Source organism: Solanum verrucosum, unplaced genomic scaffold (genome assembly GCF_900185275.1).
Source record: "Solanum verrucosum unplaced genomic scaffold, falcon-dt-bn FXZP01000047.1, whole genome shotgun sequence".
Classification (NCBI taxonomy): Eukaryota; Viridiplantae; Streptophyta; class Magnoliopsida; order Solanales; family Solanaceae; genus Solanum; species Solanum verrucosum.
In genome coordinates, this window is record NW_026020155.1 from 1303743 (window position 1) to 1367827 (window position 64085).

The 64085-nt window shown below is 32.6% G+C and overlaps 4 protein-coding genes and 1 pseudogene across 4 annotated transcripts; 3 read left to right on the plus strand and 2 right to left on the minus strand.

Moving 5' to 3' along the window:
- The first annotated feature begins 4404 nt into the window (after positions 1-4404).
- Positions 4405-5459, plus strand: LOC125828294 (uncharacterized). Its single transcript, XM_049507607.1, has 2 exons — positions 4405-4511; positions 4722-5459. Exons 1-2 carry the CDS (start codon positions 4455-4457, stop codon positions 5313-5315), a joined length of 651 nt encoding a protein of 216 aa, XP_049363564.1. The 5' UTR covers positions 4405-4454; the 3' UTR covers positions 5316-5459.
- A 376-nt stretch (positions 5460-5835) lies between these two features.
- On the minus strand, positions 5836-9465 carry LOC125828287 (probable leucine-rich repeat receptor-like protein kinase At1g35710). The gene is made up of 4 exons (XM_049507598.1): positions 8909-9465; positions 7967-8227; positions 6736-7608; positions 5836-6616 (listed from the first exon to the last, which is right to left on the minus strand). The coding sequence occupies exons 1-4, from the start codon at positions 9327-9329 to the stop codon at positions 6135-6137; spliced, it is 2037 nt and encodes a 678-aa protein (XP_049363555.1). The 5' UTR covers positions 9330-9465; the 3' UTR covers positions 5836-6134.
- Positions 9466-30608: 21143 nt separating this feature from the next.
- Positions 30609-31175, plus strand: LOC125828306 (probable calcium-binding protein CML13). Its single transcript, XM_049507619.1, has one exon. It carries the CDS (start codon positions 30692-30694, stop codon positions 31133-31135), a length of 444 nt encoding a protein of 147 aa, XP_049363576.1. The 5' UTR covers positions 30609-30691; the 3' UTR covers positions 31136-31175.
- A 1067-nt stretch (positions 31176-32242) lies between these two features.
- On the minus strand, positions 32243-45596 carry LOC125828273 (protein FAR1-RELATED SEQUENCE 1-like; annotated as a pseudogene).
- Positions 45597-55618: 10022 nt separating this feature from the next.
- LOC125828305 (40S ribosomal protein S13) lies at positions 55619-58123 on the plus strand. The gene is made up of 5 exons (XM_049507618.1): positions 55619-55737; positions 55832-55904; positions 55990-56128; positions 56228-56414; positions 57884-58123. The coding sequence occupies exons 1-5, from the start codon at positions 55715-55717 to the stop codon at positions 57915-57917; spliced, it is 456 nt and encodes a 151-aa protein (XP_049363575.1). The 5' UTR covers positions 55619-55714; the 3' UTR covers positions 57918-58123.
- The last annotated feature ends 5962 nt before the right edge of the window (positions 58124-64085 follow it).

A 64085-nucleotide genomic window follows, 5' to 3' on the forward strand; every position in this document is an offset into this window, starting at 1 on the left:
AGTTGTGACTTTTATGAAAGGTGGTGACCTTTCCGAAAGATTGTGACTTTTCCAAAGGTTTGTGACCTTTCCGGTAAGGCACAATAAGAACCTTTTCACACTACCCTTTGTTTTCTATAAATTGAGGGATTTCCTCTCATTTTAAAAGGGAACCAATTTCTGGACTTCTTCTTCTACTAATAAATCTAGTATTCTAAGTATACTTTACTGCCATTGAGTGGCTCACTGACACCAGCATTTTGGGTATCAATACACTGGTGATTGAGATCATTCTATCCTGGGAGGACATTGTTAAAGAATGACAAAAGTCCCACATCGGTGGTTAATGAGATGGGTGGACTCTTTATAAGGCTTGGGCAATCCTCCTCCCTTTGAACTAGCTTTTGGGGTGTGAGTTAGGCTTAAGACCTAATTTAACATGGTATCAGAGCAGGGCTTGTCTCACCCAATGTTGGGGCCCCCAAAATCAAAATTGCCCACGCACCAGATGCTAAGCACTGGGCGTGAGGTGGGGTGTTAAAGAATGACAAAAGTCCCACATCGGTGGTTAATGAGATGGGTGGACTCTTTATAAGGCTTGGGCAATCCTCCTCCCTTTGAGCTAGCTTTTGGGGTGTGAGTTAGGCCTAAGACCTAATTTAACAGACATATTCCAAATCAAAACTCGGATACTAGAGGGGAATAATTTTCTTAAGGGGACACTGTGCATTCAGTGGGCTTGATCTTCTTTCTGTTTTTCCAGATTCTAGTATGTGTTACAGATTTTAGATTTGTGAATTAATTTGTGTTCTTCTGTTCTTCACTGGTTTATTAAACTTTGGTAACTTCGTGTTTCTGCAAAGTTTGTTGGAATCAGTAAGATTCTTTAAACACGGATTGACAACAATTCTTCTTTAAGGAAAAAATATTTCGTATATTTTATCTAATTTGTTTCTGATTCTAGTTTCCTACTAGTTTTAATTTTCTAGTTGTGAAAATGTTCTTAAACTTTATTTTGTCTTACCAAGTTCTTCAAAGTTTTGTTCTAAGTATCTTAGAAATACAAGATGAACAACACTTAGTTCGAAGGGGGAGATTGTTGGCCTTGCCAACAAATTGAAAAATTATATATAAAGTGGAGAGATACCTTTTTTTAGTATGAAGAACTTAAGCAAAAACAAATAATATCAGAACATGTTATAACTATTTTTGAGCTAGCTTTAGCTTAATGAAAGAATACTAATATGATTTCTCTACATTAAGGACACGGCAAGTTGGTGCAAATGTCCACCATTAAGTTAACACTTTCAATACAACATCCTAATATTTAGGTCACAGCTTGCATAATCATATTACAAAATATTAAACTAATTGACTCAAATCTCTCTTCTGCCATTTCCTTTTTTAAAAAATTTTATATCATATAAACTAGAATAAGAGAGTAAGTTCCAAGAAGTGTCTTTTTGTGGCCTATTGGGAAGAAATAGTTAAATTCTGTTTTTTGCATTACTTACTACAAGTGCAGAATCAGAAGATAATATATAATGGGTCCTGGCCTGTAAAGACCAGGGGACACAGAATTTATGCACGTTGTTTCTCTGTTAAGACAACAAGTTCTCAACTTGATTGGATCTACATCTATGCTTCCCTATCCACAGGCAATACAAACTCTGACTTGTTCTGCTTCTGAACTACCGGCTATTCTTATGCTAAATTGTCATTTCATATTCAAGAGTCAAGGGGTGCGTGTCGGATTCACCAAAAATAGTGTATTTTTGGAGAATCCGACACGATGTGGCATTGAAAGTAAAGAATTTGCGCAATTAGATTCATACAAAGTTAATATTAATTTCCCCTAGCTTATCTATGTGGTTTACTGAAGGGTAGCTTTTGCGCAATAGCAAGAGTAGTTGTATGATCAGAAAGTCATATATTCAAGTGTGAAAGTTGTCTCTTGTGAAAAATAAAACCTATGTGGTTATTTTGCGCGGAACGAGTATTATTGTGATTTGTGTGAAGATTATTTTTATTAAAAAGAGAAATACTAGTGAATTTGTAGATTAAATGAGCTCTTGTATACCTAATAGGTTAGTCTTTTAGGCTGAACACTCATATTCAGATGATAACAATTGGTATCAGACTAGATCAATCAATACTTGAAGCAGCGATTCGAATACTAGTCTAGCCTGGTAGATTGTCAGGAGTGGTGGGGTACTGGCCATAACAAATTGGGACCAAAGTAAAAATTAACTTTGGTCTAATACTTCTTTGTGCTTAATCTTTTTCTTTCACTCACACTAGCAATTCTTTTATGGCTCTCTCTCACACTATATAGTCTGGATGACTCACTTCTTTTTTGTTTGCTAAGAACTCAAATAATCATCTCTATTTATAGATGGTGCTGAAAGGATCTAGTTAGAGATATTTACTACTCTCTAGAGTACTTCCAATAATCTTTTCCTAGAATCACTCTAATGTAGTTTCATTCTAGAGTTGTTCTTTGAAATTTCAAATGCACACGCCTGAAGTTTTAGTCTTTTAACATGTGTTTCAGTTATGTATGTCTAAGCGCAATAATAAATGAAAAATTAAGTCATATATGTGTTTGTTAGATATGTTGTTAATTATTTGATAATTTGATGATTAAGGATTGTTTTTTATGATAAATGTAACTTATGTTCAAATTATGTTTTTGTAGATTTGGATGTTAAAATTCAAAAATAAAATTATTATTTTGTTGGCAATAAAGTTCACACGCTTGAAACTTCAGTCAAATTTAACTTGTGCGTAAAATGGGTTCGTTAAATTTGTTGTTATTTTGACAAATTAATAGTTATAGTTTGTTCTTTATAATATATGAATGTTTTAAATTTGAGCTTCTTTGAAATACATTTGGGGGTTGAATTATTGAAATTTGAAAAATAAAAAACTTTTTCGGCAAAATAAATTTAGGCTCACATGCTGAAGATTTAAGGCAATTTTTACATATATATCAAACACGAATTATCAACCTCAAATCTTAATAGTGTATGTTTGAATTATTTCCAAAAACGAGAAAACTTGTATTAAAAAAAAAAGAATTGCACAATAGGCATTAGTTAAATGGCGACTCCAAAAATTAATATTTGTGCACTTCACCCCACCCCCAATGCTAAGTGCTTACAAACAAAATCACTAAAATCATAAATTGATCACCTCATAACTTACATTTTCCAACTTATAAAAGCTTTTCGTTTTGATCATATATTTTACCATTTAATCCCTTTTATTTATTTATTTATTTTTAAATCTCAAAATAAATTGCTTATTTAACAAATCACTTTGAGAGAAAAAAAAAAACACATTAAATGTTTATTAGCTATTCTAAATCAGCTAACCCAAAGTGGCTCCTAATTTTTTGTTTTTTATTTTAAGCCAAACACTTGAATTTTCCATGATAAACTCTTATTTATGTTTTTTCAGAAAAAACTAAAAAAGGAAACCACATATACAAGACATAGCAAACTAGTAGTATTACAATCCCAGCAACCTAATAGTCTTGATTCTTGAATCTTCTCAAAAGACAGCTGTTAATACAAAGGAGAACCTTGTTTTGGTTTAAGCATATTAATTAGCACACTGTTTGTACCTTAAAACATGCTAATACTGCTTAGTGAAGTAAAAGCTCATTTGATAGGGGTATAAAAATAGCATTAAATATGATGTATTAGTAATGTTGATATTAATAATGCAGGCATTAGTTATGTCGAAATTGTTTCATATGTAGTATTTGATTTTGTATATAAAAATATTTGTTCACAAAAATATCTTTCATACATTCGGTGGAAAGGATGTGGAAAAAGTTTTGATAGGTAATTATGTCCTTAACAATACTAATGCATGCATTAGCAGGATTTTCATGTATTAGCTAGTTATACATATCGTAATACCAAATAAAATATATCTGAAAAAAGTATGTCATACAACATACTAATAATACGCAAAGTAAATATATGCATTTTTTTTTAATACACTCGCAAACGACCCGCTAAGTTTCAACTCTATCCACATTATAGAGCTTAATGGACTCCTCGTCATCAATTATTTTATCAATTTTTTCAGTCTCCAGGAAGGTCGCCTTAGGTCATTGATAACATGGCCTTCACGTTACTTTATGCCCGACAACTTGTGACTCAAAATATACATCCAAATTAAATAATAATATACTAATTCAATCTTGAGACCTAGTAGCACTATTTTACCCAAATTATAATCTACCATATCTGGTTCAAGAATTTCAAGAATAATAATAAATAAATAAAAAGGTATCCCATTTTGTAATAATTTTTCATATTTTATTTTAGGCAACGCCAAGTTGAGAATTTTTACCAAATCAATTCCACATGGACACGCTAATTAGGTTGTGTCTGTCCTGTATATAAATAAGTTGATTACATCTCTAGCTCTCTACTTCTTTCAAGAATTCATAAAGAAAAATGAGTTGTTGGTCTGCTGAAAATGCCACCAAAGCCTTTCTCAAAACAATGAACATGGTAAGTACTACTATGATGAAATCGAGTCAAACCTCTCTATAACAGTATTGTTTGTGTCACGATGTTTTTTTAACTTCTATTGCAAAATGTGCTATAGAGAATTATTGTTATAGAAAGGTTTGATCGTTTATGTTAGAGAGTTTCCTTAGAAATGATTTGTTTTCCAATTGAATTTATTTGCTAAAATTGTGTTCATTTTGATTGATTCAGGGCAAGAGAGCTAATGAGCCAAACGGAGCAGAGTTCATTTCCGCGCTTGCAGCAGGAAACAATGCACAAATCATGGTGGTTGCTTGTGCCAATGTTGCAGACTCAACCACCCTTGCCCTGGTGGCTGCAGCTCAACAAACCAGAGGACGAGTGATCTGCATCCTCCGGGGCATAGAAGAATTACATCTCTCCAAAATGGCTCTAGGCACGAATTCTAGTCACCTTGAGTTTGTTGTCGCGAACTCTCAGACTCTACAGATGCTGCTGCCAAATTACTACAAAGATGCTGACTTCATAGCTGTGGATTGTAACATTCAGAATCATGAAGAGATTCTTGGATCGTTGCGAAAGAGCAGAAGGGATAAAAGTACCATTGTTTTGGGGTACAATGCTTTCTGCAAGGAGTCATGGAAGAGAAGCCCTTTGAGGACACAATTGTTGCCTATAGGAGAAGGGCTGCTGCTGACCAGAATAGCTGCAAAGATGAAAGTGGATACTGATTGCGGACACTGGATTGTTAAAGTAGATAAATGCACAGGGGAAGAACATGTATACAGAGTAAAATCTCCTCGACGGAGAGTGGTTGAAGCCTAAATCGCGATATATTGTACCAGATAAGGTAGTCTTTTAGTAGATTGGAATTGTAAATAGTTACTTGATGTAGAATTGAACTAACAAAGAACAAAATATGTATGAGGAAAAGTTTTGAATAACCTAAAATGACCAGCTTTTTCTGTATTCTTATTAATCAAAGATAAATCCCCTACAGACAAAAGGGAGTTGCTCGGATGGTACTTCCAAGTAAACCAAGTATGATGGACAAACCATGGCCATTAGCCCCCGTGGACCATGGCCTTCGGGTCTTGTAGCCTATACTCGAACTGGTACAAAATGTTAACTCCTCGACCACCTATCATACAAAAGATAAAGAGAATGGCTTTTGCAGTGTCCATGAGGATATTTTTAGATTTTTAATCGTAAAATACGAAAGTAGTAGGAGAACATCTCCCACAATCACTGATCAATGCAAGCACATCTCTCTGTTGGGACAAAATATGCCTCAAGCTTCTTCAAAATGTTTAAGCAGCAAACAATGTAGAATTAATAATATGAAAACGAAGCAATGATCCTAGGTAAATGGAAGAACATTCATCTTTTTACAAACAGATTAATTAGAATCCATGAGATAAACAGAGGAAAATCCTCCAACATGAGAAATCCTAAGGTTAAATGGCATACGAGATACAAACATTCACAAAATGGTCAGTCTTCAGTCGAAGAAGTTCTCAGACTGACTAAATATTTGAAGCTCCAATATTCGTGAGAGGTTAGTACGAATCTATCTCCAGCTAATAAGTTAGGAGGATTGAAAATTTGCCACAGGCAATAGTTGATGGAAGAAGATCATTAGCATTAGGAGGCACTAGCTAAATTACCAATTTCTCGTACGATTGTTTCCGTGGTTGGTCTCTCCTCTGGACATTCATGTGTACATAACAAAGCGATTTTCGCTAGTTTTGTTGCTTCAGACTCAGAGAACCTTCCACGGAGATTCACGTCCATCAAGTCGTGGAATTTGGACGATTCAGCAGCAGCACGCATTGAACTGGCGAATTTTCTCTTGCCAGATAGAATTTGGAAAATGAGCACTCCAAAGGCATAAATATCACTCCTCTCAGTAAATCGGCCTGTAGTGGAGTACTCTGGAGCTAAATATCCCATGGCAGCACTTGCCTTGAGTGTTGAAAAGACGGTATCATTTGTGAGGAGCTTATGCAGGCCTGAATTTGAAAGCAATGGTTTGAATCGTTGGTCAAGGAGCACGTTTTCAGCACAGATATTCTGATGCACTAGAGCTGGCTTATTCACCTTGCACCCGTGCAAATACTCAACGCCTGCTCAAGATAGATAAAAAGGCATTATTGAATTGTTGACAGTAAGCTCAGAAAAAGTAATATAATGTCAAATTACTGTACTTTAGATCTTACAAGATAGAGTTGATTCAAAAACTGACCTTTTGCGGTGCCACTAATGATAGATACCCTCGTGGACCATTCAAGAGCTCGAGCTTCATCCTCCTTCAAATCTAGGTAGTGCAACAAGTTTCCTCTTGGCACAAAATCATAAACGAGAAAACATTCTCCCCGGCTTTTAGAGCAACAGAAACCTCTCAGCCTAACTAAATTATCATGTCTCAGAGACGTCAAAATGTTTAGTCCTCTTAAAAACTCAGCTTCTTCTGACTTGCAGCTAATTTTGGCAATTCTCGTAACAGCAACAAGTGATCCATCTCTTAGAGTCCCTCTATATGTAGTTGAAAAGTTGCTCTTAGCCAATAGATTCGTATCAGCAAAGTACTGTGTAGCTGACTCCACCTCTTCCAAATTGAATCTGTATCTCTGCAGAATCTCTTGGGAAACTCCACCATAACGCCGGCCCTCAGCCAACGGATCCCAACCAATTGAGTACTCAAGACTGACTAGGGGAGAACCATTCTTCCTATTAACTTCCTTGGCCTGGTCGATACTGAGATGGCTATCACACATTTCCAGTCCACCTCCAAGTTTCTGCTTTCGTCTTCTATAGTGCGTGAAGGAAAGAATTCCTATAGCAGATGCAATAATAGTAACCACAATAACCCCTACAACAACAGATGCCTGTGAGGTTTTAGACGACGTTGTGCAGGCATTTCCGCTGCAATTTAGATTGAGATTAGCTGTTTCTGGAATATCTCTAGTAGATAAACCACTTGAGCCAACTCCATAGGGTTCTGGTCTATTAGGATTCGAGCGATCCAAAGATGTACAAACTCGCAAGGATGGGAAACCCACACCGCATAGTCCTGGATTGTTCTCATACTGGAAACCTTCAACTAATCTCTTCAAAGCTTCATAAGACAGAAAACAAAAGACCAGATAAGATATAATTTACCAAGATACTATACGTACGACTCTTATGGGGCTACATATACATAACTCCCTTTGTCTCAACTTATGTGGCACGGTTGGAATTTCAAGATTCAAACGTCTAAACTTTGACCATGAATCGGACATAGAAGCTTTAAGTTTTTTGAAAAAGACTTATATATTTGAAAACTACATAATAAGTACTATGAAACACAATAATTAACAACTAAATTATCTAAAAGGCATATACGGAAATGTCATAAAAAAAAAAAAAAAAAATTGGTTAACTCTCAAAATTCCAACGAAGAGAGTACAATCTAGGGCGAGAAAATTCATTACCAAGAGGCACATTGCCAGAAATCTTGTTGTTTCGGATATCCAAGACTTCAAGTAGGGGAGCATCCGCAAGTTTTGAAGGAATTGAACCGAAAAGACTATTATAACTCAAGTCCACCCTCATCAACACTCCCAAGTCACCCAAGCTAGCGGGGATCGCACCAGTTAACTGATTGGATTGCAGAGCCAGGACATTGAGCTTTGTTAGAGTCCCTAGTTGAGTGGGTATGCTACCAGTAAAATGGTTATAGCATAGTTGCAAAACTGTACAATAAGGAACAAGACAATAAACTAAAGTGAGACAGACTCCATTATCAAAATGAGGTTATAAATAGACACCCAAAAACAAACTTAAAGCCACCTTTAGAACAACGGGGATGAACTACAACAACGACAACATACCCAATGTAATCCCACAAAGTAGGCTCCGGGAAGGGTATAGTATACGCAAACCTTACCCTTACCTTGGAGGTAGAGAATTTGCTTCCAATAAACCCTTGGCTCAAGATAATCATTCTATGCAGTAACTACAACAAAATAATACGATAACCAAAATACAAAATCATAGAACAAGAAACTAGTACTATGAAAGGAATACAAGGGATGGAACTACTAGACTGAAATTGAACTCTAAAACAATTTGGGGGAAAAAAGCAATCTTTATGATTTCTCAAATAGAACAAGTTCCAGTTTGTAACTTCAATTTTTTCAGTGAGACATAAATGATTAACAGCAGAAGCCCCTACCTTTTCCAACTAGAGCTCAACACAGTTGTACAAAATATTCAGAAAGAACAAAGAAAATGTAAAAATATTTTCTTTTTATCATAGTAACAGAAATTCACATTTTCAAATTTCAAGTTTGTAACTTCAAAATCTAAAATAACCCAAAAACCAAGCAAAACATAATGCACAAAACAGAGAAGTTAGTTTCTTAGTCACTGACCTTGCAATTTTGACATGTTTCCAAGTTCTTGAGGGATCTCACCAGAGAGATCATTAACATTCAAATACAAATCAGTGAGCTCAACCAAATTAGAAATTTCTCTTGGTATCTCTCCATACAATGAATTATAATGCAAGTAGAGTCCAGTCAAGTGAGTTAGCCCAGCAATGGCAGGTGACAACTTCCCTTTAAGGCCTTTACCTTGTAGAGAAATGTTAGCAACTTGACCCTTTTCATTACAAGCAATGCCTTCAAAAGAACCATCACATGGATTACCAGAAACAGTCCATGAAGTGAGTAAAGCATTTTCAGGGTCAAGACTGGCTTTTAAGTCCATTAGAGCTTGTAACTCAGCATTTCCACTTACAGAGAGTGAAAAGAGTATGAAGAGAAAACAGAGGAATAATGGAGGAAAACCCATGTTAGTTGTTACCCACCTTTGACTGGAAATGGTGGGAGAGTGAGGTTCTTGCTTTGTTTCAGAGATGAAGTACTATACTGACTCAGTTGGTTTCTTTTTTTCTTTTGAGCAGTAGTACTAATGTTTCTTTAAATGTGTCTCTCGGTTTGTCTCTCAGTAGCTGTTTGGCATTTGTTCCGAGTTTCTTATCATAATTTGATTTATTTTTTTGTAAAAAAAAATCATAAAGTCTTTATATTTCTGTAAACTTAGTAGCATTCATAATATAGTCATAGAAATTTGAGAGTTTTATATAGGGGGTAATTCGTGAAACACAAGTGTGAACCTCTTTTTATTCTGAGTAAATTTGTGAGATTATTGTTCTCAATATTGTGTTCTTTTTTATATGGTAGATTGTTCATTTCTTTTGTGGACGTAGGTCGATTGACCTAACCACATTAAATGTTTTTATCACTTTTGGTATATTTCTCGTTTATCTTCTTAGGTCTTTCAAAGTTTGCATTGATAGATTACGTGTGACATCTGATAATCTCGATCCTAACAATACGGATGAACTATAATGGAATGATTGAGATTTCTTCACTTTTAATCAGAGATTTTAAATTCAAGTTTTGAAAAGAAAATTATTGGAGTGCTGCCCAAAATGAATTCTATAATAATTAACTGGACTCGAATACAGATCTGGTAGGAAATGAAAAAGAAAAGTGTTTGCTTTAGTGTTCGTTATTTTTTATGAACCAAAAAAAAGGAAGAAACTGTTCTTGTGGGGTGTTTGTGGTGTTGTCCTATGTTCTTGGCATGATAGAACAAGAATCGAGGGTTAAGCGTGCAGTTAAGAGAAGTGAAAGTAACTCTTCAAGCCAAAGCAAAATCTCTTTCTATTTTGAAATGGGATTAGACAATAAGAAGAGACAAAATTATAGAGATGTCGCCATTGCTAACATTGGTTACAAAAATATATAGGGAAAAAAATCATAATATTAACTATTTATTTCTCTACATATTTTTCTCAGAAAGAATTAAAATTATATATCAATTAATTATTACAATTATGATATAATACTCATATTTATTTTTATTAAATTTTTAAGGGTAGTGTAAAATTAAAATGGACAAGTAAAACTGAACGAATGTATAATAATTTTGGGTGTGGCTGTACTTTGTTGGGAGGAAAATATTTTTTAATATGATATCAATGTTCATAGTGGTAAGTTACTCAACATCAAACAAGAATCAAGAATATAAATATTTAATAATAAAAAGTGCTCCTTAAGGAAAAGAATAGTAGTATAACATCAAAAAATGGACAAAATAGTAGTACAAATTATTGAAATTAGGGAATGAAGGAGATTTCCCCAAGTCAGCAAAAGATGCAGGGACTTGTTTTGGGAAAAATAAGAAATATTCTATTGAAGTTGTTATTGCCCATTGCCCATTGCCCATATATGGCACAATACATTATTGTAGAGAAAATTATAGTTTTTGCATGTGGCAATTTTTTTTTAATTTAGTGTTATAATATCTGCTGTTCTTTTAAGAATCTTTAATTTCAGCTCAATTAGTGTAGATTTTCATCTTTATAATAATAATAACTCTTTCATTACCATCAACAAGGATTGTGGTGGAGTGATAAGTATTCATTCATCCTTAATCAATAGGTTTCGAATTTGAGTTTCCTTGGGTGTGAAGTTGTTTTTGTTAGGAAGCGCTTTACAATGTGGCACTTCCCGGCGCTTTACCCCCCCCCCCCCCATGTGAAATGGACACTGGATTGGAAACAACAAAAAAAATGACGTTTTACCCTTAATAAGGAACTTTCCGACGCAAATTTAGATTTAGTTGAGTTTCAGTGTGAGTATCGAACACCGGGTGAAAAACCAAAAAAAAACCTTTTTCGCTACCGACAATTTAATTTTCTCTTTTCTTCCAATTTTGAGTTTAACAAGTCAAACAGAATCTTGTTAACACGTTAATATGTTACCATTAAATGTAGTGTATTGTGTTGTTAATTTAAATATAATTTTATTGTATTGAATCCTTAAATTCTTATGTAATGAATTTTTAAAAATCTCACTTTATTTTATGTAAAACGATTTTGACGTGATCGTGTATTACCTTTTTTTTTCCTTCTTATTTTGTCTTTGTTAATTATTTAACTATACTATATCTATATCTTATCTTACTTTTTTTAATTTTTATAATCTCACTTTCTTTTTATAGACTTTTCATTCATATTATAAATGTATGATACTATGTAACAATAAACTATATATAATACAATTTATTCAAACATTATAACTATCCAAACAATACAACACATAAGATAACATTATAAAAACGATAGATAACAACTATCCAAACAAAATGTACGATGCATCATCATTATAAGTAATTTAATGTAGTTAAATTCGAACCCCACAGTGCCCACATCAGGGGCGTAGGCACATGCAACTCAATTGGACACCCTTCGTGGGGAAAAAATATCGTATATGTACGTAAAATGATACACGAAAGTGATTAAATAACATATTTTGGATGCCCTTGATATAATAGGTTTGTAGCCCGGTGATTTTAGACCTTTTTAATGGGTTTCAAACACCTTGAATGAGTTAGTAGTCGCATGTTCGAATTTCACTAGCAACAATTTTTTTCCTTTTTAAAAAGACCTTTTGTTGTGCAATTTCTGGACACCTTTCATGAAATTCCTAGCTTCGCCACTGGCCCACATAAGCCTTTTCCCCACGTTATGCCTTTACTTGAACTTGAGTTTCATCAATTATGAATTATGATCACACAAAAAGGATTAAAGTTTAAAAAAAAAAACTTTTTTTTATATAAAGATATATACACGTATATATAAAGTTATTTATGGATTCACTATATATGGTGATTTCAACTTCAGCATTGGCTAATTCCATGTCAAAAATATGCAATCCACTAAATTAAACACTTTACTAATTAGCTAGTGATATATACTTTGGACCAAAAAATTCACCAAAAGTGGCTTTATTTTTTTATAAGCAAAAAGAAAATATGAAAAGGGGAAAAGATAAAGGAGAACTTGTCCACACTCTCTATCATATAAAATTTGAAAGAAATTAAAATAGGAATATGCTCAATATTGTCTGTTGGAGAGAAGCTAGTAATAAACCTAACATGCTCTAAAACAGTTTAAAAAAAATAAAAATCATATATAGCAGGAATTGATTATTGTAAGTCTTGTCTTAATGTCAAGTAGCTTAAGGGGTCGTTTGATTTAATTTGTATCATCGGAATTCGGAAAGATAAAGATAATAATATCCTATGAATTTGAATATTTCATAACATTGTTTTATTTCACCTTTCATATATAAGATTAAATAGCAGTCATAATTTAAAATAATCTTATAAATATTTTAACAGTTGTTAGTATGAGTTATAAGATATAATATTCTCAGAATAAAATGTATGATTATTTTATCATGTGTTTGGTTGGAGTATTAGTTAATCCTTAAATTATTTATTCAACTATGTATCTTTTAATGATGATATAAGTTATCTCATATATACAATAAATAACTTATCCTGAATTAATTAATCTCAAAATAATTTATTCTCAACTAAATAAACCTTTAAACTAATTATTATTCTTATCCCGTCAACTAACTAAAATAACTAAATGGACCTTTAAACGAGCCATAGATTTAGTTTGGACAACACATATAGTAGTACTATATGTGGATGAAGTTGGTGGTCCTCCAATATAATGAGCAAACTAGCACAGTAAATTGAGTAATAAAGTAATGCTTTTTATGGGAGGCTCTGACACTAATTTGACGGTTTTTAATTGTCTTGGGACTACTATTTATAACTCCCTTTAATATAAATCAAAGTCACCTTGCCGAGGAGATTCCGACCCCTCGCCCAATCAATTAATTATCAAAATTCAACCTTAAATAATCATGACACCTACCTACCCAGAGGTCATTTGGTAAAATGCATTAGAAAAAATAATATTATATATTAATTTTGTGAATTATTAATATCATGTTTGATACACTTTTTTTTCTTTGCTTATGTACTTATAATTAATGCTACTATTCGTGCTAGTTGAAAATCGAATCATAATTGATAACTCGATTATCAACTCTTTGGTATCCAATGAACTATTGAACAACAATTTGAAAATATATAATTAACAAACTTAACAGTGTTGGATATGTTTTACTTGTTTTTTTAGTATTAAATTTGAAAAAAACACACTTGATTTTCGATATTTAAACTCTTTGACGTTCCTACCTATAGGCTGTATGCCAAATATTGTGTCACCATAGAAGGAAATATATTCAGGCACGTACAAATTAAACTCTTCCTAGTTATAGTTTATTAGTCTGACAAGTCACAAGACCTTGAACTTGTTATTGATGCATTGGTGATGTATGAATCAAAAATAATATATCCCTCAGTTTATTTTTACTAGTCATTTGACATATTTATTGAGAAAATAATTATTGATATGTGTATTTTATCATATTGCTCTTATTAATTGACGTAAAATGATTTGAAGAATGACTAAAAACTTCAAGAATTCAGACATATTAGATTATACTTATATTTTGATCTTTAATTTGATATGATGAATTGATGATACATCAAATTAACTCTCCAGCTATTAGACTGATATTTTACTTCACAATTACAATTATCACATATAAGTCACGTTAGCATTTTAAACAATTAACATATTTATACACCACTATATAAGACAGAACATAATTTATTATATAGTACCCGTATCAAAACATTAATTAGTACTCGCTATCAAATCGAAGGCCATTACCAATAATGTCAAAACACACTGCATGATTATTATGGGGATTAATTAAGGGAAAATATATTAATATAGTTGTCTTGCAATATGTGGAGAGATATCATAATTAGTTACATCATATATCATTAATAACACTAATAATAACCATCATTATGACATTAAATTACATTATTCTCAAACCCCATTTGATAGAAATTACTCCCTCCCGTTCAATTTATTTATCACATTTTTTAATTGTCCTTATTTATTTTTTTATCTCAATAAATATTACTTTCCTTTTCATTATTTTAATTAAACTCTCTTCACATTTATTGATTCAAGGCAAAATGAAAATAATACTATAATCAATTCTAACTTGAATTTTTAAGATGACAAATATTATGTACTGTTTATTTTTAACAAGGATGGCAAATAAGTAATCCCCGGGAGTAACATGATCAAAACAAAAACTTTGTTGCAAAGTTAAGAATGGACGAAAAAAAGGTTTTATTTTATCCATTGTAACAACTGATCGATGTATCGATCAAAGAAACAAGATGAATATATAGTGGCAAAGTAAGAAACACAAGAATATTGATCGTTCCAACAAAACAAATTGATTTATATTCTAGTGTACATTTTAAGATAAAGTAGTGCACCGTCTGTATATTCATTTAGCCTAGAAAAGCACATAAGTAAATTTTCTATTTTGTCACAGTAAACAAACACATGATTTTGGATTTGATCGAAAAAGAAGTTTTGAATAAAATGTTAGACTAAAAACAAACAAACAAAAAGCTGATCTTAATTTTATTATGCATTGTTTTGTGTCGTGTTGCTTTTTAGGCATTGCTTAGATAAATGTGCATAATTAATTAATTTTAGGATAATAGTGTCGTACCCGTGCTAGCTTTTGCATGGTCTCACTATATATATGATATGCTAACAAATACAGTATAATTGTTTTATGGGATCCCTTGTTTTATTAAGTTGTTGTTGGGTTATGAAGGATGATTAGGGCGTCATACGGAATTTTATAATTTGCAAATCATATAGTTGATAAATCAGATAACAAAAACTTATACTAAAAATTAAAATATTATTATATCAAAACTAATATAAAAAAAAAAACATTGAAACTATTGAGAGAATAAATCTCCCCATAAACAAGACTTTTAAACGATTACATTGTGGATTCTAATGTTATTGTGTTAGAAGAAACAAACATATATTTATAGAGTCCTAAAATTTTTCCTACTAGAAAAGGAGTCCTAAAAGGAGAGAATAAATCAAATATAAAATAATATTATATTTTCCTTTCAAGAAAAGTAAAAATATTTATGGTAATGTTTTATTTTTTCTTTAAGAAAAAATAAATCTTAAATTATGGTAAGAAAATCAAGACAAAACTGTAACAGTTTGTATGCTAATTTGTTTTGTTTATCCTTATATATCCAAGACTTGGCTGGCTAAATAAAATCTTTGTCCTTGGACATACATTTGGATATTATTATTGTATTGGGGGAGTTCACACGTAAACCTGGCCGCTTAATTAGGATGGGAGACATCTAGTTAGAATAAGAATGATAATAGTATTATAAGAAGGAAAAAAGACAAATATACCTTTGAACTATCGTAAATGGTATGTAGATACCTTTCGTCATACTTTTGGAATATTGGTGTCCCTGTCGTCTAAATACTAGAGCATATATACAATTTATACTAACGTACATACACGTGTCATAATTCTATATATCCACAAACCTGACATTTATTAAATATCGGATCGACGGATAAAATTGTGTCATGTGTTCCTATTTAGTCTTTCCTTAGAGTGAAGGGCATATATGCTCTAGTTTTTGGACGGCAGGGCACCAATATCCCTAAAGTATGACGGAGGGTATCTGCATACCATTTACCATACTTCAGGGGTATATTTATGTTTTTTTTCTTATAAGAAATATGAAAATAAATTTGTTTGGTTTAGAGATACATTCATATGTTCTCTAACGATAAATTTGAGTCTCTCTCGGGAGTAAATGGAAAAATAAATAATAATTTTATTTTCAAAATTTAACTAAGCCACAAAATAAATAGTAGTAGCATTTAAGAATGTTTCTCTTTTATTCTTAATTCAGCAATTGCATCATTTGATCAATGTCTCTGGGATGTTTTTTAGGGAAAGTGTTTGATAAGGGCTTAAGTTTCTAGATGTTTTGATGATCTCCTCACGAGTGCAGGGACCTGGTCCTCTGCAGAGTGTGAATACTTGTCCAGTGTCAAAGTGTTGAACAGTTGTAAAGCCTGTCCATGTCAGAAAGTTGGTGAAGCTACAGAGTACTTCACCAATCAGAAGCGACGAGGTTATTTGTACGTTGGATAATAATTCTTCATGGTATATATCAAACAACAAACAACATTATTCATCTTTCATTCAAAGAAAGATATTCAAGCTTTAAAACAGCAAGGGACCTAATAGAAGTGCTTCTATTTGGTTTGTGTACCAGCTGCACTTGTCTGCTTGTAATAAGTTCTTATATTGTAGCATTTGTTTCACTTGTGAAAGAAACGTTTCAAACTTGTGTGAATCATTGTAAGAAATAGGTTAAGGGTAACTTAGTTTCTTACTCTAAAGTCTATATTAATCGGTTAGGATTGGTATAGTGGGCAGTGTTGTATCTACTCTGGCTCAGCTAAGTGATAAAATGTATTGCTTAGTGTGTAAATTAGCAGGCTAATCTCTTTGTGTAAACTGACTTTTACTTTTGCTTGGAGAAGATTAGTGGAAGCAGTTTGAAAAGTCCTGTTAAGAACAGGTCGTGGTTTTACTCCCTTGAGCAAGGAGGTTTTCACGTAAAGTTATTTGTGCAATCTTTACTTTCAACATTTATTTCACTGTTAGTCATTGTAACTATGCTGAGAACCTGGTCCCATCGAAATCGGTGGACGCATACATTCCAACAAGTGGTATCAGAGCTTGACTTTTTAGTTTGATTAACACCAAGAAAAGAAAAGATCCTGAAGGAATAGTTACTCCACCCAATATGGAGGAAGGACAATCTTCTACCAGGCCACCTCGTTTCAATGGCCAATACTATGGATGGTGGAAGGATCGAATACACAACTACATCAACGCTGAAGACTCTGAGTTGTGGGACATTAACTTGATGGACCATATATTCCTACAAAGGAGGTGAAGAATGGGGAGCTTACCACTACTGCTGTCAAAACCAGGAAAGACTACAATGAGGCAGATAGGAAAAAGATTTAAAAAAACTACAAGGCAAAGAAGATTCTGGTATATGGAATTGGAGCAGACGAATACAACATGAGATTTGGGATTGTCTTCAAACAGCTCATCAAGGAACCCAGCGAGTGAAAGAGTCCAAGGTTGATATGCTCACCACTCAGTACAAAAATTTCAATATGAAAAAAGGGGAAACCATCTTTGAGATTAACTCAAGATTCACCTTTATCACCAACGAGCTGAGAGGCCTAGGTGAGCCTATTCCTATTAGCAAGCAAATTCGCAAGATCCTCAAAGTGTTTCCTAAATCTTGGGAAAGCAAGGTGGATGTCATAACAGAAGCCAAAGATCTAACGACTCTTCCCATAGATGAACTGATTGGGAATCTTCATACCTACGAGATGTACAAGAAACAAGGGACGACTGTGAAGGAAGGAAAGAAGGAGAAGTCCATTTCTTTGAAAACATCTCAAAGTGAGGTGACTGGGGAGAAGGATGAGATGGTGTATGTCACTCGAAGATTTCAAATGATCATAAAAAAGCATGAGGGTTTCCAAAAGAAAGCATCTACCAGTAGAAGTTCTACTGCAAATGATATGTGCCATAAATGTGGCAAGCCTGGTCACTTTATGAGGGAATGCCTCAGTCAAAGGCAGGAAATTCATGACGCGAGTGTTGAATGAATCCTAAAACTCGCAAGAGGTACCTGGTCCCAGACAATATTCGGAGGAAGGCTCATGCTGATCAGTTGGTGAGAAAAGCCTTTGTTGTATGGGGAGATGATTCAAGTGAGTCAGGAGAAGATGCAGAAAGCCATGATGATGTATCAATGATGGCCATTGAAGATGACAAAAGTGTTTTCAACTCCATTTTCTCCTTGATGGCTAAATCTGATGATGAGGAAGATCCAGATGAGGTAACCCTTTTTTATCTTAAGGATGATCTAGATAATTTTTCTGTTGAAAAATTGAGGAAACTTGATGCCCTGCTTATTGATTCTGTTGATGAATGAACCACTGAAAACTTAATGTTAAATGAAAAATTGAGTTTGTATAAAAATGAGAATTCAACTCTCATGTTTCAAGTTTCTGAAATGAGTATAAGGATATGTAATCTAGAAACTAGCAATATAACTCCTAAGGAGGATCCTGGTACTTCAGAGAATGGAAAGAGAAAGCTTAGCATCTTTGAGGAAGAATTGGAAGAAAAGCTTAAAATTTGGAGTCTAAGCTAGTTGCTTCTCTTGAAACTAATTCCCAACTGAGAAAGGATCTGAGTAGGATCAAGGAGGGCTAAGCCACTCTCTAAATGGACTGATTCCTCTAAGATACTCTCTAACCTGTCTAATCAGAGTTTTAATGGAAAGAAAGGGTTGGGATGCAGACGAATAGAATTGATAATACTTTGTTCTTGAAATCTAGAGGTAAGGAATTGCTGATTGTGCAGGTATATGTAGATGATATCATATTTGGAGCTACTTCAGACTCACTATACAAAGAGTTTGTTGTTTTGATGAGTAGTGAGTTCGAAATGAGCATGATAGGTGAGCTCACTTTCTTCCTAGGCTTGCAGATCAAACAAACCTCTCAAGGCACTTAAATATGCCAAGAGAAGTATATCAAAGAGCTGCTCAAGAAATTTAATCTTCTTTAGGCAAAAGTGTTAGATACTTCTATGAGTACAAGTGTGAAACTTGATAGTTATGAAAATGGCGTGGAGGTCAATCAGACCATGTATAGGGGAATTATTAGGTCACTCATATACCTCACTGCAAGCAGGCCAGACATAGTGTTCAGTGTATGGATGTGTGCAAGATTTCAAGCAACACCAAAGGTGTCTCACCTGAAGGCAGCTAAACGTATCATAAGATACTTGAAGGGAACTCAGGACCTGGTCCTCTTTTACCCTACTGGTGATTCTTTTGATCTTATAGGTTATGTTGATGCTGATTATGCAGGTTTTCTGGTTGATCGAAAAAGCACATCAGGCATGGCACACTTCCTGGGATCAACTTTGATTTCATGGGGAACAAAGAAGCAGAATTTTGTGGCTTTGTCTACTGCAGAGGCAAAGTATGTGGTTGATGCATCATGTTGTGCACAACTATTGTGGATCAAGCAGCAGTTGGAAGACTTTAGTGTACCCTCAGACACCATTCCTCTCATTTGTGATAACACCAGTGCCATGAATTTTTCCAAGAATCCTAACCAGCATAAGAGGACAAAACATATAGATGTGAGGCATCATTTTCTGAGGGACAATGTTGAAAACCAGAATGTGGTGATGAAGTTCTGCAAGACTGAAGATCAGTTGGCTGGCATCTTTACAAAGCCCTTGAGTAAAAAATGTTTCATCAAAAATCGGATGAGGCTGGGGATGCACAAGATCACCTGATTTCTTGACAAGTTTACACAAAAATCTTCCATTTTGATTATGTTAAGGAGGGCAAGTATCTATACTTGTTTTAATGTGTGTCATAAAAAAATTCACTCCTGGTATCTCAATGCAGGTATACACTAATGGTGTATCTAGCTGAAGGCAAAGTTAAATCACAAAGGCAGAGCTACAAACTGAAAGAAGGACCTGGTCCTCATGAGGTTAATATCACTTATACTACACTGTCTAAATGTCAACATTATTGCCACGTGTCACTCGCATATTCATCGCGTTAGTTTCAAACGTCCTGTCGCTTTTAAAACCAAAGGTCACCACTGTTGGGACCCGATACCTTTTTAACTTTAAATACTAAACCTCTCAAAATTTAAATTCAAGGGTCATCAATCTAAAACCTCATACTTTCTCTCCAAATTTTGCTTCCCTCTTTTGTTCAAAATGCCTAACTCTGAGTCTTTTTCAAAGACACTTATCTCCTAAGAGGTTGAAAACCCTAGTTTATTCAACTTCTCTGTTTCTCCCCCAGAAGAGTCTCCATCCACTCCAGTCTGTGGTGTTGGTGAAATGGATGAATCCATCAACCCGTCGGCTGACATCTTAGCCTCCCCTGTTCTTCACTCTAAGAATATTGTGGTCTGTTCCCCACTCTTGTCTTATCTGGTGACAACTCCCAAAATTCAAAAGCGCAATCTATGGAAAAACATAATGTTGGACTTCCTTCAGAAGAAATTGACGTTGGTTCCATGGCAGTGTCGTTAGCCATGTTTGAGAGATTGTTTGAAGGGGACTTGCCAGAAGGGAAAGGTCCTGAATCATGTATCCTAATCGCCGGGGCGGAACTGGTGGCCGTTCAAAGCCTAGCCTCATTGAGAGGTGATGTTCAACCTACTTTTCTGGAGCATGAACTGGAGTCACTGGATTAGGTCCCTCACAGAAGTGAACTTATTTTCGACCAAACACCAAAATCCTTCTATGTTAGGAGCGATAAGGAAGAAAAAGAAGAGATCCCACTAAAATGGAACTTAAGAAGAAGGCGATGAGGAAGCAAATCTCAAGAAAATATTGCTGAGTTGGAAACAATTAAAGGCACAACTAAGATTGTCATTGTTGATAAATCTGTGGAACAAGAAAATGAGCAATAGAGAAAGGGGAAGGGAAAATTGGTATTGTCTCATCCAAAAGATGACAAAAGAAAGTATGTTGCAAGAAGCGAAACACAAAAGGTTATGGGGAGTGTGATTGCAGCAAACAAAGCCCAGATTGAGAGAACTAGGAATAGGAGAAGAGAAGGGCTAGAACCTGAACAACCTGCCTCCACTCCCTTGCCTATTGAGAACAGTGAAACTGAATCTAAGGATGCTTCCAAGTATGTGGCAAAAAGGAGACGAGAAGCTGAGGTAGAAAGGGTTAAATAAAAGGAAAATCAAAAAGGGGGGGGAAATCACCTGCAAAGAGGGTGAAGGTTAAACTGTCGAAATCTCTTGCTAAAGGCGAAAAGAGAGAAAACAGTTAGAAGAACAACCCGTACAAGGACCTAGTCCCAGGGCTAAAAATCAAATAGAAGAAAGGGAATTGACTAAAGAGGAGCGGGTAGCGAAAATGGAGCATCAAAAGGTCTTGAATGGAAGAGTCTTTGACCCCAACGTTCTAACAAAATTTGGTATGGCCAATCTGGTTGACGTTGTCACCATTCAAGGTTGGAATCATCTTTTTGAAACACCAGTTCCATACTTGCACGAACCTGAAGTGCGTGAATTCTTCTACAGAATGGAACTATTGGACGGTGGTGGAATCAAAACTATTGTTAGGAATGTGGAGATTTGTCTTGATGAAGAAACTCTGGGAATCATTCTCGGAGTGCTTGTGATAGGAACTCAAACTATTGAGGGTTGTAAACCAACTGGTGATTTCTCGAAACGCACTACCAAACGAGGAGATGCCAAGCTTGTAGGGATCCATAAGAAGTTTCTCAAAGGGGAGTATCAGTTGATGTTCGAGTTTATTAACAAAGTAATGGTACCTAGGACTGAGAAGAGAACTGTGGCATCCGTTGCCGATCTCTTCCTCATGGAAAAGCTTGATGAGCTTGAAGGGATCAACCTCCCTGCAATTATGCTGAAACATATGCACATGATTATGCACATGATTATGACATGGAAGAATGCCAAGCACAACATTCCTTATGGGTATCTGCTAAACCTTGTTTTTAATCATTTTGAAGTTCCATTGGGAAAATGGGTACCCGGTACCACCAAACAGATGTTCACTATGTCTACTCTACTAGAATGTGAGTGCATTGAGGGGCATGCTAGAGGCATATCTCAGGTGGCGGATGTTCTGGAGCAACATGATACTCTTAAGAGGGAGGTGACTGATCTCACCAAGATTCTGAGCGATAAGGAAGTTGGAATCACTAGGCTCAAGTCTGAATTGTAGAAGGTTGTTTCCAGAGGACCTGGTACCAGTGAGGGTCATGAGCAAGTGCTCAAAGAGTTGAGGGATGAAAACACAATGTTGCTGAAGACAAATGCTTCTCTCAATGAGGAAATTAAATCCCTAAATAAGCAGCTTATCAAGGCTCATGAGGATGCAAATGAGCGTCTGTCTCTGTTTATGCGCTCCATCAATCCCTTTCCTCATCCGTCTTAAAAGTGTCTTGTTTCCCTAATTTCCTTCTTTGTTCTTCAATCTTGATTAAAACTCTTGTGGCTTTATGCTGTTTTGACTGACTAAAGTGGTCAATATTTGTGATCTAATGCTATTTATGATTTTGCCCTGTTCATGTGTGGCTTAATATTCTCTTTATGCTTACATACACATGTTCTGTGTGGCCCCATGGCCCTGAATTCTTGATTGTTGCGCTTTTTAACCTGTATATGCTTACTGCTTCACCTTTTCAATGATGTCAAAAGGGGGAAGTTTTTGTTGCAATTCGTTCGGGGATTAAGGGGGAACTGATTAAGGGGGAACACCGGTTATTAAATTGAATGAATGTTTTGTTCACTCACGAAAAGAGTTAATGCAGGTTGTTTGTCATCATCAAAAAGGGAGAAATTGATAAGGGCTTAAGTTCCTAGATGTTTTGATGATCTCCTCACAAGAGCAGGGACCTGGTCCTCTGCAGAGTGTGAATACTCGGCCAGTGTCAAAGTGCTGAACAATCGTAAAGCCTGTCCACGTTAGAAAGTTGGTGAAACTACAGAGTACTTCACCAATCAGAAGCGACGAGGTTGTTTGTACGTTGGATAATAATTTTTCATGGTATATATCAAACAACAAACAACATTATTCATCTTTCATTCAAAGAAGGATATTTTCAAGCTTCAAAACAACAAGGGACCCGATAGAAGTGCTTCTATTTGCTTTATGTACCAGCTGCACTTGTCTGCTTGTAATAAGTTCTTATATTGTAGGATTCGTTTCACTTGTGAAAGAAACGTTTTAAACTTGTGTGAATCATTGTAAGAAATAGGTTAAGGGTAACTTAGTTTCTTACTCTAAAGTCTATATTAATCGGTTAGGATTAGTATAGTGGGCAGTGTTGTATCTGCTCTGGCTCAGCTAAGTGATAGGAGGTATTGCTTAGTGTGGAGATTAGCAGGCAAATCTCTTTGTCTAAATTGACTTTTAGTTTTACTAGGAGAAGATTAGTGGAAGCAGTTTGAAAAGTCCTGTTGAGAACAGGTCGTGGTTTTACTCCCTTGAGCAAGGAGGTTTCCACGTAAAGTTGTTTGTGCAATCTTTACTTTTAGCATTTATTTCACTGTTTGTCATTGTAACTGTGCTGAGAACCTGGTCCCATCGAAATCGGTGGATTCATACATTCCAACAGTGTTTTTTTTTAAGTGCTTAACTTTTCAAAGAAAAAAACACTATTTATAGGATAAATGTTAATGAGAGAAAAAAGTTTTCATTAATTAATAATTGTGAATAGGTTTATGTATATTACAAATAAACATGTATTTTCTAAGAACTTAAAGCATAAAAACCAATGAAGAATAAATTGTTGAAATTCCCGTGTATTTACTACGCTATAGTGAATCTGATTTATACAACTGATGATTGGATTGGTGACTGGAATGAGAGTAAATTGATCTTCGACTATTCTTTCTTACTTGATGGTGATGCTATTTCATGAAAAAGTAAGAAATAATTTTAAAAAACAGTGTTTTGGAAGTTTTTATTTGATTGCTGCTATAACATGTTACTAATAGTCATGAGTGATTTGGTAATTCAATACATGCCTAGGAGAGAAACTGATTTGAAATAATAAATTCAAGTAGAATAATAATTTTAATTTTCTATACATAAGTCAGCCATTCATTTATCACAAGGATGCCATGGTATATATAGTTATGAATATAAAGTCAAACATGAATTCATTTCTTTTGAGGATTTTGAAATTAAATAATTAGTTATTGATTGACGAATGATATCTGAAATATTACGAGTAATAAGATTCTTGTATTTTTATTAATTTCTTTATTTGAGGTGAAGTGTGTATAGATGGCTTTAGCCTGTAGCAATATTTGAGGTGAAGTGTGATTCTTGGTTGTATTATGGAAAGGTACTTGTTCTACCTTTGTATTGTCTATTTCAAATTGTCTTGTTATTTGCTTTGAACGGAGAATTTTTTAGAAACAATCTCTCTATGTATGTTCATTAAATTAACAATGATGAGATCGGCATACATTATATTTTTTTCAAACCCAACTTATAAAAATACAATAGATATATTGTTGGTTGTATTATAGAAAGGTAGTTTTGTAGAAATGGAAAAGGAGTCGCACTCATGTTGATTACTACTTCACTTTTCCCTTTTTGAATTATGATAGCTTTCCCAATGCCCTGTAAAAGGAAAAGAATAAGGCATCGAATTCTAACCTTTAAAACAGCCTTTTAGGAAGTAACACTATTATATATTCTGCTTTTGGTTGAAGGACCTCCACCACACTTATATAGTAAGATTCTTCACAACTATCCGCACCAGACTACTTCATCCTTAATTAGAGGCCTCGAGTTTGAGCTTTGAGTATAAAAAAGATCCTGTTGAAAGCGCCACGTTCCAATGGATCATGCAATGCGCTATCCAAATTTAGTCAGGGCTTCAATGTGGGGACCGGACACCGGGCAGGAAAAAAAAATCTTCACAACTGACCAACTCTCTTTCTTCTGTGTGTCAGTTACAATTTAATTTGAATTCAGCAACACAACAAACAACAAACAGCAAAATCGCTTCTTCCATTCCCTTTTTAGTGTCAGCAATTTGAATTCCATATCACTATATCAGTCGCCCGCAGAGCAAACCGCCCCCCCCCCCCCCCCCCCCACACACACACACACATACACACTTTTTTGACCGATATATTTCATACAGTTTTCTATATATATAATATAATTTTTCGACAAATGGTGTCCAATTGACCACCCTAGGCTGTGGCTACGCCACTATTAAATAGGTATCATAAATTATAATTTTGGAAATAATGACTATGGAAGGTAATAGCAAAAATTGAATGATTTTGGAAGACAACAAAGTTGGGTAACTATAATTTGTCACTTCATTTTTTCAGATCATATAAGAATTGAATTATTATTTTTTATAGTTTACACAAGTACACAACTAGTAGGGTTTTCATGTTATGAGAAAAAATATATTACTTAAAAAATCTAAATTAAAGTTCATGTCTAAACAAAACTTCAAGTTCAAATCAATCTAACATCAAATCATAAATTCATATCATGTCCAAATGTTGTTAAGTTATGTCGATGCATTTATTATATTATTTAAGTAACCTAAGTTTAGTGTAGGATTCCCCTTTTAGATGGTTATCACACATACTGCAAGCAAGACCAAGAAAGTAATATTCCAGTTAGTGTAGTGTGTCACATGCATTACAAGAAACAAAAGGTCTCCAAAAAATTGATATTTCGAAAAATAATAATTAAAAATGGAAGTGATAGTGATGATTTATAATGATCAAATAAAAGAATTCATGAAGACTATGGTCCCAACACTCATGCAATCGTTTCTATATGGTGTCACCTTCTTCTTTAATTTTAACTCGAATTGTGGTACACGACCTTCCTTTTTGCTATAATAATTGAGATGTACTGGAAAGTTTATTTCGCTGTGGAAAATTAAAGTATCAAAAAATATATTGTGAAGAATATCACGAGTACTTTCTGTTGGATTTTTAATCCAAAAAAAAAACACGCGTTAACTTGAAATTCTTACAAATAGATGATCTATAGTACTTGTCATTTTAGTTGTTTATTTCCACCCTTAATTATCCGCAGTAAGAAAATAAGGAGATATATTAATATGGTGCAAAAGAGATAAATATGAAATAAAGAGAAGTAAATAAGGACAATTTAGTTAAATTTCTTTCTAGTAATATTTTTCTTAAGAAATTTGCAGAACAAAATATGACAAAGTATTTTAAAACGAAGAAAATACTTAATTAACTAGCCTTCGACTTTTCATGTCGAGCTAGGCTTGCCTAATAAGAAGAAATGCATTTTTATTTTTTTTGCATTTGGGTGCAATTCAAAAACAATAACGACTTTACATTTTTATTTGAATATCAAATTAAAAAGAGAGCCCAATTTCAGACAAATTCTCGTGTACCAGTCACGAGTGAAATTGTGAGGACAATGACAAACTAAATCAAAACACATACTCCTTATTTGGTTGTAAGTATATATTTGGCTTTATCTGTTTATCGTCTCCATCCAGGGGCGGATCTATTAAGTCCCGTGGGGTGCCACGCCACCCACGAGTTTCGACAGAAACACTATTTATATAGGTATATATATAACCATATGTATAAATAATAAACATGCCACCTAGTGAACAAAAGTGATCTCTGGTGCCAGTGATAGGCGATCAGATTTTTGTGTCTAAGTTCGCGGGATCAAACCCCACTAACAGATTTTTGTTTTGATTTTTTTTTGAACTGCAGGCTGCCTTTTTTTTTTTTTTTTTTTTTTTTTGAACTGCAGGCAACATTTCTTTACTACAAGGCACATTCTCTTTTGTATTTTTTGAATTTTTTTTACTTGTTAACTTATTATTATTAAGTATTAATCAATAATTATTTTTTAACTAATTTAATTTAACTTTTTGACTTTTCTTTTATTTGATTAAACGTAAAGAATTTTTTTTTCTCTTCACCATTGAAACCCTCGTTGTTCCTTTAAACTTTTCAACAACAAAAATCTGTCATTAATCAAAGCTTCAGCCTTCAGCCTTTAGTCTTCAGTCCGTCGCCCAATCCTGCTCACCCATCCGTCCATAAGACGAATAATTCTATCTAAATCTAAAGTTGATTTAATCTGAGTCTTCTGGGCATTAGAGGCTAATCCAAAATTTGAAGATTTCGGTGCATCAATACTATCTTGATTTAGGTAGTTAGCGAAACTTTTACTACAATTAACGGATAATGTAGTATTTGCTTGGTCACTAATGACTCAAATATGAGCTCTAAGCTAAACTTAAAATAAAAAAATAATGAAATAGGCTTCTAGGTAGATTTAAATTGTATTCTCGCGAGTGGTTCCTCTGGCTTGTACCAACTACACAAGGGCACCCCTACGCTTCTTATAGGTGCACTGTTGATTATACGTTTCTCAAGCACATTTTTTCGAAGTTAACGGGTGCACCCCTATCAAATCATGTGGGTCCGTCTCTGCTTGGCACCCAGTGACTCGAAATCCTAGATCCGCCTCTGTCTCCATCAAATCCCAAAAAACACATACTTCCTTCGTTTTCGTTTTAATTTGTTTGTCATATCTTTCCTTTTTAGTTCGTTTTAATAGGTACGTATATCTTTTTCTTAACAACTTTGGGAGTTGGCATTTTATTAAATTTGAACGTTGGTCTCATATAATTATACCTATTTGATTGACCCCTGGACCATTCTTAATGCCATATAAAAATTTCTTGCTTGTTGCAATTCCTCAATCATGAGTATTTTTCTTCTACCTTTTCATTTTGCTGTTAGCTAGGAGTTAGCCTAGAAAAGCATCTTGCTTTTTTAGCATTATTGGGTATAAAAACCCTTTATGATATTACATGAGAGTGAAATTTTTTAAAATAAAATAAAAATAAAAGGCTTTGCTTTATGGTTGTCTTTAATTTTTTGCATTTACAATATTTGCATACCTTATGGACCTTATTTTTTGCACTGCATCTCCACTATAAAAGTCTCTCTCCTCAGTCTTCACCTTCTCATGTCACTTTGCTTCTAATTATTATTATTATTACTACTACTATATACTGTTAAAAATAATGAAGTTAGAAGAAGAATATTGTAAAGATAAATACAGAGAAGATAAGAAAATTCTTATATTTCTTTGATGGATGAATAAAAATTTCTCTATTTATGAGTGAAAAACTAAGTTTGTTTGGAAGTTACTGTCCGTAAACTTTTATTAAAGAAAATTGTAAGCATTAAGCTTCGTTCCTAAGAAATGGCAATGAAAAAAGAAAAAATAGTGATCGACAACTCAAGAACTTTGTTTTGTTTGTGGGTGTGGAAGGCTTGTTAATCACCACTAAAGAGGGGAGAGATTCTCTATATATTTCAGTATCTTTCTAGTCTTATGAAGGTCCTTTATATGGGCGTAATCTAGGGTTTTGGGGGTGAGAAGAGTTTTTAGCTAAAATCATCCCTGAAGTATGACCTAAAACCTAAAATACATCCTTGTGTTATATAAATGAATAAAAAAACATTCTTGCACTATCCAAAAAGTTGCCAACATTCAACCTTCTATCTATTTTTTTAAGAAACTCAAGCCACCAATATAAAATGTGTCAAGTCAAATAAATATATGTACACATGGTTAAGCTATTCAAGTTGAGTGATTTTTTTAATTTTTAGAAATTGAGGGTTTAAATCATATTCAGACAAAATATATTCAAATTCTAAATATTCTTTGTAAAAAATATGGCCAAATACAACTCCAAATACAAAAATTTCAAATAAAGTAATTTTTTTTTCACTACAAAACGCCTATGTACTAATTTTCAGTATTTCTGTATATTGTATAAAATGTGAATTGCATTGTATATATCATATATACGTACTATATATATTTTCTATTAAGGAAAATCTCTACATATTTGCACGTAATATTTTTAAAATGAATTTTTTACATAATCTTTCTAACCATCGGAACCTACTATATAAATATTTCAAAACTTATGTATTGTTGCAAGTCAATTTACTTGATGATGCAAAAAATATATAAACACACAAAATTTAAATTATGAGAATAAAATATTCATTTTCTATCCATATCCTTATTCTTTTTAGGTAACTTTGATCTTCTAGTCGTGGCTAAGACATGACCAAATTAAAAAATATATATTGGTTCAATCAGTTTCTTAACAAATATAGACTGAAGGATGATTCTTGTTTTTTTTTTTTATATAGTATAAGGATGTTTTTTGCTCACTTAGATAATATAAGGATGTACATTATATTTGAGTCATATATAGTTGAGGGATGATTTTAGCCAAAAACTCGTGTTTTAGTCTCCAAGTAATTTTAGAGAACCTTAGGTTTAAAGAGCACGAGTTGAACTGTCCTGTCAACTAAACAGACTAACCCAAATATAATTTGGATTTTATTTGAGTCATATAATTTTAAGTTAAATATTAATTCAACCTTATCAACCAATAATCTAACTTAATCAACACGCCATGAATTTAAAATTTAATCCAAAATTTAATATGAATTTATTGATAAAACTTCACTATCTCCAAAAATAAATAAACATTTCACAATAATATATAAAATATATTTATAACATAGAATCCTTTTTTTTACTCTGTTCTTTTTTTTTGTTTTTGAAAAAATTACATAAATACACATCTTATTTTACCATAATCTCTAAAGTTTCCTACTATTTAAAAAAATTACAAAGATCTCCTCTCGGATACATCATTATCCCCTCTTGGATGCATCCCTCCAATTAAGTAATGTATCATTCGCAATCCGTGAGTTATGTATCCGCGAGTTTCTTGAGATGCATCCAAGATCCTATAAATTTAAGAGATTTTTATAATTTAGAAAAAAAATAAAAACAAAATGTAATTAGCTCTTAACACTATGAAATTTATGTAATTTTACTTATTTTTTGCCCCTTCTTCTCTTCGGATGGGTTCTTGTAAAACAATGCAATTTAGCACAAAAGAAATGGGCTTTGCAATATGGAATCAATTTTCCTAGACCCATTCAGGCTGCTGACTTAGCCCTTCAAGTTAAGTACTTGTTAAAGCTTGCGTTTAGATATATGCTTGAGATTTCAAATAAACGTTTAAATATGTGATTTGAGATTACGATTTTAAATTCTCTAAGAAACTTAATTTGGGATTCTATGTCATGATTTCTATTTTTTAAAATGTAAAATTTGATCCATAAGTTTATATTTTATAATAAAAAAAAGATTCATAATTTAAATTTTGCAAAAAAAATAAAATGTTTGACGTGAAGAGGTTGTTCACATCATGTGAAAGGGACATAACTAGTTACTACTATTGTTAACTAGTGGATCTTTATAAATTTATAGTTATTTGAAAGTTTATAATCACAATTCACAAATATTTATTTATATGAAAAACATAAAAATATACTCTATATTTATCAATACGATGTCTTACGATATTTCGATAATTTGTTATGTCATTTAAATTCAACATTTCAACTTATGCTATATTCCCAATGGGCCTTCTATCGGGGCCTAGTTTTGAGATGGGCTGACATTAACACACGGGCCAAACCAAAAAAACCCGAATGCATCTTGAAAATGGTGAAACTCCCCTCCAGCTTCATTTTAACCAAAAAATTGAATCCCAAAATCTACAGAGAGAGAAATTTCACGGCTGAACGAGAAAGCAGCTAGAGAGAGAAATCATCGGAGCAAATGGGGAAAGATCTGAGCAACGATCAAATATCCTCCATGAAGGAGGCCTTCACTCTCTTCGATACCGACGGTGACGGTAAGATCGCCCCATCGGAGCTAGGTATCCTTATGCGTTCACTCGGCGGCAACCCGACCCAAGCACAACTCAAATCCATAATCGCCGAGGAGAAACTCAATGCGCCTTTCGATTTCAACCGTTTCCTTGAGCTTATGTCCAAACACCTCAAGCCTGAGCCCTTTGATCGCCAGCTCCGTGATGCCTTTAAGGTCCTCGATAAGGATTGTACCGGTTATGTTGTTGTTGCGGATCTCAAGCATATCCTCACCAGTATAGGTGAAAAGCTCGAGGCTTCGGAGTTCGATGAGTGGATCCGAGAAGTTGATGTTGGATCAGATGGAAAGATTAAGTACGAGGAATTCATTGCTAGGATGGTTGCCAAGTGATTTCTCCTGTGAGTTCTCATACCGTTTACAATTTCAATTCTTTAAGAAGATTTTGTTCTTTGCAAATTCAAGGTCTTTTTTGCTACGAAATGTTTTAATCATGTGTAATGATTTGTGCTGACTCATTTTTTGTCTGCGCTCATATATTTGCTTTTGAGGCTATGCAATTTGCAAATAATATGATATACGAGTTTTTGTCAGAGAAGGATATCGTTTGCAAATTTCAGATATTTTTGGCAGGAAATGTTTTACTCACATGTATTCCATGTAAAATCAATGTTAAAACGCGTTCATTAAGCTGCATGTTTTATTTATAAAGTTGCCTGGGAGAACTAAAAAGGCGTTACTTTGAAATGCCTTTGCTTATGAGAGCAGATTCAATTGTTGAATAATGGCCTTTTTTTGTTTGTGCCAGAATCTACTTTTTTGCTTATGACTGAAATTCACGGGCGTAGACTAGTACTGTTGACATTTATTTAAGTAGAGAGAAATGCTGAAATCTATTGGCTAAACTAGTAGTGGAGAAAGTTATGGTGATACATGTGTTCAATACCCTACTGGACAACAACATAGATGGAATTCCCAGGATGTCGTTAGAAGTTTTTGCGTTTGTTTTTGTTCAGTTTTGCCATTCTTGAAAGTTGAAAGTGAAAGGGAAGAGCTTTGGCTGATGTGGGGGAATGGTGTTACTCATTGTTCTGCTTAAGAGACTTCTCGTCATTGCCTTAGCAATATCAGTTCTTGGCTTTTGTATTCATCTGCCACATTCATGAGTTATTTAGGGCTTTCATATTCATCAGATTTTATACACTTTGTTGTTTGTTCAAGTTGCAAGTTACTTTTAAGATATAGTCCTAGTTCAATTGGGATTAAAATATTGCTGCCAAAATGAACTATTTTGCAAGAGGTATTTAAGTAAGGTCATGAGCTTACTCCAACGGGATATGTTCTGTAGGCTTGTACAGCTGTACCATTGTATCGTGAGTTCTAAGGAGTGTTTTGGGGAAGGTCATTTTAAACTGTTTTGTGTTTTTGATGTTCTAGAGGTAACTTTTGTAAGAAAATAAACACTAAGAGGTTTCCTGGGAGAGGGACAGCATCAGTGGCCTATTTCCAGTGAATAGGGGTTCTGAAACTGTAGCAACAGCCATCGTCCAGTGCTGTTTTGTGAGAGATGGTGGAGGGAGATGATGGTGAGTTGAAATAAAGCATGGTGATTCTGGTCATATATGGGTTCAGAGTAGCAAATGCTGACGAACTGGTTTCTTGTCTGTAGGAGCAACCTGTATTTTAAGAAAGGCAATTGTGCACTAATATGCTAGCTACATTTCCTTTTTGGATATTTATGAAAAAACATTTCTGTATTTGGCGTAACAAAGTCCTCTTTGTTCGCAAATTTTGTTCATTATCTTGATAACAAGCATCAACTACTAAGGAACAGGTTGAAAATATTTTCCATTTTTTAATTATGTATTGATTACAGAAAACTTTGAGCTCTTCATTGACAAATATCCCCACCTCCTAGTGTGGTTTGGCCAGAGATATGTTGAGAAACCTGCATGTTGGGTCAAACGGTTTTCATGTTTTGCTTGTAAATGGAAAAAGGAAACTTTTTGTGTTATAACTCAGTGACAGCTCGTGCATCTGTAATTGGAAGCATTAGTTTAAACCTCTGCATCTACAAAACTTGCTTTCATATCTGACAAATCAAAAGCAATTCCTTTGCAGCAAATTCACCAATTAAATTCTTCTTAATGACTTCCTTATAAATTTTTACTGATTCATCTGTTGTACATCCAAATTAGAACTAAACTATGTACAGTTTACATTTATGAAAGACCTCTTTAAAATTTGTCCTATTCATACATACCGTCTATCAAAAAGAGTTCTATAAAGTAAGTTGAAGTCAGTTCAGGTTGCAGTCGAAGAAAACTTTGGAAATTGATAGGATATCCCCACTTCCTAATCGATAGATGCTTCATGTCTAGATACTGTGTCTCGTGAGGTGAAAGTTATATAGAAAGTTTTCCATTCTCAGTAGGGAATAGGGATTGATTGTGGAGGCAGATGTCCCGTCTGGTTCATTCTAATTTTCTTCTTTGGCAACCAGATTTTGTTGATTTTATTAGTGTAGAATTTATTCATTTTATTTTGGCATAATACATTGCTGATGTAAAAGTTGCTGTCATGTCATAATCCTATATTCCTTCTCTGTCAGTAATTAACAAAGTAGAGTTTCTGAGGGTTCATTACGTTAAAGCGGAGATTTGCTTGAAATACCAGGTCAAACTTGTGAAAATAGAGTACTTTGTCAATCCAAAATACAAAAGATAATGCTGTTATTTATCTCTCCACTCTTGCCTTACTCTGTTCCCAAACACCTTAATTAATTTAGTCCTGTTAAAAGGTAACTTGTAAAGAGGAGGGAGACAGTCCATGAGGCTTCATTCAATGGGTTGCATGGTGGTCCTTCAACTTATGCAACCTTTTTATGTGAGCCAGATCAATGTTCTCCTTAAAACCACTGCAAACTGTCTTTGTTGTATGTGGATGTAAGGGAACAACATGACTCAACTTGCCTATCTAGTTAGCTTTTGTTTTTTGCTCCCCACTATGCACCTTACTTGAAAGCCTGCCTATAATGAACTCATGCTCCTCCACTGGTGGTGGGGAAGTAAGTGCTTATAAATTCAAGCCAAGTATAAATATTTTTCCTTCTGTCTCAAATAGAATGACGAAGGTTTTAGGGACATCGACAAAACTTTCTTGCCCTCTGGTACCAGTGTCTTCAATTGTGTAAGGCTTGTTCCTCGAAAATGACTAGTGCTGGTAACTTTATTGGTTTGGGGTTGATTTTAATGTATCGCCCTTGGTCCATAAAAACTATAAGGACTCGTTTGGTAGGCGGTATTAAATAGAATAGTCCATGGATTAAAATTTAGTTCATCTAATATATTGTTTGGTTACTTTATTTTATTTAATCCATGGATTATACACCATATGTGGTCTTATTTTATCCCTAGGAAATGGAGGGATAACTAATCCAAGGTTTGTTAAACCTACCCCTAAGGGGTCGTTTGGTAGTTGGTACAAACATTGATAACGCAGGGATTACTAGGGATTAGTAACACAGGGATTAGTAATGCAGGGATTATTTTTTGTCAAGTGTTTGGTTCATTGTTTCCCACTTAATCTTGTGTTTGATTTAAAACTCTACAAAAAAAATCTTTCCTATTATACCCTTGTGTTATTATGAGATTGTTTATTTCATGTAATTGAGTCAAGGTAGATAACCGCCGGATAATATTATTTTTTTGGTAGGATTTTCTATTTCATTTAACTAGTTAAGTCATATATATATGAGGTATGATGTACCACTAAGGAGATCCTTGATGACATGGTGTATTTCTAATTTTTGTTGGTTAAATATATCTTAAACTTACATAGATTTAAGACTACTTATATTGTTCAATAGCTAAAGCTTATTAAAAAAAATAGTTCAAGTGGTTAGTCAACGAACTATATTGAATAAAAAAAAAGGAGAAAAAAATATTAGTGAAATCATTAAATTACACTAAATGAATTTGGAGAATTAAAAAGAACATTTATAATTATATCAATATAAATAAAAAGAAAATCAAATTACAAAAGAAATTTAGGAAAATGAATAAAGGGATAGTTTTGTAATTTTCCTAAATTTGCAATCTTTATTCATTTTCCTAAATTTCTTTTGTGATTTGATTTTCTTTTTATTTATATTGATATAATTGTAAATGTTCTTTTTAATTCTCCAAATTCGTTTAGTGTAATTTAATGATTTCACTAGTATTTTTTTCTTCTTTTTTTTATTCAATATATTTTGTCGACTAACCACTTGACCTATTTTTTTTAATAAGTTTTAGCTATTGAACAATATAAGTATTCTTAAATCTATGTTAAGTTTAAGATATATTTGACCAACAAAAAATTAGAAATACACCATGCCATCAAGGATCTCCTTAGTGGTACATCATACCTCAAATATATATATATATTTAACTTAACTAGTTAAAAGAAAATCCTACAAAAAATAATAATATTATCCAGCGGTTATCTACCTTGACTCAAGTACATGAAATAAACAATTTCATAATAACACAAGGGTATAATAGGAAAGAAATTTTTTGTAGAGTTTTAAATCAAACACAAGATTAAGTGGGATGCAATGAACCAAACACTTGACAAAAAATAATCCCTGCGTTATCAATGTTTGTACCAAACGACCCCTAACATAGATAGGAAGGAGAAGAATACCAATTCCAAGTGAAGCAATTTGTTTTCCCTGTATCCATCACCTTTCCTAAGATGGTCAAGTTTTTAATCAGTTGGAGGAGCATTTGGCTAAGGGTTATCAATCATTGCTTGAGCAAACACAACTTCTACTGATATTCTGTAAACAAGGATAGAGGTTTCTGGAGAGCTTGCATTCTCCATGCTTTGTATATAAGCCTCATAGAGTCATAGTTATCTGTGTATTATTTAATCCCCCCCCACACCCACTCACACAATCATCCACAGTAGTATAGGTCATACGGCTAGGTACATTAATCATGATAGAGAAAGTGGTGCTACCAAATTGCTTATTGTGCTTGGTGAGGAGAGATTGGATGGGTATCAATGTCTATTTCCAAGCTCATCCTTATACGGATAAAACATGAAAAATATACCCAATAAGAAAGGAGTAGATCCCTTTGCTTATTTGGAATTGAAGTGAGAAGTTAAGTTGCATGGTTTTGTTAATCTATGCCATATATTTATGTTGTCAAATCTTGTTGATTGTTTGGGAACCTTCAAGATTTGATATTTTCCCTTTTATGTAGTATGACCATGATGGGAAATGATTACATCTTTAGGTTGGCCTTTTCCCCTCCAACACTAGGTTAACTCCAATAGATAAGATTCTGATTGTGTTAATGTGACAACCCTTCAATTAGATTTAAGGTTTAGAGCTTGAATAATTTCTCCTCCTCCTCCTACAACTATAAGAATTGAATACATCTTTTAGGTTTGCATTATCCCCTCCAATACTAGGTTAACTCCCATAGACAAGGTTCCGACCATGTTAATATCACTTCCGTTCAATTAGGTTAAGGTTTAGGGCTTGAATAGGTTGAAGTTGGAAATTAAGAAGGGGTTTTGTTTATTTCCCTTCTTTTTCCATTTTTACTTTCTCCTCCTCCTACTATGGTAAGAAATGGTTACATCCTTTAGATTGGCCTTTTCCCTCGAATACTACATTAACTATGGACAAGGTTCTGACAATGTTAATGTCACTGCCCTTCAATTAGGTTAAGGTTTTGACTTTTGAGCTTGAATAATTTGTCCTCCTCCTAATACTACCAATTACTATCGACTTCCCCAACTATTACGAGTTTACGACACTAGGTAATTCCCTTTCTCCTCCTTCGAGGACGACTCTGCCTCCTCCTCCTTCTCCGACCATGCAAGTTTGTGCATAAAAGTTGAATGGATGACAGTCATGAGAGATTAGGGTTCAAATACTAGTAGAGACTAAAGAGTATCAGATTATTTATTTCTAGTTGCCAAAGGTTTGGTGGTAAAGTTATCTGATATCTATTTTGGTGGGGATTTGAATAGTTTTGTGCATAAAAATTGAAGTGGAGTGAAAACTATGGGAGACCAAGATTCAAATTTTAGCAGAGGCAAAAGAGCGTTGGATGATTTATTTCTAGTTGGCTTGGTGGTAGAATTATGTGATATTTGTTCTAGTGGGAGATGTTAGATTAGTTGAATTGTCAAGATGCCCGTGCTGAAAGCTCTTCTACATGACTTGTTCAAGCTTCTAAATTACTTGCTGAAAGGAAGTTTTAAGTGGCAGCCAAATAAGACGTCATAATCATGGATACAACTTGTGTCTAATTTCATGGCTATTATTTTGCATTTCAATACTGTCCTCAGCACAGAGTTTTTTATTCTGATAGGAATTTACTTAAAAATTCAACTAATTTTCTTGTTTTTTTGAATTTCCACATGCAGGTGATCTTGTAATATTCGTTGGATGAAAACAAGAAAGCTGACGTTGCGAGTATTTGTAGCTTGGTCTTTCATTTTGGCATGTTCAAGTGCATCTAATTTGCAATTTCGTAGGATTGATTTCGGTGTTTTTTTCTTTTGTTTACTGTCATTGAACAATTTGTGATTCAGGTGTTATCCTGTATGTGGTATTTGGCATCCTATAATCATGTAGCACCTCAAAGTACAGTTACTTCTTCCTTGGTGTATAGTTTAGACGCCGTGTAACTTAAAACTCATATTTTCAGTGCTTCTGCTTTTCATTTATCCTAATGGGATCTTTGAAATGTTGATTCAAAATGATCTTCTTGTGTTTACTCATGTTAACTTTGCAACGTTTTATTTGCGACAAAATAGAACGCAAATATGATGGATGTTTGTCACTTTTTCCTGGGGTGAATTTTCGAAGAAAACAATTTGTTAAATTACTGTTTACATATATTATTGCGAACTTCACATTTAGTTTGGTTAGGGGTTCCCACGACATATTACGAATTATTAATACACTAGGTAATTTATTTGTGCATCATCAAGTGGTCATAAGTGACTCCATTAAGCTTTATGAAAGATTCTTAACTAATATCCGAATTATAGAAATAACTAAGGTTTTTGTAATATTGTTGAATATAAACGTAGATATTTGACATTGTCATATATCTCAAGAATTTACATGGAATGATGACAAATATTGTACTTTTTGATTGATCGTTTCTTCTAACACGTGTGTGTTTTTATGCCAACATTTTTCCTTGATGTAATTTTCTCAATATTGCATGATCTATTATAAAATAATTAAACATAATTTTTTTTCTATTTTTGTGTACACAAAGTATCAATGGCGTACGTAAAAATTTTCACAAGCAGTATCACCTTATATATTGTTCATTGATCAACATCCTTACATGTTGATTATGTCCAAATACTAATACTGCCTTTACACCATAAGCACATCAAAATAAACTATGAAACGACTATTTAGAATTAAAAAAACAGAGAAAAACTAATAAATTTAAACTAAAGAACTGTTTCTTCCTCTTTTCTTCGTATTCTCAAAGCTCCAAATCTTCTGTCTTTTTACTTACTAACTAGGACGATATTGTTGGTGAAGCCGCTTTCATCATATCCCGAAAAGAGAATAATAATTCATCAACACGCATTTTAGCATGTAACAATATATAAACGACATGATTAAAGAAAGAACAGTTTCTTACCGTAAATGAGGTGACATAATGCACAACCAGGATTCTCAACATATTCTTGATAAAATTCTGAATAAGCATCGAAATTTGAACTACATATGAAATTTTAGAAGTTGTTACAAAAGTAATCCCAGTAGAAATAATATGCATTATGTAAAGTGAAATTACCTTGTTCCCTTTCTCTTAACTTTTATACTTCTCGTTTGCCTTTTTTGCTTTTGAGAAGAAACTTTTTTGATTTTTGGAGAAGAAATTGTTTTGGTCTTCTAAGTAACTGCTAGAGAACCTCTCATCCTCAAAGATCTCGGACGCCCTTTATTTGTTGCTACCGGAGGGTCAAGTAAAGTAACATCTTGACTTTGTTCACATGAGTTTATTTCCTAATCTTTCTCACTAACTTGACCACCTGATACACAATCTTCCTCAGATTCATAAGGAAGTTCATCAAGTTCTCCACATAATTGCAATAATCTTTGATGCGTAAATTGATAATGTTTTTCAGACTTTGTAGCTCGTTCTAATAGCCCAATAGAATGCATCATAATGTTATTAAACCACAAAGTAGAAGGTTTCAAAGTTTGTATTACATTTGGAGGGTCATTATGTCATTCCCCGAGCCTACACCCTGGGCAGGACTGTCAGTCGAAGACCATTGCTGGCCCCAAGTGAACCCTTGGCCTGGCTTACTTAACTCAGCGGAAGATAATATTCATATCTATAATGATAAATGAACTTAACTGAACTGAATAATAAAATAACTGAGAATGTTTTAAAGATTAAACATTCAACTTGGCCAAAAGTGACAACCCAAGTCCTAACAATAAGAAATGGAAATGAAAAGACTCAGAAGACTAACATCTGACTATCTATGAAACCTCTAAAACAACTGAGATGGATGTTGGGACAACCCCCACAAACATCCTAATGAACTAACTAGAAAGCAATAAAAAAGAGTCCTCTAGAATGCAAAGAGGCTCACCAACAGACTCTGAACTGCTCACTGGATCAACGATGCGCCGGATGCCGATCCTAATTACCTGTGTCTGCATCATAATAAGATGCAGGTCAACTGGTATCAGTACATTGAATGTACGAGTATGTGAGTTGGAATGCTAACAAACATAAGCTTGAAAAGGGAATCTAAAAGAAACACGTACCTTGGCTTTTCTCAACTCATGAATACTTACTGAACTCATGTCAATATAAAGCAATTTAAAACAAGTGCAATATAAAGAAAAGTTATTTAAAAACATGACGTCAACTCTGTGTATATACAAGGATACCATAACCCTGAAATGTATGTAAAAATACAATAAACTGATGTATATAAAAATACAATAACTTATGTGGGAGTTTCTCTAACTGACAACCATCACATAAGAGCTATAGTGATGATATAACGATCTATCTCACGCTGCCAGCGCATCCTATACCCGGCCAAAGGTATAGAACCTAAACTACTAAGTGGATCCACTAGTCTATTGTGAAAAGGGTTCATCTAAAAAGTATGACCCTTTTCTACCCATGGTGGCTACATGATTTTATGGAGACGTGAGTTATCTGAACTCATGCTCGCCGCCAATTCGGTGCTCAATACTACTTCCAAAATATACTAGCTCTTATGTTTAAAAGCATACTTCTTCTGTGATTTGAGATTAGTGCTCAAAAACTTAGCTCAAAGGCTATCTTGGAAACCAAAGTTTCCCCTCTTGCTTCATTTAGAAAGCGACTACTTTTTCTGAAAGCTGGCCCGAAGGCTCTTTGGAAATCTCAGTTTCCGATCTTATTTAAATGTGAAAACATTTAAAATCTCTTTGGGAATACTTAGTCCCCATATAATTTTGAAGAAATGAACTTCAATCTATACTATTTACTCTTTACTCAACTTGAACTTTAAGTCTTAAAACATGGTTAAAAGCATTTGCAAAGATTTCTTGAAAAGACTCTGAAAACTTCCTAGACTTGGCTCTTGACTTTCCTTGAATTTGAATTTATGGATTCAAGGTTATGATTCATGTTTATGGATGATTTCTAGGTGTTTAGAAGTCATTTAGAGTAGTTAGAATCAATGGAAAGTGTTAGGACACTTTAGAATAACTTAAATAGGCTAAACGATGAAAAACTAGTGAAAAACACTGATCCGGGCGCGTCTTGGGGCTTGTTTTGGGCGCACTGCAGGCGCGCCACCCCAGCCTCCTGGCGCTATGGGGGCACGACACGCCTGGCCCTCCCCAAGTGCGTCTGATGAGTTTTTCAACTCATTTTTTTTAACCTAAATCGTTTTAAATCGATTTCTTTTCTCAATACTTTCTTAGATTCAGATACCCACTGCATGTACACTAGAATTTAATTTGAAACAACTCTTAACAATTGCTAAAACGTCTCAAGAAAACCCATCAATCACATGTAAGTTCAAGAATGAAAACAATTCAAGAACACAACTCAAGAATCATCAAATTCTAACTCTTTTAGAATGAAAATCGTTGAATTAAATATGCTTGGCGCGTGGGTGAACTAACCCAATGCTATGTGATCTCGCATACCTTGTAGGGATCACCCCCGATGAAATCCACAAGCTAAACTTTGACGATCTTGGCAAATCTTGCTTTTCCTCTTCTCTTTTCTCTTGCGCTCTTTCTCCAAAAGCCCTAACTCAATTTCTCAAAAGTCAAAACTGAACTAACTCAATTTTGACCCCAAATATTTTATTAAAAACGGAATTAATTAATTGGGTAAGGAAAAGACCAAACTATCCTTCAAAATCCGGATTGGGCATTTCCTTATTCGAATAACCCAACTTCCAAAGGACATAACTCACTCATACGAACTCGGAATCGCGTAAACTTAGTGGCGTTGGAAAGATCATCCCAATAGCTTTCCTACCATATTTGGAGCTACACCTAACTCATCATGATCTAGGAGTTATGGTCATTTGAAGTTGACCAAAAACTCACTTTAACTTAAATTTTTCCAGATTTCCTTACACTTTAAAAAAAATAACTATTTCCAGATTTTAAACTTCCTTCTAGTTCTTTCTAGTTGCGAGATATTACACATTAGCTTTTCTTTGGTTGCGTTTCTTGTCCATCGATCTAATAAATAATACATCGAAAGCAAGTGAATCTTCTTTTTATAAATACCATTAGTACATATCTACATAGAATTCCCATGAACTCGTACATGTGACATGAGCAAACAACTCTTTTCAATGCAAGATCCAGACTAACTATATATGCCGACCTTTGTCTTTTAAGCTGATGGACTTTATAGATGTTTGCTCCATCCTTAACCTCAATCTTTTCAGCGATAATTTTTTGAGATTGAATTAGTTCTTCTTGAAAAATCTGAAACATTTTCTTGTATATTCCTTCACTGCTTCATCTTTCATAGGATACAAAGTTTTCAAGATAGGTCGAGAATGTTTTGTCTTGTAATCCTTCTCCCTTACTTTATCATAACTAGCGTCAATAACCTTATCATATTGCACCACAAATACACTCATTAGAGTACTAGAATTCAAATAATCTTTGGGAAAAAGGTCAAATATACCCCGAACTTTCAAAAATGGTATGTATATACCCTTCGCTATACTTTTGGGTTATATATGTTAAATTAGGTCTTAGGCCTAACTCACACCCCAAAAGCTAGCTCAAAGGGAGGAGGATTGCCCAAGTCTTATAAGGAGTCCACCCATCTCATTAACCACCGATGTGAGACTTTTGTCATTCTTTAACACTCCACCTCACGCCCAGTGCTTAGCATCTGGTGCATGGGCAATTTTGATTTTGGGGGTCCCAACATCGGGTGAGACGGGCCCTGCTCTGATACCATGTTAAATTAGGTCTTAGGCCTAACTCACACCCCAAAAGCTAGCTCAAAGGGAGGAGGATTGCCCAAGCTTTATAAGGAGTCCACCCATCTCATTAACCACCGATGTGGGACTTTTGTCATTCTTTAACACCCCACCTCACGCCCAGTGCTTAGCATCATATATACCCTTATCGTCATACTTTCGGCTCATATATATCCTTTATGCAAATGGAAAGACACGTGACACCATCTCAAAATTTAGCCAATTTTTATTTTATTTTAAATTTAAATTTAAGAACTCCACCCAATTATCCATTTATTTTACCCACCCAGATTAGAAAAGCTCTAATCCAATCCTCACATTGTCATTGTTCGGATTAGAGAATTATCATTCTCTTAAAGAAAAAATTAATGCTAGAAACTTTAAGCTAATTTCAGTTCACTTCACAAATCAACTTACATTGGGTATCATGTTGTTCATAGATAGGTTACATTTCAGAGAATGACAAGATCTGTTCTAAGTTTTGTTATTTTCCTTTTCATTGACAATACTACCTTCAATATCATTGCAGCATACTGTAAACTTTTGGAAAAAATAATTTGTAAAATTGATGATTAAATAAGTGAGAATACCATATAAGATAGACTTTTTTTAATTGTTTGTTGTCCTCAAAATTGGATTTTTTTTAATCAACTGGCCAAGTCTGTTTAACAACTGCATGAACAATTTGAAATTAGTTGATTTTGGCTCGCTCAGTATTTTCGCAGCGACTAGCTGATGAGTAGAGTGGTAGGGACGCCGTTTTACGTGGTGCCGGAGGTTTTAGGCGGAAGAAATTGCAATAAGAAGGTAGAAAATGTCAGCCGAAATCCCTCCATTTTATGGTGACTCAGCACGGAGAAGATTTTCGAGGTTGTTCTTAGGGCGAACCTTAGGTTTCCGATGAGGATTTTTCATTTTGCGTTGCTACTGACGGCGGCTAAGGATTTTCTTTGGATGCTCTGTAAAGATGCTTCTAGATTGGATTAGGGTTTTTCTAATATGGGTGGGTAAACTATAAATGGATAGTTGGGTGGGTATTTTAATTTTGAGTTAAAAAAAATCAAGAAAATTTTGAGATGGCGCCACGTGTTTTTCCGTTTGCATAAAGGATATATATGAGCTGAAAGTATGACGATAAGGATATATATAACCCAAAAGTATAACGGAGGGTATATACATATAATTTTCGAAAGTTCGGAGGTATATTTGACCTAGTTGTGTGTGTCGTACGGGGAACCGAGTTCGCAGGTCTCGCGAAGCCGGTCAACGGTAGCCTAAGAGCAAGTCAAAACTACGAGAAGGGCGCGAGAAGTTTTGTGAAGGTAGAGAGAAATTTTCAAATCAGACTTCAAGTTGGCGCAAACCATTCATCCCTGCTGTCTAGCTCTCTCATAGTTTCCCAATAATCTTTAGAAAATTTGTTCATACTCTCACTTTTTTGACTTGTCGACAGCTTGCATAAAAAGTGGTACGCTCATACGCCGGTATTCATTTTTCACGAATTGCATATATCCTCTGCAACCTACTATTTTCTTCTAAATTATACATTTTCATTATCTCGATCCACACCATTTCAAACTCCTCAAGAGTGGTTGTACCATGAATACTCCAACTAAACTTGTTACTAAAACCGTTATACCGATGGTACACATGACTTAGATATTATAGAATCTTCTTTGTTATGTGTCATATACAAAAGTGATGTTTACTGTTAGGAAATATTGTTGCAATTGCATTTATTATGGAAGAATCTTGATATGTTATGATTGTATGAGGTGCCACTCCAAACATTGCCTCTTTCAAGTACGAAGTAACCACTCGAAAGTGTCTTGAGTTTCATTCCAAAGTAGAGCACAATCAAACAAAATAGATTGATGATGGTTGTTAACTCTAGTAAATGGAATAAAAGGCATCTTATATTTATCTAGCATCAACCCAAAAATAATTAGCTAAATGACCATTTACATCCATCTGTATTGCATAAAAGAAACCTGGATTTTCGGATTGACGTCTTTGAAAATATTGTAGCATTAATTGTGCATCTCCTTTTTCGAGATCTTTTTGTCTTCTCGTTTGTAAATAATTCTAAATATCTTGACCTGTTAAATTCAGTCAATCAACACCCCCAATTTGATTTATCAATACTGACGTTATTTTACTTGGATGGACTCCTGAGTTATCAAGCAATAATCAAGAAGATCTTTTTGGGCCTCAATTTTTTTTCTTCTTGACCGCAAAAACTTTTGACTATTTGGAGATGCAAAAGTTCATGATTGTGCTCAGCAACAAGCCTACAAACAATCCATTTATCTTCTCCTTTCTTCGACATATATAACAATGTTTTGCATCTTTCTCTAGTTTCATCTTGTGGTCTATTGTTTTCTAAATTTTTCTTTGAACGAAATCCTTGCTTTGAACAAACAAACTCTTGACCAATTATTGATTTATCTTTTCTTGATTTAGTCATACGACCACGACGCACACTAAAACCATTACGATGAGCATAAGCAAGATAAAACTTAAATGAATCATCAAGAGACTGAAACTCGTTGCTGCTGTATGGATCTTTTGAATTTTCCACACCTATATTAGAAGCAGTTTGTCCAATTCCATCCATGTCACTTTCTTCCAATAGAGCTTCAGCTCCTATATTTTGCTCATCTATATTTGATTTTTTCATTAATCCTGCAAAATATAAAAGTTAGATAGCTTACACTAATGAATCTGCTCATATATCTATTCAACACTTTAATTATGAAACATATTCAATATTAGTGAAAGTTCAATTAATAAATTCCTTCCAACATTCTAAAGAGCATACCAAAAGTATTGGGGACAATATGAAGACACTTTTAAGATACAATATTCACCTCTCATGAGACTATATTCACTTATATTTAATACATTGAAATTCTTTTGCTCATGAAGATATGTTCAAAAATCAAAAGAGGCTTTTTTATGCCTGTAAACGAGAAATAATGTGAAATTTGTTCTAATTATATAAAGACATACCACTAAGTAGAAGAAGCTTGTCAAGTTTCAAAATCGCCTTATGCTCTAAAAATTATTTCTTAGCAAATTCAGAAGTTTTGATGCTTTGAAGAATTTCATAAACTTGATCCTAGGGAAAACCTACTGTAAACCTCATTAGTGTAATTAAGTTTGGAAAGAAAATAATTTAGTTATGGAAATAAATTTGATTAGAATCCAAGTAGGACGCTCAACTCGTTGATATTCTTTTTTATTATTATTTATATAATTATTGTTATTTTATTAAAATAAGTTACTATGGTTAAATCTCATTAAAAATACCTGATGGTGTAGATTTTTCATACATCGACGGTGCACAAAACTTAAACTCAATAGATATTTGTATAAGAAACATATACTAACAGTTATTAAGGTCTATATACACTCTACTCTCTCTAGACCTCACTTTGTGAAATTTCACCGGATATGTTGTTGCGTTGATGCTGTTGTATTTTGAATTTAAAAAAAAAAAGACATAATCAACTGTAAAAGAGACTTCATCGAAAAATCTTAATAGTTTAGTTGATTGACTATCTAAATTTTCACCTTATTGGTGAGAATTCGATTCCCACTTTGTAATCCCCTTCTCATTCTCCCTTCCCCAAGTAAGAAAAGCAAGAGATTTCATCTTTATATATAAATATATATATATATATATATATATATATATATATATATATATATATATTATAATGTTTATTGTTCTCTAATTCCTGTGAAGGTATTTGAGTTTATACATAATTTTTTTTTAAAAAGAATAAAGATTTTTAAAATTTGTGATCTAAAATAAATTATAGAAATTTTGTCGCAATAAATTATCTTATTAAGATTGAAACAAGAAGTTTAAAATCAATTTCTTATAAGATGTTATTCGTTTATGATACCGACTAAATTTTTAAAAAAAAATTACTTAATACAGATGAAAAGAACATAAAATTTGAATTAGTATTCGAGTAACTTTTATCACATATTAAAAAAGCAATATAAAATTTACTATCTTTTATTCATATTTTTAGAACACATAAAATAATGTTCCCCCTTCAGCCGGCTCTGTTGCCTTTGTTGAGGTATTGACAATAGAGGTGAAGAAATGGGGAGCATGATAAGTCCATTGTTGAGAATAGATTTGGTTAGTTCTGCTCAATTCATTCACAGAGAGTTACTCATTGGATTTGCTCGTAGAATTCTTGATTTTGAAAATCTTCCTATGGATTGTCTTCAAAGTAAAATGTTCTAAATGTATTCAATTTTCCTCTTTCTATTACTAACACTTGCCTAATGTTTTAAAGGTATTCCATTTTCCTCTTCGTGTTACTAACACTTGAAGATTAATAGTAGTTCGTTTGTTTGTTTGTTGTGTTGCTTTGTCTTTTTCAGTTACGTCAATTGTATTTGGATTCTTTTTGTAATAAAAATTCGATACTATCCAGATATAAAGGATGAACAGAAATTTATCAAAATTATTAAAATGATTAAGATGAGGCACAATCATGTCATTGATATGATAACTTTGGGAGTTGTCAAACAATTCAGCGAAGAGCTGCCTCAATTCGATTATGAGGATATTAAAGAAGTAGATTAATTTCTTGATCAATTTATATGTCTTAGGATCGAGATTAGAACACCTGTCGGTTAGTTGCATACCATTACAATCTTTATCTTATATAAGTCCTTCCATTTAACATTATTGTTTAACTTTTACTAACCGCTGCTTAATTTTTGTTAATCGCATGGCAACAGGTGATCTTACATTATCGTCTACTTTCCAATTATGTGGGTGAGATACATACGAAAATGGTAGAACTTATCTGTCAGAAGGCTCAGATAATTAACAGTCCAAATGCCCAGGGAATTTGCGCACCTGAAGTAAAATTTACGGAGATCTAATTTTACATTTTCGTATGCGTTTAAGAGAACTTTTTTCATTTACTATCTAACTCTTTTTATATATAATGCATATGTACTATATTGTTTTCTTACTTTTTTTTTCTGACCTACTGTCTTGTTTCTTTGCTTTATTTTTCTATTTTTCGTTTAAGAGATTGGGAGAGGGAAGAGAGAAGCGAGCGAGAGAGGGCATAGAGTGGAGAAAGTCGAATTGTATATGTATATCTGTCAAATAATTGTATATATGTACCTAATATACATATGTATTTCTGGCGAGCGATATTGAGAGAGGGAGGAGAGAGGCGAGCGAGATTGAGAGAGAGAGGAGAGAGGCGAACTGTATATGTATATCTGTCAGATTGTATATATATAACTGATATACATATGTATTTGTATATCTGGCTAGAGAGATTGGGAGAGGGAGGAGAGAGGCGAGCGAGATTGGGAGAGAGAGGAGAGAGACGAGCGAGAAAGGTCAGAGAGTGGAGAGAGGTTAATTGTATTTGTATATATGTCATATAATTCTGTATATATATGTGTATAATTTGTATTCGTATATCTATAAAAGAGGACAAGTGACGTAATTAAAGCTAAAATTAAGCTGCAAACCGTAATTAATTCATACTATAGCTATATTATCTAACTAATTAGTATATGTTTGCTTTTCCGCCTAATTTTCCCATAATTTTATTATTACTAAAAAATTGGGCTTTCACAAAACAGTACCTGATTTACCACTGGACCAAAGGCTATCATTTGTTTAAGGGTAAATCACATAAATATGCTACATTAAGAAAATATTTACTATCTATGGCAATATAATTTTTCTAACTAAATATAACAATTTTTTTGAATTAAAAAAATTGTACAGTTTATGTTCGCCTCTTTCTCTGCCTTTTTTCTCTTCCTCCTCTTTTCTTCTTTTTATTCTTCTTCTTCTCGTCTTTTTCTTTGCCATTCTTTCTCTTCCTCCTTTCTTCTTCTTTTTATTCTTCTTTTTCTTTGAATTTTTCATTTAAAGAAATATCTTCAAATAAGTTTTTACCTATATTTCACGATTTTTACCCAAAAACACGACGAGAAGAGGAACAAAAATATCAAAAATTTGTACAAAATCATGTTTTCAAGCAAAAATTTCAAATCTCTAAAATTACAGCAACAAGAATTCATCATTGATGGTCATTATAAAGCTTCAAATTTTGAATTAATTATTTGAATTTTACGAATTAGTAATTAATTTGGATAGATTGTTCCTACAAATAATTGAAAATGACATTTGGAGTTTATAACTCAATTTCAAGAAAACTTTGGTTTATCATTGATTTTAGGAGAAATATTAGATTGAAGCTCGAAAAGGTAAAGTTTATAAAACTGTATCGCAATTGTATTAAAGTTGTATTAGATATGTTTCATAATTGTATTAAAATTGTATTAAAATCATGAACAATACATTTATAATACATATTGCAAACTTCACACCCTTTTTAGTGATATCAACCAAAATAGTTATGTAACACACTTGTAATACATTTATAATATAATATAGGCACGATACATTTGTAATTCATATTGCAAACATCACTTTTTTTTTCTTAGTGATACAAATCAAAATAATTTGTAAGATATATAGAATACATGTTTTATTCATAAATAATACATTTATCAGTAATACATATTGCACACTTCACTTCTTTCTTAGTGATACCAACAAGAATAATTTAGGTAACACACTAATAATACACTTATAAGACATGCACAATACATTTTTAATACATATTGTTACCGTCACTCATTTTCTTAGTGATCAAAATAATTTATAAGACACATATAATATAAGTTTTATTCATGAGAAATACATTTATAATACATATATATTGCAACCATCACTCATTTTCTTAGTGATACAAATCAAAATAATTTATAAGACACATATAATATAAATTTTATTCGTGAACAATACATTTTTAATACATATTGCAAACTTTACTCTATTCTTAGTGATACCAACCAAATGATTTAGGTAACACACTTATTATACATTTATAATACGTGCACACTATATTTTTAATACATATTGCAAACATCACTCATGTTCTTAATGATACAAACCAAAATAATTTATAAGAAACATAAAATACATGTTTTATTCATGAATAACACAAGTTTAATTCAGTTTATAGATTATTGTCTTGTCTTTTGTTAGTTACGTTTTTCATTTATTCTTAATTCTCGCTTCTACAACTTTAATATTGTGTAATACACTTTTAATGCAAATTTAATTCATTTTGAAGTTTATTATATGTTACTATTAGATTACTTGTTTAATTCATTATTGATATAAGTTTAATTCACTGTATATATCATTGACTAGTCTTTCATTAGTTACTTTTTATATTCATGCTTAATTCTCTCTTCTAATTCAACTTTAATATTTGTGTAATACACTTTTAAATACAAGTTAATTCATTTTGCAGTTTATTGGTTGATTTGTTAGGATTGAATTACTTGTTTAATTCACTATTGATACAAGTTTTATTCAGTTTACATATCACATAATGCTCTTTCGTTTGCTACATTTTCCATTCATGTTTAATTCAACTTTAATATGTGTGTAATACATTTTAATTCAAGTTTAATTCATTTGACAGTTTATTATGTTTCTTCATTTGTTACGATTAAATTACTTGTCTAATTAATTATTGATACAGTTTTATTCAGTCTACGAATCATTGACTGCTCATTCATTTGCTACATTTTGTATTCGTGTTTATTTCTCTTCTAATTCAATTTTAATATGTGTATAATACATTTTTAATTCAAGTTTAATTCATTTTGTAGTTTATTGGTGATGCTTCGGAACAAAAAAATGATTAATTTGATCGTATTGGTTTACTTCAATTTATAAGACATGTATAATACATATTTTATTCATTAAGAACATAAGCTCATAAATTATAGTGGTTGACAACTTAATTTCCAGGGACAAATAGAGAAAGAATGAACTCAGGATTTTATTCTCCCTTTTAGAGGCATAACGAACTGAATGTATGGCTGAAGATTGTGGATCTTTCAATTATAATATTAAAAAATTGACACCTTGCACATGGAGGCAAAAAAAGAGAGAAAGAGGGGACAAATAAAAAGGAGAAAGAGGCGAGACAAAAAATTGAAATATAATAAAATACATAGTATTGTTATAAATGGTAATAAATAGAGAGTATATTTAAAATAAGTAATTATTTTTTAAAATGGATTCACCCAAGTAATTATTCCTTTGTTTAAATGGGCCCAATTTTTATTTATACGTATTTTTTCTGAAGACAAATCAAATATACTTAAATATATTGTGTAATTTTTTACGAAGTGGGTCATATGAATTCTCTTGACCCAACGTAGGTTCGCCCGATTGAGCTACCCTTGGCTCTTCTTATAATGCAATTATAACTTTTAACAGCCTGCCAAAAAAAATGAGCTACACATTTCAACACATTGTACAACAACAACAAAATTGCAGATTTCAACACATTTTCTGTCCATTTTAGCAAGAAACATACTCGGTTAGACACAGTCGTCAAATATGATCTGGAATTTTCAGTGGTATCACTTAAAGAATATTCAGTGTCATTTGCAATCAATGAATTTTCAATTTATGGTGAGACTCGAATTTGGGATGATAATTTTTATTGTTATTTCTTCATTATGAGATTTTTAGCAATCCCATCAACATAAACAATGCTTGACATATATCCAACAGTTGAACGCTTTATCCAAAGCGAAGAACCAGGGCCGATTCAACAAGATTGGAGGCCTAAAGCGAAACTTAAGGGAGGAGTCCTAATATTTTTTTTTTCTTCATATATATTTTTATTTAAAATATACTAATCTAGCTTTTTTAGATGTGAAATCATTAGTTACTGTTTTATAATTGATTTGTTTTAATAATTCTTTTTCCAATTGATAATATAGCTAATTCATTCAATCTCTATTAAGACATTGTTGATCTTAAATAAGATTTAGTCGATTTTAGTTTCGAAAAACTTCTTTCGGCTTAGGGAACAGTTAGAGGAACGGTTAACATTATTCAATAAGCAATATGTGCATTTGGAAATAAACAAATTTGTGTTTGTGTGTGAGAGAGATTTTCATCAAATTATTTCTTATGAAATTCAGGTTCTATAGTTATTTCATATGCAATTTCCTTAGTAGAAATCATAACACTTATAGTACATATAATTTTCTTTAAAAAATAATATTTATAAGTAATTTTTTTTTTAAAATAGAGCCCAAAAAAATATAAAACACCAAGCGATGATTTTAATGGCCTAGGAGTTAAGACGGTCTTGCGTAGAACCTATCAACAATAGATTTGACCTTCTTTTTTTTTGGTAAAGATTTGACCTTTGATGTAACACAAATCTTCCCAATTTGAATATTGAATTACTTAGGTGTATAATTCAACAACAAATAGTTATAGGTGTTGTTAGTCAAACGATACCAGTAATTGGGTATACGGTATGACAGTGTGGCTTCGACATACTATCGTAATTTTAGTTAGAATGTACAAAAATGTGGTAATTTATTATTATATTACAAACTTTTAAATATACATCTTTTTTATAAAGATCCACTAGATAACTAATTAATTTTTAATACAATATATTTCACATCTAGCATGAGCATGAGTTCTTTTTATAAAATTTAAAATAATGAATCTTTATATATATAATATACACTTATGAATCAAATTTTATATAAAAAGAAATTGGAATCATAATTTTTAATTTAAAATCCTACTTTTTTGAAGAATTTAATAGCTGAAATTGAAGTTGAAATAAACCTCTAATTTCAAAATTCAAACATAAAATTGAGATCATGAATCTTATGTGTGAATGAAGTGAAAATTTCATATATGACATATATTAGACTAATATTTTCAAGTTATAGCAATAGAATTAAACTTTCAAGTTGTAACAATAAAAAATTTCAAGTTATAACAGTTTCTTTAAAAAAAAACTTTTTTTAAATAATTGTAAAAATTTGTTTTGAAAAAAATAAAAAGATAAAAAAAAAACCGTTTCTGAAAAAAGAAGAAGGTAAAAGAACGAAATAAGTGTGTTAATTAAATTTGAATTGATTGAAGATAATTACTAATTAGCATAAATTAAGGAAATTCAAACTAATTAAGAATATTTAGTTTCCTTAATTCACTCTAATTTGTTAAAATTAATAAAAAAAATTTGATTTCATCCATTTTCTTTCACGTTTCTTTCTCTTCTATTTTTTTCCAGAAATCTTGTCACTCCCATCTAATTCATATTCGTTTTTATTCAATAATCTTTATTTTCTAGACAGCTTCTTATTAGTATTAATAAAACATGGTGGTAGATGGGATCCTTCAGGTTAGTGTTCTTTGCGATTTTTTATTTGTATTGTAATACAAACCAAACGTTCAAAAAAATTATGAACAGTGATTCTGGAAAAAAAATTATTCAGATTTTGTTTGTGAATAATAGTTTTAATTATGGCTTTTTTGGTATGAATATTCACTTTTGAAATTACATAAATTTTGTTTGAAATTTGTATAGATTTTTGTTTGAACATTCATTTTTTTGTATGTTTCTGGTTAAAAAACTACATAAAATTTATTTGAATTTGGTATATTGGTTATACCATGTTGGTATGCTTTTAGAATTATATTTGAATGAATTTCGTATACTATTTGTCTAATAAATGACAATTAATAGTTAAAAGTTGTATTATTTTGGTATTATAGTAGCATGATTCTGTTGTGAAAAAGTGACGACTTATGTCATGAAATAGGTATAATTTTGGCATGAAATTGGTATGAAAAATGTGCATAATAATTCTATGAAATTTGTAGACTTATTTCAGATTTTTTTGTTGTGTATAATAATTTGAATTATGACATTTTAAAAAAAAAATGTATAATGTTATATTTTGGTATGAACATTAATTTTGATCATTATTTGTCTGACGCATTTTTTTTGGGGTATATTTTTGGTTAAAAAATAGATAGTTTTTTCTTTGGAATTTGTATACTTATACTACCAGGCATGTATGACAATCGATAATGTTTTGGTACGATTTTTGGTTTGATTGGATTTTTTTTTGGCATTATATTGTAATGAATTTTGAGAATAATAATGTAATGAATTTGGTATATTGTTTATTAAAGAAATGACAATTAATATTTCTAAGTTGGAATTATTTTGGTATTCTAGTGGCATGATCCTTGTATGAATAATTGATAACTTTTGGCATGAAATAGGTAAGAAATGTGTGAATAAGAATTGTATGAAATTTGTATACTGATATAACACATGTGTTTTTACTTTTGTATTTTGTAATAACATATGAAATTGTTTTAAAATAACATATGTATTTTTACTTTTGTATGAATTTTGTAAGCATAAAAATGGTATGAAATTTGTATATTGATATAACATATGTATAAAAGTTATTTGTACTTTTGTATGATATAATATTGCCACAATAATTTATGATGAAACAGAAAAATATGCAATTCAAAAAGTGTCGGAGCAGAAATTATTGTCGTCTGGTTCAAAAAGAACTGTAGGGAGATCACAACTTGTAAATGGTTTGCTGATGTGAAATTCAAGAGGTCTAAGATTACGTGCAGTACATGTCGTAGGGAGAAACACAATAGAAAGACATGTTCAAATTACCCTTCTGAAAAAAAGACATAATTTATTTTTATTTTGATTTGGTTGTTTTATTGTGGCAAACTCATGTTTTGATTTATTTTGTCTTTTAAGTTAATGAATTATAATTTCAGAATATTTATTATGTGTGTTAGTTAATCATTTGTATATTCAGTGTTTTTCAAATGTATACTCAAAAAATAGGTAATGTTTGTATGTGATTGATATTGACTGGAAAAATTAAGTCAAATCTTAGTATGAAATTGGTATACATTTGGTATCCAACTGACGTTCCAGTGGTAAAATTGAAAAAAAAAAATATGTAATTGAGATTTCAATTAAAATAGCCAACATAAAACTAGTTAATATTGTATCCAATTTGTATAAATTTAGTATTGAATTGATATCCCATTGGAATATTGAAAAATCAACATGTGGTTGAGATTTCAATCAAATTAGACAACCTAAAGAAGTTAATGTTGTATTCAATTGGTATCCAACAGATATTCCACTTGAAAATGAAAAAAACAAAATGTAACTGATATTTCAACCAAATTAGACAATCTAAAACAAGTTAATGTTTTATCCAATTTATATACACTTGGTATCCAACTTGAAATTTTAGAACAAAGACAAAAAATAAAAATGTATAAAATTAGTATCCAACGGATATAAATCCGGGAAGAATAAATCTGATTGTAAAACAATGCATATTATATATTGTTGTCAGAAATTGTAGCAAAGGAAATATACATCACCCAAAAATCAAAAGATGGTCTAAACTGCAATAATTAATACAAGTTCTATATTTTCCTCTCTTCAATTTATATTCCGTATTCAAGTGTGATTTTCTTTTATCATATTTAAGCTAAAACTTAAGAAATCCTTATTAAAGATTTTATGATCTCATATTATCTATATATATCAACAAATTTCAGAATTAAATATGCTTAATTCACCAACAAAATAGTATTTTAGATATAGAAAAACACACCAAAAACAAGTTCAAAACTTAAGTAAAACAGTTTTTTTTCTCAAGAAATCAAGTTTTAGATTAATTAAAATAAAAAACGAAATCAAAATTTCAAAATATAGAATTCTTAATTCTAAAAAAATCAGATTAAAAAAAAACTATCAAAATTTAAAATAAAATAAAAACATCAAGAAAAGCAAAAAAAAAAAAAAGGATTAAAGAGAGAGAAAATTACATGTTAAAATATACGGTGATAATTTTTTTAAAAAAATAAAATTTAAAGGCCCCAATAGTCATTAATAAATAAAAGTTATTTGAATAAGTTAAAAAATCTCTTAAAAGGTGTAATAGATAATTACAAATTGATTCTCTCTCATTAATATTATTTCTCTCACCTATTAATTATATAAAAGGAACTGCAATCAATATAATTAAATAATTAATAATATAAAAATATAAAAAGATTAATCACTTAATAAAGTAAATTTTAATTGATTTTAAATAAAGTTATATTTAATTGATTTGTTATAATCCGTAATTAAACTGTTATAAGTAAGAATTTTTTAAGCGTAGATTTAAAACTCGTAATATTGTCTCTTAAATGTGTATATGGTGTGATTTTGCCTACTACATAAAAGATGAAAAAGATTTACAGATTTACACGACTTGGGCTGAAGATAGGCCCACCTTCTATAGGAAACTATGTTAATTCCAGCCCAGTAAACCCAGAAAACTGGGCTTCTGAAGGCCCAAAGTAGTAATAAAACCCTAGTAAAACGCCGTAGATTAAAGAAGAGAAGCAGCTTTCAGAAAAATCCTTCCGCACAACCCAAGGTAAGCCTCCATTGCAGACCACCAGTCGCCAATCCTAACTCCGCCATCATGGGTCGCATGCACAGTCGTGGGTTCGTTATTCTCTCTTTTGAATCTCCATTTTTTTTTCATTTTTCTGAGCATCAATTTGACATCTTCTGTTTCCCCTGTTTTTTATGGTTTCAGTAAGGGTATTTCAGCTTCTGCTCTCCCTTACAAGAGAACTCCTCCTAGTTGGCTCAAGATCTCCGCTCCAGATGTAAATCATCCCACCTTTATTATCTACTACTATATAGATGTTTTTAGAAATTTTAACTAAGTTTTGCTTGTTTTTCTGATTTCAGGTTGAGGACAACATTTGCAAGTTCGCTAAGAAAGGATTGACCCCTTCACAGATTGGTGTGATTCTTCGTGACTCTCATGGAATTGCACAAGTAAAGAGTGTTACTGGTAGCAAGATCTTGCGTATCCTCAAGGCACACGGTACGTTTTTATCATTGTTTATGTGAATGTGGTTTGGTTTATGAGTATTTGAATGAATTTGGTTTGAGATGTATAAGTAATTTGTGGGTTAATTGATAGGGCTTGCACCTGAGATTCCAGAGGATTTGTACCACCTGATTAAGAAGGCTGTTGCCATTAGGAAGCATTTGGAGAGGAACAGGAAGGATAAGGATTCTAAGTTCCGTTTGATTTTGGTGGAGAGCAGGATCCATCGCCTTGCTCGCTATTACAAGAAAACAAAAAAGCTCCCACCTGTCTGGAAATAGTAAGCTTACTTGCTACTCTATCTTGTTTATAATTTTTTGCATTACTTTGAATATCTTAGTGTGGTATTGAGTTGCATTTAGCGCACTGCAAATAGTATGCATTGTTGATTCCGTTAAGATTGCCGGAGTGGTTTGGTTTCACTTTGTTAAACATAGGTTTTCTTATTTGATTTAAGTGAACTGATGATCCCGAAAGATGGGCAGCAATTAGTAGTTTGTTAATGTTAAAGTGAGCCAGCCACACTGGTTCAGAGAATGAGTTGTTGCCTGCTCATACGGTCATTAGGTAATCACCTCGTGAGTTAGCTTTTGGGGAAGCGTTAAGCCTAAACTTCTTCCCTCCCCCACCCCTATTCTTTATTTGCCCAATGCTTAGCCTCCATGTCCTATGTGTACGCTAAAAGAATGGGTTGTTGGGGTGTCTCCCCGCATCATGAGTTTGCTTTTGGAATTGAGCTAGGCATAAGATTTATTTTCCTTACAATTTAAAAAGTTAACTGAAATCTTTCTAATATTTAGGATTATTGGCTGTGATAGGTTTATGCTGTTTTTGATTGTGATGTCCGTCTTAATTGAGCAAAATGAATTGTGAGGATTCATGTGCTAACCCCCCACTAGCTTGGGATCGAGACATGGTTGTCAACTTGTTACCCCCCACTAGCTTGGGATCGAGACATGGTTGTCAACTTGTTATTGTTGTTTGCTTCCCTCTTCTTGATATATGCTCCATTGTAAATGAAATTTCCTGGTTTGTGTATAGCAATCTTTAAAGTTGTAATCAAACCCACCGTTCCTTGACACCTTGTTTCTCTTTTCTAGTTGAACTTTGGTATCATTTTATGTCTAAATTGTGTTTGGTGCATATTATTGAAAAATGCACCAAGAAAACTACTAAACTGTTTAAGGAAAGTTCTGAATGGTGAAGAAGTTGTTTGTTTCCAGGTTTGGGTATATTTTTTCTTTAAATACAGCAAAGTTTTACTTCTTACCATAGTACTCTGGTTTGCTCATAGTGGAATACTTATATACTGGGACGCACAGCATATAATCCGTTGACATTGATTCTTCAATCTGTTCTTTGTTTGCTTTTCTAAATGTTTTTGGTGATTTTCTTATGTGGTTCTGTTCCTGGGTCTTTGGTCTACTGGCAAGAGTTTAGCATGTTTATGTGTGGATTAGGCGCATGTTATGGGTTTGAACCTTGCCCCAAACTAGAACCTGATATTTAATGGAGAAAGAAGGATGGCCCATTATTATCCATTTGAGTTTCGAGCATTGTTCTTGGTTTAAAACAATCTTACAAGTTACATGGTTCTAAAACCAACATGTGCTGTAATTTCCTTTTCTTTTTCCGTTGTTTTTACTACTTTCCTGGTTTAAAAAGCAAGGTGTATGCCATCTTATTCATCTGCAGCAATTCTTATATAACTTAAGGTTGCTGATTATTTTTACTTCCTCTTATGTGCAGCGAATCTACCACTGCCAGCACACTTGTGGCATAGGGTGAGACTTGAGCTGGAGTAGCTTTGGCTGATCGCAATATGTAGTTTTCTTGTGTCATGAATTGTTTGCTAAATCCAATTTTGTTTGATTTAATCATGCTACTCAATGGAAGATAGTTTTCTGGATAGTATTTGCTCCTATTTTTACCAAGTGTTAAGCATAGATACTTTTATTTAGATATTCGAATGAATGACTTGTTTCTCAAGCTCATAGTGGTAACATGAAAGCCAATATCCAACTGGTCTGGCTGCTTGTAATTTGGATTGCTGAAAATTATGGTTTAATGCTCTTCACTTTATGTGCATGGCAGTGAAGTACCACTTTTAAACCTAAAGGGGTCGTTATTCTGTGATTATATTCTTGGGATTGTAATCCTTTTACTAAGCTTGAGTTATTTCATGATTAAGCTTGGATTAAATTTATGCTTGTGTTTGGTTGATGTTAATTTATACCTTCAACTAAATGCATAATAAATTTTATTCCAAGCTTAATCTTGGAATAGTCCACTTCATTGTGCGCACCAAACTACCCCAAAGAGTAGCAGCATAATAATGATGTAGAATTTAGCACCTAAGGGCGTGTCAATGAAGTAGGTGAGTGCCATGAAGTTTTGGATTTAAATCTCAATAATTTTATCTTCTAAGACTAGAACTTATGAGAAAAATCATCTTATGTTCAAGCCTCGGGGATACATAGTTGCTTGATATCTATTGTTAATGGGAGGCGACACATACTTCATAAAATTAGTTGAAGTTTGGATGTATTGAACCTTAATACTGTAATTATCAAAATAAAATAATGAGGTAAGGTCGTTGTATCGTTTATAAAATTATTGTATTCCCCATTCAAGATCACTTCTATGCGGTCACCTGTATTTAGGCCATTTTGGCATACCTAATAATGCAACATTTACACTTTAAATTATGTGTTAAATTTGAAAAGGAAAGAAATAGAAATATACAACAACATTATTTAGAGAAACTTACATAAATATACTATAAATAAAAAATATTTACCATTTATAGCAATAACATTTTTTTTTTTACTTGATCACTTTTAATACATTTATAATACACTTTTAATTCATATTGCAAAGAGCAATTTATTATTCACATATAATACAAGTTTTATTGATGGATAATACATTTATCACACATTTTAATACACTTATAATACAATGTGTTAACTTCTTACCAAACAAGCATAATATATTTTTTAAAACAGTTATAATACATATATATTGCATACTTAATTCACTTTTAATATATATTGCAGATTTAACATAGTATTGCTATAAATAGTAATAAATAAAAAATATCGCTAAAACTCGTAATTATTTATTAAAAGGCACTCATCCAAGTAATTTTTCCCATTATTATTTACTACTCAGTATAATATCATAAAGGGATAGGGGCGAATGGGGCAGGTCCAGAACAACATTGGTAGGGATTGAGCTGGGAATGGGCCTATCCTGGACCAGGACAGATGGGTCAAAATCGATAGTCCCGTCCCGATCTACCTATTTTACGGGATGGAATAGATCACGGCACGATAATTTTTTTTAAAAAAATATTATGAAATATCTAAGTTGTGATTTTTAATTACATATTTTTATTTTTAAAATTTAAATTCTTTATAAATGTTAGATTGTTAGACTTTATAAATTTCAAAGTAAGTTAGCTCAGTAAGAAATAATTTTTTGAAAGTGTTGGAAATTGTAAGTTTGTTAAATTCAATTCCTTGTAAAGTTAGATTGTTAGACTTTCAAATTTTAAAATTCAAAGTAAGTTAGCTATGTAAGTGATAAATTATTAAAGCTTTGTAAATTATAAATTTGTTATTTTAAAAAAAAAAAAAATTCTATTAATTAATATGTTATGTAAGATACGTGACTAGTAGAAACTAGAACATGACCAGATGAATGTTTGTATTGAATTTTAGCAGCTCACTAGACATTAATTATAACTAAAATTACACTTTCCAATTATATCGATACAATTTAATTAATTATCATTAACTTTTTAAAATGTTATGTAAAACTTGTCACTAGCAGAAGTTAGAACATAACAGATAAGTACTCATATTGAAATTTTGGCGAGAGTCTCTAAATAATGGGGGTGGTGGGAATAGAGCTATGTGGGGGGTTTCAATATCAATCCAATCATATAGGTACAATTCAATTAGCTTCTGATACTCTTTTTAATACTGTTATGTACGATTCATCACTAGTAAAAGTTAAAATGTAATAAGATGAGTACTTGTACTGCATTTTAGCGCGATTCACTAGAAATTATAACTAATATTAGACCTTGCAATCACATCTATACAATTTGATTGGGTTTTCATATTTTTTAGAAAATGTTATGTAAGAGTCATCGCCAGTAGAAGTTAGAACATGATAAGATGAGTACTCACGCTGGACTTTAGTGAGACTGACTATACATTAGGGTTGTGGGGATGGGGTTATTGGGGCAAGGATGAAGATGAAGTGTGTTTGGATGGTGAGCAATCAATGTGAAATATTATTTGTGGAATTTGTTTTTCCATACTTTCATTAGGAAAATTATTTTTCATATTTTTAATGAACTTGTTTTTCTACGGAAGTATTTTCTAAAATATGTGATCAATCGAACATGGAAAAGCTAAAAAAAAAAACCTCTATGCCGAACACATCCTTAATTACCATACAAGATTTAATTAAGCAATAATCAAGTCACATCCCACATCGGTGACAACAGACCAAAAGTTTCTTTTTATAAGTACTCAACAAGACAACACATATTGCTGAGCTTAGTAACGTGAGCTTGTAACCCAAGTGGGAGCATTAAGATGATCGGGACGTTCAAATCTTCAGCCCTCGACACAAATAGTGAGTTCATAATAAGTGCATCATGTTTATGGTGAGAGTAAAATAAAGTAATTTTATTAAGCTGGCTTAACAGAGCAGCGGTCTCACCAATGGCCCGAGTTTGGGCAAAGTTTCAAGTCAAACCACTAGAGATGTCAGGTTATTCGTTGAATTGGACCATCATCTTTTAATTAAGGACTAGCTTAATAGAGTTGCATTCCCGCCGATGGCCCAAGTTTGAGGTTGTCAAAAACAAGTGTTTCCGCACAATTTCAAGTCAAATCACTAGAGATGTCAGGTTATTCATTGGTTTGGACCATAATCTTTTAATTTGGGGTTGGCTTAACAAAGCAACGCTCCCGTTGAAGGCTCGATCTTGAGGTTGTCAAAAAATTAGTGTTCCTGCACAGTCCCAACTCAAACCATAAGAAATGTCAGATTGTTCATTGATTTGTACCATCACCTTTTAATTAGGGGCGTAATGGTTCGGTTGGATCGATTATTTTATAAAATTTGTATCAATATCAATTTCTCGATTATTTTAGTTTGTATACAATTAGACTTTCAAATTCATTCCAATCTTATAGGTTTTTCTTTGATATCGATACAATTTAGCTATAACTAAAATTAGATCACTTTTCTAAAACTATTTTAATCATATTGGTACAGTTCGTTTTGATTTATTTTTTAAAAAGTTATGTAAGAGTTACTAGAAAAAGTTAGAAAGTGATAAGATAGACTTGATGAGTTCTCATATTGGACTTTTGGCTTGAATCTCTTAGAATTATAACTAAAATTAGACTTTTCAAAATCATTTCAATTATATCGGTACAATTCAGTTAGATTTCGATACTCTTTTTAAAAATGTTATGTAAGATTCGTCAACAATAAAAGTTAAAACACGGAGATAAAGTACTTCTATTGAATTTTAGCACTATTCACTAGACATTATATCTAGATATAAATCATATTTGAAGAGTGACAAACAATTATGAAAAAATATAATTTTTTTCCTCTTATTATTGACTTATTTTTAATTTTGTTTCTCATATTAATGAAGGCAAAATATTAACCTTCAATTAAACAAAATATGTGATTTAAGTCCCTAAACCAAACTTGAGATTAGGGGTGTGCATCGGTCGGTTCGGTTCGGTTTTATGTATTATTGGTTCGGTTTATCGGTTTTCGGTTTATCGGTTTTGGTCCTTAACGGTTCGATTTTTGGTTTAACCAATAAGAAAATGCTTATAAAACAAATATATGGTTTCTCTAATAAATTATGTAACTTTACAAAAGCTCATAAAATAGAAATAATAATAACAAACATGAAAAGAACTACACATGTGTAAGACAAAGAGAAATCAAGAGGAATATGGTTCTTACTTTAGGTTTTGACGATTTGTATAATGTAAAGTTGTGAATTCAAAGTCACAACGAAGTATGAATTGATGGCTAAATGACAAAGACATAACTATTAAGATATTGAGATTAATATTTACTAATATGTATGTATATGTAAAAGTAGTAAATTACTATAGTCTTAACTCTTAATGGGTTATCGGTTTACCCAATAACCCAATATTGAAAATCAATACCGAACCGATAACCCAATTTTTTTATAAAACTATTAAGAAACCGTTAACCCAATAACCCAATAACACTTTTCTCAATTCAATTTATCGGTTGGTTCAGTTTTTGCACACCCCTACTTGAGATAAACAACATTGGTTTCACGTTTCTATTCATTTCTTTTATTTCTCACCAAAAGTGACCCCTCATTCTTTGAGTGATTCTCATTAATGTATATCTTAAACATTTGAAAAGCGTTTTTATCCAAAATCATATCTTGATAAGGAAAAGGAACCTTCTGCAATCATATTTTTGTCATAATTTCAAGTATGTAGTGGAGATAGAAGCTAATATACAAAAAAAAAATCGTGAAATAATTTTAGTTCAAATTTATTTTAATAGTATTTTTTTACTATTATATATAAAATATTAAATTTATAACTCAATTATTTAAACTTGATTTTAGACCATATGAAATTCAAATGGACACGAAAAATGTGCAAGACATGTTCTTGTAAATCGGTGTAAAATTGTAAAGGAATATAAAATAGAAAAAATTATTGAAGGATTGCTAAATCCGCATTTCCAATTGAGTTGAAGGACATTATAGAGGAAATGAAAAAATTAGGAAGGGATTGTTTGGATGGTTTTCTATTGTAGAACTTATTGGATACATGGTGCAAGAAATATATTCAAGAACATAATAAATGTGATACTATAGACAACAATATGACAGATAGTTTTAATGTGTAGATACTTTCTGCTAGGTATAAAACAAGTAGCACAATGCTTGAGGAGTTAGCGTCAATACAATGCAATTTGTCTTGGCACGGGAAAAGGAATTTTGAGATTAAACCTTATTATTTCACATATACTATGGACATTATCCGTAGGAGTTGTTGTTGTTGCAAATCTTGACAGCTTAGAGGCCTTTTTTGTCATCATGGTGTTGGCGCCCTTCATTACAAGGAGTTGAAATCAATCAACTATGTAGCTAGCTGTTAAGGAATGGAAGAAACTAGAAGGAGAAATTAAAGAGAGAATGAATGTGTCACGCCCCGAGCCTACATCCTGGCGGGACTGACACTCGAGAACCATTGATGGCCCCAAGAGAACCCTTGACCTGACTTACTTAACTCAGCGGAAGACTCTAAGCATGATTACAATGATCAAAAGAACTTTCTCAAATAGCTTAATAATATAACTTAGAATGTTAAAAGAATTAAGCATTCAACTTGGCCAAAATGGCAACCCAAGTCTTAACATAAGATAAAATGAGAAGACTAAAGAACTAATAATTGACTGTCAACGAAGCCTCTAAACAACTGAGATGGATATTGGGACAATCCCCACAACATCCTAATGAACTAAACTAGAAAGAAAATAAAGGAGTCCTCCAAATGCAATGAGGCTCACCACAGACTCTGAGTGCTCAAGCTGGATCAACGAGGCGCTGGATGTTGATCCTGGTTACTTGCGTCTGCATCATAAGAAGATGCAGGCCAACTGGCATCAGTACATTGAATGTACGAGTATGCGAGTTGGAATGCTAAAACAAGATATAGCTTGAAAGGAATTTGAAGAAAACACTTACCTTGACTCTTCTCAACTCATGAATAAACTTAACTCAGAATAAAGCAAGGAAACACATGCATTATATGAAAAGCTTTATAAAACAGTAAAACAACTTAGTTTATTAAAGAAAATGCAATAACAAACACAACTTTACTCATATACAAAGTAATATAGT

Excerpts from the sequence above, each read along its gene's own strand:
- LOC125828306 (XM_049507619.1), top strand. The coding sequence starts at position 30,692 with ATGGGGAAAGATCTGAGCAACGATCAAATATCCTCCATGAAGGAGGCC.
- LOC125828305 (XM_049507618.1), top strand. The coding sequence starts at position 55,715 with ATGGGTCGCATGCACAGTCGTGG. Across the intron at positions 55,738-55,831 it reads GGTCGCATGCACAGTCGTGG|TAAGGGTATTTCAGCTTCTG; the intron begins GTTCGTTATTCT and ends TTATGGTTTCAG. Across the intron at positions 55,905-55,989 it reads TCAAGATCTCCGCTCCAGAT|GTTGAGGACAACATTTGCAA; the intron begins GTAAATCATCCC and ends TTCTGATTTCAG.
- LOC125828294 (XM_049507607.1), top strand. The coding sequence starts at position 4,455 with ATGAGTTGTTGGTCTGCTGAAAATGCCACCAAAGCCTTTCTCAAAACA. Across the intron at positions 4,512-4,721 it reads TTCTCAAAACAATGAACATG|GGCAAGAGAGCTAATGAGCC; the intron begins GTAAGTACTACT and ends TGATTGATTCAG.
- LOC125828287 (XM_049507598.1), bottom strand. The coding sequence starts at position 9,329 with ATGGGTTTTCCTCCATTATTCCTCTGTTTTCTCTTCATACTCTTTTCA. Across the intron at positions 8,228-8,908 it reads AAACATGTCAAAATTGCAAG|TTTTGCAACTATGCTATAAC; the intron begins GTCAGTGACTAA and ends CTTATTGTACAG. Across the intron at positions 6,617-6,735 it reads CATTAGTGGCACCGCAAAAG|GCGTTGAGTATTTGCACGGG; the intron begins GTCAGTTTTTGA and ends TATCTTGAGCAG.